Raw genomic sequence first — 72089 nt, 5'->3', positions numbered from 1 at the left:
GGATGATGTAGGATGGGCCTTAATCAGGTAGGTGGCAGTCCTTTTCATGCTCCCGGACCGCAGCCTTGAAATCACTTCGAAGGTTCTCTGTGTCGCGTATGGCCCGAGGAAGCTGAATGGATGCGCTGCCCCACAGGAGTGCCTCTTGTGGTGGCAGGAGCAGAAACGGAGGATGCTGCAGGGGAACACAACCTACAATGTTTATCGCAGGGGACAACCCTACGAATAGTGCCGGCGTGGAACGACCTTAGGTGTCGCTTCATTGAGGTAGTACCGTAACTGTACAAACCTGGTTTGCCACGACTGAGCACCAACTGGCACTCAGTGCAGCGCACCTTGTTTGCACGAGCTTTCAGTACTCCATCAAGAGTGGCAAACAACCTCCACACCCAAGATTCACGGTGGCTGCTAGTAGTAAGGACTTCCACTACCTCATCCTCATCATCCTCTTCATCCTCTTCGGCATCCTCATGCCTGTTCTCATCTGGGGGCATGGGGGTGTTGCTGAAGCTGAGACAGTAATAGCAGGAGCAGCTTGGGATGCCATCAGGAAGGTTATGAAAGTCAGCAACCACGAATCAGGAACAGCAGGAACCTGCACCAATAGGGTTAAAAAAGTTCAAAAACGTATGTAGATCGCTAGGGACATGGTCTGGGACATGTGCAAGGGTGAAGTTTCACAGGAAAATACCTTGGATTGCTCAAAAAAGCACTCTTTTGGTGTCCGGGGGCCGGAACTGTGTTTGTGAACAAGGACCCACGCTTAGCGTGGGTGCGGTCAAATGATGACGTCGCGGACACGTTCGCGAATGGGACAGGGTGTCCGTAAGACACTTAATGCACAGGGTCAGTTTACGCATGCGTGTGGGTGTTCTATGGACAATGTTCGTGTCCCCGTACTAATTAAATGTGCGATACACGTGCAGCGGACAGTTACGGACAGGTGTGATGTTCGTAGGACCCGAGGGTGTGATACGTATGTGTGCGGGTGTTCTACAGACAGTGTTCAGGTCCCCAAACTAATTAAATGTGCGTCACAACTTTGCAGACAGGCGGACATTTTACGGACATATTTACTCTGATTGTGGACAATGCGAACAGAGGGGATGTTCTTAGGACACCTTATTTTGAATAATATGCAAGCGACTGATTTTGTGTCCTGCGGACATCTCCATTTTGATTGAGAACAATGAAGACAGGAATAGTGTCCTTAGGACACCCATATTTTGGTTAATTGCAGACATCCCGGACACCCGCGCTGTCCACGGACACCTTAATGGCCTTTTTTAAAAAAAACACAGAGGAATATAGTACTAGCATACATCATATTTTATTATTGTATACAAATATAGAAATTATGAAAGAGAGGGGGAAGCAGAAATGTATACAAATACAGGGGAATTAGGGGTTTCTACATGTTGGATGGTAGGGGAGGAAGGGATTGAAGTCTCATCATAACATTTTTGGTGATGGGGATTTTTTGGGGATGGTTGGCTGGGACATGGAGATGTGGTACAGGTACATGTGGTACAGTGATATTTACTGGCCGATTCATGGAATTAATGTGCGCTGAAATTTTCAGCGCAAGCGTGCGAAAGCGTACAAATCGCAGTGCCAGTGCGAAAATCGAAGCGAAACCCGCGTACAGCGATTCATGGAAGTCTGTGCGCATGTAAATCCCAGGATGTGCGCCAAAATTCTGCGTGGCGCACGCTGGTGCACACGTCCCCAAACAGCATGCGCTACGCGCACAGCGAAATCGCACATAGCACGGCGCACACATCAAAAGTAGGAGGAACATAGGGCGTGACACGCGGAATGGGGAACAACGTGTGAAATGTGGGCGTCACGGGGGAAGTACACGAGGCAAATGCGCGGAACGCCCACACGCACGTTCAAAACACGTATTCATGGATTCGAACGGGGCTAATGCATGCGCCAAAAAAGACGCGCTAATCCTGAAACAAGTACGCCAGCAGAAAGCAGGCGTACGTGGACCCGCGCAGCATAAAAGTGCGCGCAAACCACAAACAAGCTCAGACGCCAGGATGAATATACCGTTCCTAGCCGCAGTGGTCATGGGATACCGCAGGAGGAGGAGGAGGATAGTCAGGCCCAGAATTCTCACACCCAGAACCAGCCTTTTTGGGATGCCTGATGACCAGGTGTATGGGAGGTACAGGTTTCCACCTCACATAATACTCAACCTGGTGAGTGAGTGGGAGGATGACCTCACATCACCCACCCTGTGCTCCCAAGCACTCAGCCCCCTGGAGAAGGTCCTCAATGTACTGCACTTCTTGGCCACTGGATCATTTCAGAGGACAAGTGCTATAGTGGGGGGGTGTCACAGGCCACGCTGCATGCCCATCAGTCCGCAGGCACATATACCTGCCCAGAACACCTGCAGAAAGGCAGGCTGCCATCCAGGATTTCTACGGGGTGGCACAATTCCCCAAAGTCCTAGGTGCCATTGATTGCACCCATGTGGCTCTACGTCCCCCCAGGGCATCAGAGCACATCTATAGAAACCGCAAGCACTGGCATTCCATCAACATCCAGGTAGTATGTGATGCCAAGGGAATCATCACCTCAGTATATGCCAACTATCCAGGGTCCACCCACGACAGTTTTATTTACAGAATGTCAACCCTAAACCGGGACCTAGAAGCTGGTCGGCATGGCGATACATGGCTGCTCAGTGACTATAAATGCCACAGCACATGCAGGCATGTCAGATACTGAGTAATGTCACAACCCCACTAATGATACCCATCACCACCTCCCCAGGGGACAGTGCCTACCCTCTGAGCACCCACATGATGACGTCAATTCGGAACCCCACCACGCCACCCGAGGTAAGATACAACACAGCCCACATTGCAACCCGGGGCATAGTGGAGCGCACATTCGGAGTGCTCAAGTCACGCTTTCGCTCCCTTGACCGTTCTGGCAGGCAGCTGTTATACGCTCCTCCAGTAGTGTGCAGGATCATAGTGGCAGCATGTGTCCTGCACAACGTTGCAGCACGCCGGGGCCTGCCCATGGACATGGTGGTGCCCCCACAACCCCAACCACATGCACACCCACTGCGCATGAGAGGGGAAAGGGCACGGGGTGAGGCAGCCCGTACGCAGCTGGTGGCTAATTACTTAACCTAAAATCACACCCCTGTGGAGTGCACACAGCCCTGGCACATACCATCTGACAATCAATGATGATGACATAAGGGACAGTCAACTGTCACAACCATACCAGCCTGAGATTGGTCACCTGGAAGTCTTACATTGTGTGCATCCCTACCTACACAAACACCACCAATGCTGTGTCATCAAAAGACATACTTCTATGCTGCTAAATTCATTACCCCCTTGCAAAATACAACATGACAACAGTGGCATGTCACCCAACCCCTCCCCAGCACCGCCACCCAACACACCAGGGCATGTCATGCTATGTGAGAGCAAATAAAGCAATCCCCAAAACATGACACAAGTGTCACAAAGTACAGTGTCCCTAATGGAAACTGGCCACACACAATATGCTCCCAGTAATGTAGAACTAACAACACACATGACCAAATACTTACCAACAATACAATGCAGCTACACAACCTCAAACATAGCATAAACATGACAGTACTAAGTTAAAGTAGTGGTAGTCTTACAACCTGATTATGCCAGCCCATCGACCACTTCCAACTGTACAGTGCTGCTGCCATGCAAATGTGTAAGTGCACTGCTTACAACATGAACTCCATCTCCAAAGTAGACGGCCTTGTGAAGACATGAGGAATGAACCTGCAAATTAGGAGGAAGACATGGATGCACAAGCACATATCAATACACCATGCAGTGTACAATACAACAACAATATCCACTAGGAATGTATACACAGTACTGACTACAGACTGCCCACACAGCTCATGGGACTCCAACGTCACTGTGTAAGTCACTGTCAATTGGGCACACCCTTTGCAAGGCCATGGAAACGGGAAGCAGGAGGGGTGTGTGTCTCACGAACCCAAGCATCTAACCCAAACTCAGGACAAGCCTGCATGTGCCCAGCCGGAATACAGTGGATGCCCACGGGAGCCACACAAGGCAACACACTGTAAAAAAAAAAAAAAAAGAAATGGCCATGTGGGGGTCGGGGGGGGGGAGGGCACCCAGGAGGTCCGAGGACAGGGTGCGCACCAACAGCTGAGGAAAAAAACACCTCCATGGGCTCATGGGCTGCACGGCTATGCCAATGTGGGAGAACTGCTGCTGTCACTCTCATCACCCTCTGCTGCTGCCACAGGAGGTGGTGGTGCTATGGGAGGCAGCCCACGCAAAGCCCTGGTATGGTCCTCCATGGCAGCAAGCATGCGGGTGTTGAAGGTCTCGTTCTGGAGGATTATAGTGTGGAGATCCCCATGCACCACCTGACGTGATGCCCGGATCTCCTCCCGAGTTGCCTGCATCTCAACTGAGAGCGAACGTGTGAGCCGCTCCAGATGCTGTTCTGTTCTCAAGTTAGTGGAAGCCTCAAGGTCAACAAGAGTCTCCCTGAGGTGATGGAGTTCTACCCTCAGGGCTTCCCTGTGGCCCTGGGACTGATTGGCGTAGAGTCTCCAGTGCCGCCCGTCTGTCCCTGTTGGACGCCAACATGTCCTCCCTGTGTGATTGGCAAATGGAGTCTGTTGCCTGCTGTAGTTGCTCCATCTGCCTTTCAGGGGGGACAATGGAAGTGGCCACCCTCTCCATTGCTTGAGCCATCATCTCAACTGATGCTGCCTGTTGGGTTACCATACCGTACATGGATTGTTCCCATGCAGTATTGCCTGGTGGCGTACGGCCACCGCATCTGCGGGCACCACACCTGTTTGGGGCAAGGCGATCTGCGCCTTGCTGTGCCGGCACTGCCTGAAGCTGCAGGACTGCATTCCCCCTCTGATCTGCTGGCCCAGGAACAAGATCAGATGTTGTGGAGTGTGACGCTGCATCCGTAACCACCAAAGGCGGACTTACCAACACTGACATCCCCATAGAGGGTTCTATCCCTGGTGCAGGTGGGTTGGACAGAACAGAATCCCTGCCAGAAACACTTACCTGTGACGCCACATAGGTCTCATCATCCGAATCAGCACCTGAATAGAGGTCTGGGGAGGTGCACCCAGAGGCACCCCTGGACAGAATGGTCTGCAGCAAGATTGGGTTCTCACCCACCACCACACCACGTCCCCCACTGGTGCCCAGTTGTGCCTGAGATCCCATCTGTGTCTGCACCATCTCCTCAACTTCAACAGCATTAAGTGCTTCATCCCCTGCAAAAACATGAAAGACAAAAAATGGAAACAGGCATTAGAACCATAATACACACATAGGCCTGACAAGCTACAGAACCAGTACATGATTTACACATGTCCCACATGACTATAACCCTCCCATGCATGCACTGTCACTGAGTTGGAAGGGGAGCCAAAGGCAGACACTGATGACACCAAGATGGAAGAGCAACACATTTGCTGCATGCTGGGTAGCACTGCCATCGCACATTGGCCTGTGAGTGGCATGTCCAATACACATACATGACACATGCCATCACACAGATGGCATGTACTATAGCCATGGTACATTCCACAAGTACATCCATATGTCAGTGAAAGAATACTGTCAGCCATCCATGTGAGATGGACATGATGAGATGAAAAATGCTACATAGTGTGACAAAATAGGCATGCGCCACACACTGCAACACACCCAGTGTACAATAATACAGTGATTGCAGGCCGATGTACACATCAATGGTTGTGCACTTCAACATGACAGGAAACAACTATCATGTTTCACATTCAAACCGGCCCCAAAAATGTATGTGATCAGGCCAATACTCAATCAGCCTGAATGGTCAAATCATTCACCTAACAAGGTAACACATGTGGGCCAATGTGGGGTTCATCAATGACAGAAGCATGTCACAAATGTGACAATAGGGCTGAGGAATGCATAGCAAAAGTGGGATAATTGAAACAATCAGCCTGAACGAACACTGAAAAATACAAACAATGTTGTTGCAAGATGCCACATCAAGGGCAACTGCCGTAATGTTGCGCTAAATTACTACTGTGGGCAGAAGGGATACTGTCACACCCAAATCCAAGGCCGCTGAATGTTTTTGATGAAGCACATGGGTGACCCATACCACTCAGGCACACACACCCTCACCTGGCACTCAATCAGAACCCGTCACCCAAACAACATACACATGCATTACACACACATGCATGGGCACTCACCAGACAATGCATCATACTCAGGTAGTTCTCCCACACCTTGGATCTGTTCCTCTGTGATGAAGGCCCCAGCAACAGACTCATGTTCAGTGAGTTTGTTGTCCTCTTGTGGAGACCCACCGCCAGTCACCAGAGTAGCGGCATGATTTGAGGCCAGCTTGTTCTTTGCTCTGCGTTTCAGGTCATTCCACCGCTTGTAGCAATAATCAGCTGTGCGCCTCACAAATCCAAGGGCACTTATGCGGTCCGTGATAGTCTGCCAGTGAGCCCTACGTTGACCAGGTGTGGTCTTGCACCCTGCAGTCACCACCATTTTGCGGCTATGTGCTGACACATAGGCCACAAGTGCATCAAGTTCCGGATCATTAAAGCAAGGCTTCCTTGAGGTACCGGAGTGTGTAGCCGTGTCTGGGGTCTCAGCCTGTCGTGCCAGAGAACCCTTCTTCCTCTTCTTTAAAGGTGGAGCAGAGCCAGAGTGGCTTACGCCGCTCTGGTCAGTAGTGGCAGAATCACCGGTGGACTGGGTAGTAGGAGTGTGGGAATGCACAATGACCATAGGTCTTGATGCAGGCATTGGTTTCAGGGTAATGTTGGCAGGGGGAACGTCAGTTTGATGGACCTGGACTGACACTGTCCTGGCTGGGAGAGTCAGAGCTGGGGCGGATGGAGCTGCAGCTGCCCCTGCAGCCTCCCCACCCTGCATACTTGGGGCAGCAGATGAAATAGCTGCCCCAGATCCACGTGGCTTGGTGACAACAACTTGCACCGCCACACGTGGCCTAGACTTGCTGACCTGGAAGTCAGCCAGGGAGTCATCCTGTGCCAGGTCAGGTGCCACAATGGGCTGGCCCAACAGGGGCTGAGCTGGGATGGTGTCAGCCACGTTTCCCTCAACCATGGGGGGGCATGGGTGTCCCTGATTGTTCCTCCACACATGGGGGTATAGGGGCACCCTGAAAATCCCAGCCACGTCCCCTACCGTGCCCACCACCCACCTTTTGAAGGTCGGCCACCTTTGCCTCCCTTACTGCTTGGTCGCCTCCCAACCATGGCACTGATGTTGTTGTGCGTATGGGAGTTGCAGTAAACTATTGTCCTAGGCAATTGGGGGTCAAAGGGGTAGGATACCAGATGGAATTCGTACCCTAGTGCTCTAACAAGGCTGTCTGTGACCCCTGGGGGAAGATGACGGGTCACGCAACGCACAGGCAGCCCAAAATCAAAAATTAACGTGCACGCACAACCCCTCGTAGACCACGTGCGTGAAAAAATGAACCCGCACTACGCTGTGGCACCCAGAAACACAAAACTAAGCGTACGCGTAATACACGCAGCCTACAATGACCTCTGAAGGGGAACGCAACACACAGGGCCAGCACAGTTGCTAAGTATGTGCAGAACTCACCGTTTGCCTGGAAAAAGAACGTGAAAAATACACGCGTGTGCGCGTTGGCAACACCCCGCCAAAAGAAGAATTGTACGCTGTCTGAGGAGACAGGACAAAAGGAGAGGAAACAGGTCCAACAAAAATTCCGAAAAGAGCTGTCAGAGGTAATAGGGAGCACGTACTAGAAACGCTGTTAAGTAATCGCGTGTGAACGAACAAGAAGTACAGATTTCACCCACTCGCTCTCCACGAAAAGCACGTACAAGGAAATGGCATCCTACACGTAGCTTTTAAACCGGCCCACACGTACATGTCAGATACGCATGTACGCAGGCTCTTTCCTCCAATTACACGCGATGACACTCAGACGTGCAGTTTTTCCACATGTGCTCTGTCATCACGTACAATGAGGGAAACGCCCGCGCGCATAACGTAACTTACACGATTCCGCGCTAAGGGCCTTTGGTCCAATGAAATCGCATGCGTGTGCTGACGCGCTTACGCGCTTTCCTCGAATTACACGCTGACGTGCAATTTTTTCACGTGCCAAATCACTCCGTATCAAGCTGGCCACACTCCTGCCCAGAAGGCCGAATTACTGCCCCCCAGAGCACCGAGCACACTCCCACCTGCCATCTGCTGCTGCCTGACTGCCTGCTGCCCACGTGCCCTGCCATTTTCTGCCTGCACGTCAGCCAGGAGTGTAGTTGCTGTGACCACCCCTGCTGGAACCAAAGACTCCCAACTGGGATTCCATCGCTCCACAGACCAGCCCCAGGACCCAGTTGCCCACCCACTCCTGCCTCTGGGCTTGCCATGTCCAGCACAACACCATCTGGCAGCACTGGCAACCCTCAGCCAGAGAGGCAGAGGGCCACCAGCTTCACTGCCACCGAAGTTGGTGTCCTGGTGGAGCAAGTCCTGGGGCAGAATCATGCCCTCTTTGGAAGTTCACGCGCTGACAATGAAGGACGGACTAGGATCTGGATGGACATTGTGACTGCCATCAACGCGGAGGGGGTGGCAGTCCGTGACTTACATCATGTCAAGAAGCGCTGGGAGGACTTCAGGTCCAGGACCCTCAACAAGGCCCGGTGCCTCGCTAAGGCAGCGGATGCCAAGGGGTGCCGGGGCCAGCTGTCGAACCATCAAATGAGGGTCTTGGAACGGATATGCCCAGCGCTCTACGTCCAGATCCTTGAGAGGCAGACCCATCTGGAGTCGAGCGGTAAGTGTACATGCATGTTGATAGTACGCTGTGCGCGTCGTGGTGTGCCAGTAGTGTGCAGGTTGCACATGTGTTTATGTAGGGCCATATAGGGATGTGAATGAACATGGGCGTGAGGCTGCCGCATGTGAGTCCTCTCAGTTGTGAGACACATTTATGGTGTATGTGTTGGTAAGCATGCTGGGCAAATGCAGGGGTGGGAGCACACATGTTTGAATTTCTGTGTATGTACATTGGCATGGTTGTGGCATGGATGGTGGTTTATAATGCATGTATCTGCACTGTGTACATGTGCATGTATGTGTATCTGACAAGTGTGCAACTGTGATGCAACATGGATGCACGTGACACTGATATGTAGAAGGATGAATGGCAGATGTGACATGTATGGCGATCTCATCACTGCAACAGTTGGAGGAGATGTAGACATGCATGTAAGTGTGGTGGCGTGTGTGCATGTCTAGTGCACTCCTTGTGTTTCATGTGATGTCAGGCTCACCTTTGGCTGTTCATGCTGTTGTATGTGTATGGATGGTGCAATATTGCTGTTGAAATGTTCATGTGTGTGAGTTAAAATGACATGTGTCTCATGGAGTGTGATGCCGTGTCTGAAGTTAAACATTGCCACTCATGTGCAACTGTCATGTGTGTATCAGTCCATTGTACAGTGCCCTGATGTCTGTGTTTTATCTCTCCCTGTCTGCAGCGTCAACTGAAGAAGAGGGCGGAGAGGGTGCTGTGGAGCACAGCGGCAGGGATCGTCCCGCCAGCCGGAGACGCAAGGCCCGGCTCCCCTCCCAGATTGTCATCTCATCGGGGAGTAATGAGTCTGGTGCCGTGTCGTTGGCCGCAGCTGCCGAGGGTAGGTCCAAGAGGGGGAGGTTGGAGGTGGACTCCTCGGCAGCAGAAGGGGCAGCTGAGACCCCACAGGGTCCGACGGAGGAAGATGGCATGGAGTCATCCAGGTTGGTGGGGGGTTTGGTGGAGGAGGAGGCCATGGAAGGCACGCACACGGGGTCTGGAGGTGGGGATTCCACTGGTGCTAGTGGTGCAGTGCAGGACCAGGACCAGGAGGCAGCAGAGGCCGCCGCAGAGGGGCCTGTGTGCAATCCTTTCCCTGATCCTGTCACTGCATCATCTGGCACCAGCAGGGATGCCTACGTCCAGACCCGTTTTCAGGGAGGGGATGAGCACACAACAACTGGCCTTCCTCTCCCTGCGGACGTGGCTATCCGGGACCGTGTTGAGCCTGTCCTGGCTGGGATAGCGTTGCGTCAACAGGGCATGCGAGATGACGTGCAGTTTTTTCGTGAAGAGACTGCACGTCATCTCGGGTGCCTCTTTGACCGCGTTGACCTGCTGGGACGGGTCACCAGTGCTGGATTCCTCCGTGTGCTGGACCTCCATGCGATCCCCTCCTCACCTGATCCCCCTACGCGCCAGTCGACCTCTATGCCATCTTCCCACCCATGTATCACCTGGGTACCCTGTGGAGCTGCCTCTGACCCTGCGGCCAGGCTGGTGGAGGACACATCCCTGCCACAGTCGGGAGTCAGACGTCCAGCAGGGGTGGCCACCTCAACAACTGCAACCCAGCCGGAGGAGGATGTGCAGGCAGCAAGAGCCAGGGCACAGGCAGAGGCACAGCAGCAGCAGCAACAAGGTGGGAGCCATCATGGCTCGGGGCCTTCGACATCGGAGCGGCAGGCATCGTGCAGAGGGCAGGAGGACCCAGGACTGGTAGTGTATTCCGTGTGGCAGCGGTTAAGCCATGCAATAGATGCAGAGCGGCAGCGGGCAGAAGATGCATGGCTCACGATGGTCAGGCCGGAGAACTCCATGCGGAGGGCCCTGAGGCGGGCCAAGTGCCTCGAGGCAATTCGCAGGGAGTTGGAGGAGAACATGTCGTTGTCCCTGCGAACCCTCGGGGCCATGGAAGAGGACCGCCTCCAGGACATTGAGCAGGAGTTTGATGATGCCCTGGCTCGGGACATCCAAAAGTGAGCCGTCGGACTAGCCCGCTGCCCTTGTAAATAGTTTTTAGAGTTAGGTTTCCTTTTCATTTTCCTTTTATTTGTGGTCAATGGACAATGCCACACAAATTTGTATATAGTTATATTTTTAGGTAGTTTGTTAGGTAGGTTTCATTTGTTTGGTTGGGATCATGGACCCTTTACATCCTTGGACAATGGATTGTATATAGTTTCATCATGTATTCATTTTTTTATTTTTTTTGCATTATGGACATGGAGCAATGGATTTATTTTTTTCGGACAATGGATTGTAAATAGTTGGACTATGGATTGATTTCTCGAACATGAAGCAATGGAGATTTTTTTTTACATTTCCTTTGGATTTGCGTTGTTGGAGGGTAACTTTGGACTGTTTTTCTTTCTAATTTTTTTGGATTGTTTATCATTTTCATTCAATCATCTTTTTCACATGCTTTTCATTTCATGTTTCATATTTTAGTATGCTTTCATTTCATTTTTGATTTTATGTACATAATACATTTTCATTTTTTATTTCCATGTGTGGGATTGGGTTGATGCATGTGAAAATGTGGGTTTACACAAGCAATGCCAACCAGTGTATGTCTGTGACGGACATGTGTTGATGTACATAGTTGACTTTTGGTTTGTGTCATGAGATGGGCATTTCACTGCTGGGGGTGGGGGTGCTGGGGGACATGAGTGGGGGCCTGCTGGCAGGTGCCCCTCAGTGCTGGGGGTGCAAGGGGACATGAGTGGGACATGAGTGGGGGCCTGCTGGCAGGTGCCCATCAGTGCTGGGGGGTGGGGGTGCAAGGGGACATGAGTGTGGGCCTGCTGGCAGGTGCCCCAGAGTGCTGAGGGGTGGGGGTGCAAGGGGACATGAGTGGGGGACTGCTGGCTGGTGCCCCTCAGTGCTGGGGGGTGGGGGTGCAAGGGGACATGAGTGGGACATGAGTGGGGGCCAGCTGGCAGGTGCCCCTCAGTGTTGGGGGGTGGGGTGCAAGGGGACATGAGTGGGGGCCTGCTTGCAGGTGCCCCACAGTGCTGGGGGGTGGGGGTGCAAGGGGACATGAGTGGGGGTCTGCTGGCAGGTACCCCTCAGTGCTGGGGGGGTGGGGGTACAAGGGGACATGAGTGGGAAATGAGTGGGGGCCTGCTGGCAGGTGCCCCTCAGTGCTGTGGGGTGGGGGTGCAAGGGGACATGAGTGGGGGCCTGCTGGCAGGTGCCCCACAGTGCTGGGGGGTGGGGGTACAAGGGGACATAAGTGGGACATGAGTGGGGGCCTGCTGGCAGGTGCCCCACAGTGCTGGGGGGTGGGGGTGCAAGGGGACATGAGTGGGACATGAGTGGGGGCCTGCTGGCAGGTTCCCCTCAGTGCTGGGGGTGGGGGTGCAAGGGGACATGAGTGGGACATGAGTGGGGGCCTGCTGGCAGGTGCCCCTCAGTGCTGGGGGGTGGGGGTGCAAGGGGACAATGGCGGGGGCCTGCAGGCAGGTGCCCCACAGTGCTGGGGGGTGGGGGTGCAAGGGGACATGGGTGGGGGCTTGCTGGCAGGTGCCCCACAGTGCTGGAGGGTGGGGGTGCAAGGGGACATGTGTGGGGGCCTGCTAGCAGGTGCCCCACAGTGCTGGGGGGTGGGGGTGCAAGGGGACATGAGTGGGACATGAGTGGGGGCCTGCTGGCAGGTGCCCCTCAGTGCTGGGGTGCAGGGGGACATGAGTGGGACATGAGTGGGGGCCTGCTGGCAGGTGCCCCTCAGTGCTGGGGGTGGGGGTGCTAGGGGACATGAGTGGGGGCCTGCTGGCAGGTGCCCCTCAGTGCTGGGGGGTGGGGGTGCAAGGGGACATGAGTGGGACATGAGTGGGGGCCTGCTGGCAGGTGCCCAACAGTGCTAGGGGGTGGGGGTGCAAGGGGACATGAGTGGGGGCCTGCTGGCAGGTGCCCCTCAGTGCTGGGGGGTGGGGGTGCAAGGGGACATGAGTTGGTGATCAGTAGTGCAAGGTGACATGTGGCTTGGCTGGGGGGCATGCCCATGGTGGATGGGCTGCCTGCGGGACATGACCAGGGGTGCAGGGTAGGCCCCTGTGGTGTGGGCTGCCTGCAGGGGCCGTGGAAGGGTGTAGAGGGAACACCTGGGAGGACCCACACTGCCAATTCACGTGTAGGACTCCCCGTGCACCCCCGAAATTCACGTACCCCGCTCTGACAGCAAAATCGCATGTGAAACTTCCCTTGCACCCCCGAAATACACGTACCCTGCTCCAATTGCGTGTGAAACTTCCCACGAACCCCAGTAATACACGTACCCCACTTGCACAGGGCCAATCGCATGTGAAACTTCCCACGCACCCCCGAAATACACGTACCCTGCTCCAATCGCGTGAGAAACTTCCCGCAAACCCCAGTAATACACGTACCCCACTCGCACAGGGCCAACCGCGTGTGAAACTTCCCGCGCACCCCCGAAATACACATACCCTGCTCCAATCGCATGTGAAACTTCCCGCAAACCCCAGTAATACACATACCCCACTCGCACAGGGCCAATCGCGTGTGAAACTTCCCGCGCAACCCCGAAATACATGTACCCTGCTCCAATCGCATGTAAAACTTCCCGCGAACTTCAGTAATACACGTACCCCACTCGCACAGGGCCACAGGGCCTATCGCGTGTGAAACTTCCCGCGCACCCCCGAAATACACATACCCTGCTCCAATCGCATGTGAAACTTCCCGCAAACCCCAGTAATACACGTACCCCACTCGCACAGGGCCAATCGCGTGTGAAACTTCCTGCGCACCCCCGAAATACACGTACCCTACTCCAATCGCATGTAAAACTTCCCGCGAACTCCAGTAATACACGTACCCCACTCGCACAAGGCCTATCACGTGTGAAACTTCCTGCGAACCCCAGTAATACACGTTCACCGCTTGCCGTGCTGGTACAGGGTTAGCGCCGCCCTTTGCGCTGGACTGGGGATTTTGATGGCTTTTCCCTGCACGCGGGGCGTTCTTGGGGGCGTGACTGGCGCTGCTGCAGGGTGGCTGCACCACTCTGCACCACGGCTGGTTTTGAAGGCTAAAATCCATGAATATGCTGTGCGCGGAAATCGATTTTAGCGCACGCAGCTGGCGCAGACATTGGCACGAGCACACTGTGCGCCAGCCGCGTGCGCCACTTGTGCGTGAAATTCTATGAATTACCCCGTTCATTTTTTCCATGATATGGTTTTCTACTACGTTTTTCAAAATAATGAAATTGGTCATTAATTGATCCATTTTTTGCTCTAAACGCTGCCGATGATTTTCCAAAGCGTCTGTTTTAGTATTATTCTTATTTTTTGTATATTCTGTTAAAAAATAAAATGTGTTAAGTACACATAAAATAATGTTTATTAACTGGCTTATTTAGAAAAATGCAGTGTCTACCATTAGTATCACTGTTTTCACTCATTTCGTTCTGAGGAAAATGTTCTTCTAGCCTTTCCAAAGTACTAGACATTTCTGTGGAGAAAAAAAAAACAAAAGATAAATTCTTTTAGTCTATTGTTCTTCAGAAAGCTTATACATTAGGAATTAATATAGTGCACTTATCAGTTTGTTTTTAGTCTCCCTCTTACTGCTATGTACGTGTGCTGTTGATATTTGTTGTGTAGTTTCTGAACAAAGCATTAGTGAGGTAATTGAGTTGGAGGTATATGAATTTTTTTGGTATGTCCCATTATGTTTATAAACTATGTAATTGGACTGTTGGTGTGTTACATATATTTTGTGCACTTAGACACATATATTAAGTACCTAACAATGACTTCCTTACAGCATAATTTTAGTAGTACACATAAAACATAAAGAGGCCACAATGCATAGAAATATGAGCATATACAAGGAAAGTAAAGTAATCAAAAAAAACAGCAGCATTACCAGAAAGTGTTCATAACCTACCTACTGAAGTTCATGCACAGACATGATTGCGGTATCTCAAAGCTTCTTATTCCCTTATGTATATGTATTGTATAATGTGAGTGAAAGAAAGTAAGGAAAAGTACTAAGGAAAGTACTGTAAGTACATAAAAGAAGAGTAAGGTATGAAAGCATAGTACCTTTTGCATTTTTACTTCCTAACTGTTACTGGGAAACAACACTTGGCCTAGATATGTTAGTGAACAAAAAGAAGGGGTGGTAAGACATGTCATCAGTGATATCATAAATGACATTTGTGATGTCATCTTTGATATCATGGGTAGTAGTCTTAGCAGTGCATGGTGGTGGCGCGAGTTATGGTTGCTTAGCTTACCATAACTGGCGAATTTCTGCGTTTTTTTGGTTTTACTTAAAACCATAACATCCCTTTATCAACATTTTTTCACTGAATTTCATAGGTCTTTAGTAGCGCAACTTAACCAAAACCTGCCTTTAACAATGTTTTTTCACTGAATTTCATAGGTTTTTAGTAGCGCAACTTAACCATAACATCCCTTTAACAAAGATGTTTCACTGCACATTTATATAAAATAGGGCAGCAGTTGTCAATAAACATGCAATTTACATGATTCTAGAGGTAGGTCAGTGGCTAGAGGGAACCAAATGATATTTGGAAGATGGAGGGGGTGAAGGGACTGAATTTGCAACATGAAGCTTTTCTGTAACCTCAGCTATATCCGCGAACAGCTGACATCTCAAACAAACCACGTCACAGAAACAGCGCATTTTGTGGGGGGAAAGGGAGAGGGTAGGGGAGGTGAGGAGGCTATTTGGAGATTGGGGGAGCTGGCATATGTGATGGGGGTGGGGAGGGGAAAGAAGTAATTTTTTATATCTTTTTTCAGACATTTTTTCAGAAAACTAGAGAAAGCCAAATATATCTGTATTTTATATATAAAATAACTACAGATAGTTGAGGTTATCTGTAGTACTGTACCAGCGGCTATAAAAAAAGGAAAAAGATATTTTGACAGGTACAGTGAAGTCGGGGGTGAAAAATCAATGGCCCTCCCATCCAGACAGTAAACAGGACTGATCATCCTTAGCTTAAAAGCAAGGTAGCGGCTGCCACCCTGAGGTCATGTTGCTTAACAAATGAGCACATGTTAGTAGATCATTTATAGCAATGTGGCCTGAGTGGGCAGGCGCCATCCTTGCGTTGAAGCTAAGCAGGGTTGGTCCCGGTTACTGCATGGATGCAAGACAGTTCACAGTTCAGGATGATGTGTGTTTCCTTAGTTTTAAATATCTCAAAACACACTAAGAAAACACACTCCACATTATTTGTTTTTAAAACCTGCTAATGTCATTTCTTGGAAGTATTGCACTTAGACACCATTTGTTTGCCATTTGCTGAACTGCATTCTCGTATTTGTAGTTTCCCTATCAAGGTGGGGGATAATGCCACCATTTTACACTTTTTGCCCAACATAGTTTGATAATGATTTATATATTTGAGTGACAATGGTATGTGTACTTTTCAGGTTATATTTATAAAGCAGACTATTGTTGAAAGCCAGACATGTGGGTGAGGAGGGGAAATGAGAGGGCAAGTAAGTAATTCATGAGTATTTGCCCACAATGTGACAAGAGAGTTTGCAGTCCCGGACACTGGTGCAGTTATTTGCCTCTGATTGTGGCACAAGTAATGGATACATGTGGGTGTGCAGCGTAACCTTTTTTCAAAGGGTGGACGCATCCCCTTGGCAAGTTTGCTCAAGTATTTGGCTATCAGGTATTTACTCAGGTTGTCATTCATGTTCCCAGTGCAGATGCTTACGCACAAGACCACAAGTACTTGTTTCATATTGGAATTTTGTTTTTAAGGGAATATGTCACGACAGATTGCTGGTTTTAAAAGGTGAGCACCTTTTATACTTTGGCAGCATAGTTAATGGGACATTTCCTCTCTCAGGTTATTTTTCTGGTGTTCATTATTTTTTTTAAAAGTCCAATGCTATTTTATCTTTCACACATTCTTCTAAGTGGAAGGTCAAATGAACTACATTTGTATATTTCACTTTAAGATATATCTTCACTTACTGTGCACATATTAATTGGTGCCAGCTTTTGATTTTCACTATGGGGCCAAAGTACCTAGGCATATGTTAATTCTTGCCAGTCATGTTTTTCCTTTTTTCGTGCTGCTAAACTGCGATTAGTTGGGGTTGTGCAGTGTATCTCAATAGACACCAAGAGACCGGCCATACAGAAGAGGCTTGTAGCAAACTGCTTAACCAGTGTGTGGTCAATGGCAAATCATTTACTCTCACTGCACATTGCCTAAAAACATTGTGAGTTCTTCTCAAAGCCTGCAATCTTTTATACATAACAATACCACTGTAAAAACAGGTCAAAAACAGTTTGCAATTGATGATCGTCTTTGCGAAAGTGGTTGCAAGTGCTTTAAAATATAGAGTGGCTATGCCCCCTGGCCATGGCACAAGGCCATGGCTAGTGGTCTGGTGCTGTTTTAAAATGGACAGTGGGCATGGCCAAAGGTTCTACCAACTGTGGTCTGGTAGTTTTCTAGAAATCTATGGAGTACTAAAACCCTTGAAATTCAAGAATTCAACTTTAGTTGCAGGGGTGTTAAGGTGAGCAATACATAGTAACAAATCCTTTGAAATTCAAGGAACAAACTTTAGTTGCAGGGACGTTAAGTTCAGAACTTAACGGAACAAAACCACTGAAATTCAGCTAAAGCCAACTTATTCTCGTGCCCCCTGTTGCACAGCCTATGATCACAATGATGGCATCACTAATGATCTCATTGGTCACATTCTTAATGATATCATCTATGACATCACGGATGGCATCACTGATAACATCACTAGTCCCATCACTAATTGCATCATACATAACATCAATGATTATTTAATTAGTGGCATCACACATAGGATCACTCTAGGTATTTTCCCATATTAAGACCACCCTTACGTTTCTACAAATGTGATATTAGCATTTTAGAATAGTTCATAACAATGAGTACATTGTTTATAACAGTAAACCGATACACATGCATAATATCACTACTTTTGAAGCTTTCCTTTGTAGTACGTTGGTAAATGATGATATCTGAATTATAAATAGTACACTGCTTAGAATATATTCTAAGACATGTTCACAATAATATAATCTGTATATACATTTACAAAAAAGTTGTAGAGATAAATAGAAAGAGACACATGTTGAATCCTAATTTTTTTAATTTTTAAATAAACATACGTAAATTCTCAATTGTTTCATTGTAAGAAAAATGTGTACACTAATATTTTTTTTAATTACATGAGAAGTGCTTTAAAACAAGGAACAGCTAAGTATTAGAATATATTTTAAGAATGTTCATGCATGGGTATTAAAAGAAATACTCTAAATGTATATATGTATAGAAAAGAAATGAAGTTTTAAATTCAACAGTTGCTTGAAAACTTGTACATCGATTTATATTTCTTTCTGTGTGTCTTTTGCAAGTGATTAATATGTTAAAATTGAAATAAAATACATACTGTATGAAGTAAAAGTAATCTTTAAATAGTATACCATTTTTTACATTCATTTTTGTGTATGTCAAAGATGATGTTATTAGTGATGTCATAAGTGATGTTATCTGTAATTTCATCATTGTGGTCATAGGCTGTGCCATGGGATGAATTTAAGGGGGCTTTAGCTAAATTTCAGGGGTTTTGTTGCATTAATACTCACCTTAACCTTCCTGCAAAAATAATATATATTATAGTGCGGCAGTTGCGGCACTCCAGTTAAGGTGGTTTCCTAGTTCCATAGGAAATCCGCAAATGGAATTGCTAATAACTTTGAAGTGGTCAATGGATTTGGATGAACTTTCCAGATAAAATGTTTGTTATGGGACCCCCAGACTGGACATTTTGGGAAAGAATCATGAAAAATGATTTTTTTTTAAAGCAAATAGAAAAATGCTGTTTTTGGCCTACTCCAATTCAATTTCCCATATAAAAAAGTCCACATTTTTTGTGCAGCTTAGCTCAAACAACGCTGGATGGAAATTGCACCAACTTCGAAACGACACATTGACTTAATTTTCGTTACAGGTCTGGGGTTATTCCATCCAGTAGTTTTTAAAATATTTGTTGGGGAAGGGGGTGCCCCCTTCTCCCAAAATTATGACTATATCTCTCATGGTGCATTGGAGCAGACAGGCTGTTCAGAAACGAAAAAACCACCATTTAGTTTTTTACGTGATGCAAGAGATAACCACAATTATTCCAGGGTTAGCTGAAATGGAAAAGTACAAAAAATATATATTTGAAGGAGGAGAAATAATAAAATGTCATCAGGCAAGAGGTGGGGTGGGTGAAAGAGGACATCATGTGAAATTGGGGAGTTGAGGGTAGCCTATGGACCGAATAAGAGGTCGAACATCTTTGCATAACCACAGGATCACTGGCAGAATCCCGTGAGATAAACACAGCTACAACAGAAGTCGCAATCAGGAATGAAAGGGTGTCACATGAAACAAAGAGTGGTAGGGGAAAGGGAGGCGGCTGGGGAGGGAGAAAGCACCTGAGTGGAGTGGGGGGACCATGGCAAGAGATGGGGCACTTGGTGATTCCCTGTGAGAGCAGGGAAGAGTTTGGGATTTTTTAGTGTTTTCAGATAACCGTGGGTATACCCAAGATAACCGCGGCTATGGGTAGTTCATTGCCGCTGATAACGTTGGCTAGGCCATGGCTAGTGGGCCCCAAAGAAACCTATTGGTACAACATATAAATTGGGCACAGCCAAAGGCCATTGCTAATGGACCCCAAAGGAACCTAATGGTGCTATATGTAATTTGGCCATGGCCAAAGGCTGTGGCTACTGGCAATGATGAAGGCCATGGCTAGTGGGCCCCAGAGAAACCTATTGGTGTAACATGTAAAATGGCCATGACCAAAGGCCATGGATATTGGGCCCCAAAGAAACCTATTGGTGCAACATGTAAAGTGGTCACAGGAGAAAGCCATAGCTTGTGGGCCTCAAAGAAATCTATAGGGGCAACATATAAAGTGGACATGGCTGAAGGCCATGGCTAGTGGGCCCCAAAGAAACTGTAGTGTAAAAAAACCTTTGAAATTCAGTGAAAATAAACCTGGGTAAGAAAGAGTTAATGTGATCATATTTAACGCAACAAGACCCCTGAAATTCAGCAATCCCATTTCGAGCAAGTCCACCTTAACTATGTGCCCGTTTTGCGCTGCATATGACCACAATGATGATATCACAATGATGACATCACTGAAGATATCAATGGTGACATCAATAATTACATTATAGATTACATCAATGATAAGATCAAGTGGGCCCCAAAGAAACCTACTGGTGCAACATGTACAGTGGCAATGAACAAAGGTCATGGCTAATGGGCCTTAAGGAAAACTATTGGTGCAATATGTACTGTGGCCACGTCGAAGGCCAGCCCTACAGATAAGGTGTGTATCGGCCACATTTACTCCCTAAAAATTGGCAAATACTCCCAAAACATAAAAACAGGGAGTCAAAATACTCCCAACAAAAAATAGGAAAAAGACACGTAGAATCTTGCGCTCCTGCTTTCACCCTTACAGCTCCATGGATATATTAGGGCCAGTAGTGCACTTAGTACCACAGGAACAAACTACTATTTTAACTGCCTAATTGGAAGAAGTAAACATGTATCTTTTAATGTGTATAAATAACAAGGGGCAAAGAAATACATAGTACAAAAAATATTCAGTTTTTCAGTTAAAACATATTTGTACTCGCTTATAAAATACTCTCATTGGGAATTGGACTTACATTTTTATTCCCTAAGAAATCATTTTGCTGCCAACTGTAAAAAAAATAGGGAATAAAATACTCCCACTTCCAAATCTTATCTGGAGTACTGACAAAGACCATGGCTAGTGGGCCCTAAAGAAAGCTATCGGTGCAAAATGTACAGTGGCCACGGCCGAAGACCATGGGTAGTGGGCCCAAAGAAACTTATTTGCGCAACATTTCCAGTAGCCATGGCAGAAACTCAAGGCCACAAGCCATGCCCAAAGGTTGTATCTTATGGAACCCAGAGAACCACTCCATGCAACATGTAGAGTGTCCACGACCAAAGGCTCCAGGGACCCATTCCATTAAGAAACCTATTGGTTCAACATTTACAGTGGATACAGCGGAAGGCTGTGGACACTGGCCATGGCTGAAGGCCATGGCTAGTGGGCCCCAGAGAAACATATTGGTGGAACATGGACAGTTACCACAGCCGAAGGCTATGACTAGTGGGCTCTGAAGAAACTATAATTTCACAAAACCCAGGACATTCAATTATTTTGGAGGAAGTTAAAGTGATCAGATTTAATCTGTGATTGCAACTCGCTGTGCAACAGGGGGAACATAGTTAAGGTGGATTTGTTTAAAATGGGATTGCTGAATTTCAGGGTTTTTTTGTGTTAAATCTGATTACCTTAACTGTCTCTTGACGAAGGATTTTTTTCAGTGACAATATATATATATATATATATATATGAGATTGACAAACTTTGATTATATTGCATATGTATTTATTGATATACTAGCTTTATGGCTGAACAGGGCCGAAATAATGTATATTGTTGTTGAATTAGTACATAAAGAAAATTTAACACTACCTCGACTAGCATGTATACTTGAGTGTGAATTAAAATTATATCATATTCAGTTTTGGTGGTGGATGAAGAGCTCCCCTGGTAGTTTGTCAGCCATAGCAAAATGCACCTTTAAACTCACATCTGTTTTCCTAGAACACAATCTGCTTAAACACAGGACTCATTCATCCAATTGAGTCCCAATAAGATGTGGTGCAGATTGCCACTTTCTGGACATGTGGGTTTGCACCAAATGAAATTGGGCAGGTTTTGCCAGGACCTGCATAAATGGAAAGTGACCTGTAGATCACAAAACAAGTATTTCACTCCACAACAGAATGTATATTAAAAACATGCATTTATAATTCAGCACATCCTGTTTTGAGCAGACACGTTTAATGGAGAAATTTAGACAGGGCTAGCCATATATGCAACTACTGAACACATTTAGGGGGTGCATTGCTCCTCATGCAAGTTCATAATGGGACTTTTCAGTCTTTGAAAGGTACGACTAAAATGCACTGGCTGGCCTTTGCCAGAAAAGAGCCTGTTCTTCACAAACACTTAGACGTTGGTCACTGAAATGTACTGTATGCATGTCTCCATAGAGGATACCCAAAACACCACACAAAAAATTCAAACAATTTGGGGCTGATGTTCCAAAGAGCCGTACCGTGAATGCAAGGCGTAAGAAGCCTTGAGTAAGGAACAGAACAGGGGCGGAACGCAACTTGCCTTTCTGCCGCCTCTCTCCGGTCTGCCATACACATGCTCCCAAATTTCCACCGGCATAGATTTTCATGCCGGCGCAAATGCTGGAGATCCCTATGGGATCTGCCAGCTTTATGCACCAGCATGAAGCAGGCGGACCCCATAGGGATGTATTGCAAATGCTCCCAACCATGCGAGCATGGCAAGTAGCGTGTACAATTACTATTAAACTCTCTCTGACACGCTCGCATTTCGGGGAGGGTTTTATTTCATTTGTGAACACTGCTTACCATGCACGCATGGCAAGCGGTATCACAATGGAAAGTAAACGCTGCCTGGCATGCTCACTTTGCACAGAGCAGTGCCACCGAGAAGGGCAAAAGGGGGCGTACATGCTTGTATGCCACCTTTTGCTGTTTACATTTGCATCCCGCAGAGCAAATAAAAAGAATTTGGCAAAGGGGACACGCTTACGTTACAGTGTTCACGTAACGAGTCCCCGCCGCCATATTACATTTTAATAGAAAATCTGTATCTTTGGAGAGTAGAGAAACGGGCCACATTCAGTGACAGGTTTCCAAAGTCCACAGAATTGGATAGCTATGTATGTACGCATCCATGCATTCATCTGTGTTGTATGTGTATATGAGAAGCATAGATTGCAAAGCTAGCTGGGAAGCAGCACACCACTGTACATAGGAGGCAGCCAGAGTGTGATGCATAGGCTGCCGGGGTAGCCTAGGTAGCAGGAACACGTAACGGAGAACAGGGAGCAGATGCATGAACAAGTGAATCATTCATGACGGTTATTGGTGAATGAATGGTCATGCTTGCCTCCCTACGTTTCTTACTGGGTAGCAATACAAGGGGCTAAAAAACAAAAAATCCTCATTGTGCCGACTTCTTTTTAAATCAGACTATCAACTATCAAACAGATTATTGTACAGACATTCAAGTGGCAAAGGTGACATTAAATTATTACATTGTCAACAATATGCAAATTGTAAGCAACATCCCGTCGTATCTTGGTATCTTGTCAGTTCGCCGTGTTTCACCACCGCGCTAATCGACACCCCCGCACACTCACCCCACTACCTACCAACCCCCCAAACCCCACAGACATAACATATATTTCAACACGACAATGAGGAAAACTGCACGAAGAAAGTTCAAATGTGGAAAGTGTCCACGAAAGATAACCGCTAGACGCTGTTCCCACTCACATTGATTGTAACTTGAGGGGAGGATCTACCACTGCGATTTCATATCCTTATTTGTGGGTTCTCAGTAAGGCTCCAAGCCTTTCACAGCATGTGCTTTCATAACAGCTCATGTCAACGCCCTGCCTGCTCAAAGATTTCTATTCGAGTATTCGAGAGAGTCGGCAGAATAGTGCAGTAACGAATGATTTAAGAAAAAAGGTCCGGTGCTCAGTCTGGCGCAGTAAAAAAAATAAAAGAAAAAAAAATACAATACAGCATGATTCACTTGTGCACAAATGAAACTCTAGAAAACTGAAAAACACAATTCACGTTTACTTTGGAACATTTTTCATATTTTAAAATGTACGGCTTGGTCATTTCCGCATGTGGGCGTGCACATCGTGTATTTCTTTTCATTTATTAAGATCATATCTTCCACGGGTTACAATGTAAATCTGCTGAGCTCTAAAGAAGGGCTCGTTTTTTGTGATGTTGTTTGAATTAAGGTTGTGGGCAGGGGCGTTGCTAGGGGGGGGCTGAGGGGGTTATAGCCCCTGATCTTTTGGTTGTAGCCCCGGATAGAATCTCAGGAGCTACAGCCAAAAGACTAGCTATCCCCCAGTCCCAACAGTTCTGACATCAGCTTAGCCCCGGGTCTTTTCCAGACCTAGCAACTCCCCTGGTTGTGGGTCCCTTTTGGTTCTTCGTTGGCATGAATGTTATCATGGTGGCAGTGCGTTCCTCTGAAACGCTCTGCGCAGTTTGCTTTCGCTGACGATCACACCCCAGTGGAGCACGAGGCACCGTCTCGTAGATCTGCGCGGGTTTTCCTTCCTCTGGGGACTCCCCTTAGACGCCTTTCAGCAGCAGAGGAAGGCTCTCAAGAGGAAGCCAGATAAAGAGGATTACTTTGATTCTTGGAAGCACTGTCTAGACAGCCGGCCCTTTTCATTCATATTAAAAAAGGGGTCACAATAGAAAGTTTATGGAAACCAGACTTGATACAGGAATATAGATATATCTGCTGCTAATCCCTTATCACCGATCATTATAGATATAATACCCTAATGGATCCATATAAATATATGTTTTGCTCACGTTCTTGGTCAAATCTAAGAAAGATATTCATTTCTAAGGAATGGTTGCTGTCACCAGGGAAACGCAATCCAACATGCGGGTGCAGCAGAGGTTCTGCGGTGTAATGAAATGCAAGATGTGCACAGGGCTCTTTCTTTTGACAATGTAACACGATTTCATCTGACATTTCAAGCCAACTCTACTGGGAAAAAAGCCTTCATGTGGTATTTGGCAGATAAACTGTGAGTGGCCGGCTTTCCAGCTGGCCGGAGTCGGCAACAATTTGCATAACTGGCTTCATTCTCCTAATGAGCATAGACAGGTGGAAAAGGCAACCACTAAAAAACCGGAGACAGATGATGCTTTGCAGGATTCCATAAGAGGAGTTGACACTTGCACATATAAGGATCACCTAGAAATTGCAACCTGTCGTAAAAGAATGATCGAATTCTTGTCCAGGCCTTGGAGAAGGCCCATAGCTGTGGACCAGCAGGTACTCTTCTAAAAATCCTGAGGCATTAAACGTGCCATCCTGCAACATGATATGGAACTTCCACGCAGACTGGATAACTAAATACCCCTAAACATGTGTATCGCTTTGGCCACACCATTCAACTGAAGTTGTGCAGTAGTTATTTCCTATTATGATGTGATGTGGTGGGAAACATGCTATCTAAGTCAGACCATGCCTGATTATTCAAGGAAATGCATTCTTTTGTAGCTGATTTATAAACATGTTCAAAAGTGATACCAACTTGGTCTATAAAATCAATGCATCTTGAAGTGAGTACAGGTCAAGGAGTGAAGGTTTGTGAAAATATGAATGGGTGCAATCCACAGTGTTTTAAAAGGTAATTCAGTGTTGTCTTGACATCTATATGCAATCCACATAATGGTTCAGGTCAAAAAGACTGCTAGGCGAACGCTTGAGACTCTCACACACCCTTCCTTAGCCTCAGATTGTGTTGTTTCTATTGTATTGTTTATTTGTACAGCACATCAAGCCCAGAGGTATCAGAGCGCTCGCATAAAAACATACAACAAAACATACAAATACATAATAAACACAAACATCAAAAACTGTATTGCAGCAAATTGCACTAATAGCAAAATCCAAAGAAACAACATATGCAGAACGAGGCACATATATGTAGTATCTAGACAAAGAGGCAACACATAAGCAAACACATAAAAACATATATACATCGAAAACAGTCCCCCAAAAACAAAAATACAAATTAAAAATAAAATAAAAGAGAAGTTGCCCTTAAACACTTTGAATATTCAAGCCGTACCATAAATCATACATTAAACTATCCTACAAAGTTTAATGTATCCAGTGAGGATTGGTCTAGCACAATTTTTCAAATTAGAGTCAGGTGGTCTAATTCTGAGACTCTAAGAAAGGACAAACCATAAATAAAACCGTGTCCAATCTCATAAAGTAGATAATCATTGGATTATATAAAACCTATGCAGTCCACAAGTTTCAGACTCAAGGGTCTAAATAAAAAACTGTTACAAATAATCAAATAGTAAACAAACCCACAGCTGTATCTTCTTAGTGTGTCTGGTTCATTGCAAGTTATGTCTCCCAGATACAGTGATCAGCAGGTGATACATTGGAATCTGTGACCATTGCAGAGTCTAAGCCTATAAAAATGAGGCAGTATTATTTTCTGTCAGTTGAAGTGCAGCACTGTAAATTGCAATTTCTGTTCATGGCCATACACTCGGTAGGCATGCGATCTACGAATATGTTATTGGATATTAGAAGTCTGCTGACAGAGTAGTATTTGGAGCTAGGAGCTCCTGATAAAATGAGCAAAGATCTCAGCAAAAAGAAGACTGATTTAGCAGAGAACACAACCCAAATATGCCCAATCAGGACAGGCCTGACCCTGATATGGAAGGCAAAAATCCCAACTCTAAGGATATTTTCCCTCTTCTTTTGAAGAGGGCTAAGGATGTTGGGGGTGTGAAAACCATGTGATAACATTCTTTTAGAGGATCCCGATCCATGGATGAAAGCGGAGGCCAACGTGGTGTGAATATGTAACCAAGAGCCTTGTTAACATTCGATGCTGGGGTCAAAAGTGAGCTGAAAATTTTGACAAGTTTCTTCAAAAGGGCCTGGAAAGAGATGTCATAGTTACTAAGATACAATCTGTATATGGTGGGAAGGACGTCCATCTGGTTAAAACAACAGTTTGTTATCACTAGAAAGTTGCTTTATTCTCCAGCATGGCTCCTGACCTGTGTATGTGTGGCAGACAAACTGGTGGTGGAAGGGAAAGGAGTCCACTTTAAGGTCCTACAAGAGATTAAGGGCCCAATTCATGGAATAAAATTGCACGGAAAAAGCACCCGTTCACCGATTCATGAAACAAAATGCACGGGGCTTACCCGCGACTTGCGCCGAATCCCCGCGGGTCCAACATGTCACTGCAACACCATGAATGCCTTGCACGAGACGCCCATCGAAAGCATATACCATTGTGTGCAGTTACTTAAAAAGGGGGCAGAACACGTGGAATGGGGAACAACAAGCGTAAATGTGGGCATTATGTGGGAAGTACCATAGTAAAATACTTGCAACGCCCACACGCGGACTAACAACAGGTATTCATTGAATCAAACAGGGCTCACTGGCGCATGGAAAAAGACGCGCTAATCCGGAAACACATCCGCCACGTGAAAGCTGGCGTAAGCCTCACTGCACACTAACAACAATGCATAAAAAGGGCACGCGAAACACCAATGCCCCTATACAGCTACGATGAATGTTATATTTTTCGCAGCAGTGATCGTCGGACACCACAGGAGGAGGATAGCCAGGGCATGCATTTCTTTACCCATGACCAGCCTTTTTGGGATGCCTGATGACCAGGTCTATGACATGTATAGGTTTGTACCTCATATCATATTAGACCTGGTCACGGAGTAGGAAGATGACCTCACATCCCCCACCCTGTGCTCCCAAGCACTGAGCCCCTTGGAAAAGGTGCTCAATGTACTACATTTCTTGGGCACTGGGTCATTTCAGCAGACAACTGTCATAGTCGGGGGCATTTCACAGGCCATGAAGTCATGCTGCCTACACCAGGTGTTGGCAATCATGACTGCATGCCCCATAGCAAGAACACCCACAGAAAGGCAGGCCATGGTCCAGGACTTTTACGGGGTGGCACACTTCCATAAAGTGCTTGGTGCCATCGATTGCACCCATGTGGCCCTACGTTCACCTAGGGACAAGGAGCACATTTATTGCAATCACAAGCACTGGCATTCCATCAACCTGCAGGTTGTATTTGATGCCAAAGGAATCATTACCTCTGTATATGTAAACTATCCAGGGTCCACCCATTATAGTTTCATATTCAGAATGTCACCCCTACACCGGGCCATGGAAGCTGGGAGGCATGGCAACATGTGGCTCATTGGTGAGTTCAAACGGCTCTGCAGATGCATTCATGTCTCACACAGACAAAACCACACCACTGACAACCCATCTCACCTTCACAGGGGACAGTGCCTACCCTCTGAGCACCTACATGATGATGTCAATACGGAACCTCACCACACCACCCCAGGTAAGATAAAACGCAGCCCATATTGCAACTAGGGCCATAGTGGAGTGCACATTTGGAGTGCTAATGTCACGCTTCCGCTCCCTTGACCACTCTGGTGGTAATCTACTATATACACCACCAGTAGTGTGCAGGATCATCGTGGCAGCATGTGTCCTGCACAACGTTGAAACACAGTGTGGCATACCGGTGGACATGGTGGTGCCCCCACATCCCCAACCACATGTACGGCACTTGCGTATGGGAGGGGAAAGGACACGTGGCGAGGCTGCACGTACCCAGCTTGTGGCACACATTTTCACCTAAAATCCAATCCCTCCAGAGTGCATACAGCCCTGGCACATTTCAGGTGACAATCAATGATGACAAAGGGACATTCATCTGTCCCAACCTTAACACCCTGAGAATGTGTCCTTGGAAGAGCTACATTGTGTGCATCCCTTATTACTAAAAGTCTCAATCAGGTGTGCACAAAAGGAACACATGTAAGATAGAGTATGCCACTGACACCATGCCAAAGTACATGTCTAAATGCCGGTATGTCACCTAAACCCTCCCACACTTCACGTCACATGATTGACACGCCATGCAAGGCATGCAATGTCCAAACTGAGAAATGAATGGCGAACACATAACACTACTGTCACAAAGCCCTCAACAATAAACGGAACAAGTTCAGAAATAACTCACTCTCATTCATCAATATAAGAATGTACACAGGGACATCAATTGGCCAGTACAACATAACAGAACCACAGGACCCATAAGTGAATCTGTCTGACCATGACCATGCATAATTGCAGATGTGCCTCAATGTGTCGTGACTTGCACATGGCACCGTTGTATATTCGTTTGGCACAACTAACCAAAGGGGGCAGGGAAGCACATAAAGCAGGAAGGCAAAAAATAATGGAGATAGTCAAGCCAATACATGAAGATGGAACATGAACAAAGGATGGATCTCAATGTACAAACAAGAAGGGATGCTAACCATGCACTGGACAAACAATCATGAATCCCACTAGAGGTGGATACACAGGTCGGACTTTAGACTGCCCACAAATAGAATGGAAGCCCAATGCCTCTGTGTAAGTTAATTTTACATGCTGCACTCCTTCCAAGCCCATAGAAAGGGCAAGCAGGAGGGGCATGTGTGTCTGGACCCTAAGGCACAAACAAGGAGGGTACCAACACGAGACAAGCCTGCATGGGTCCAGCTGGAATCTACAGTGGATGCCCTCGGCTGCCACACAAAGCAACACAATGTCACATAAATGCACAATAGACAAAAAATCAAAAATGCCCATGGGGATGAGGGGGGGTGCACCCAGGAGGGAGGAGGTGCAGGGTGCACGTCAACACCCACATGTGTGGATGTTGAGAGAAAAAAATAAACCCCCATTGGGTTAATGGGCCTCACTGCTAGCATGGATCAGGAGACCTGTCGCTGCTGTTGCCACCCTCTGGTGTTGCATCAGAATGCGGTAGTAGTAAGGGAGGATCACCACGTATAACCCTGGTCTGGTCCTCCATGGAAGTGGGCATGCAGGAATGAGATGCTTGCATCTGCAACATGATGTCTCAAAGGTCTCCATGCAACATCTCATGCAATGCACACAGATCCACCGTGATGGCACGAGTCATCAGTTGCATCTGCTGTTCAGACTGTCTAGTGCAGCCAGTGTAGTCCTGAGGGACCTATACTCTAACCTCAGGGCTTCTGTGTGGGCCCGACCCTCTGCAGTCATTGCTGCACGCAGATCTCTCAGTTCTTCCTGTTAGCTCCTGTTGCTGGCCACCATGTTCAGCCTGTGTGAGCGGCATGTGGACCGCAATGCCTGCTGCTGGTGCTCCACCTGTCTTGCTGAGGGTATCATGGAATTGGCCATCCTATCCATGCCCGGAGCCAACATCTCATATGAAGCAGCCTGTTGTTGTGCAACAGCATACATGGTCTGCTCCCACACAGCATTGCCAGCTAACACACTGCGCCCACGTTGGTAGACCCCATGCCTGCCTGGGCCAAGGGAACCTGGCCCTTGATGTGAAGGCGCTGTCTTTGGCTGCAGGACTGTATTCCTCCCTTGAGCAGCTGGCCCAGGAACAAGAGTCAATACTGTGAAGCATGACCCTGCAGCCGTAACCACCACAGACGGACGTACCAACACTGACTGGCCCAGCCCCCCCTCCAGATGTTTGGGATGCAACAGCACCCACAGTCAATGCACTCACCTGCGACAGCACAGAGGCATCCATATCCATTTCACCACCAGAGCCAAAGGCTTCCTCCGAGGCGGACTCACACTGAGTCAGGGCCAGGATAGCCAGTAGCACCAGTGGATCTTCATGGGCTACTACACCACGTCCTCCACTGGTCGTGGCTCAGTATCCTTTTCCTCCACCACCTTCTCCTCTGCATCCAGTGCCTCTACACCTGTACATGGACAGAAAATTACACGAAGAGCCATGCAAATAGTATAGCACACACACATCGGCATCACAATGTCATCATGCAACACATCAACCTGCCATGTCACAAACTCCCACACATACGCAGTGTCAATGCAAGTGAAGGGTAGCATGAAAGCAGCCATGGACGTGTGTGTGGAAGGGCTAAATACAATATGTAGTGCATGCTGCATAGCACCTGCTACACACATGAGCACCTGACTGGCATAGTTCATTCACCAACATCACAGATGCAAAAACACATATGCCACATATATAGCAATGCCTGAATTCTAATACTGCATGAGATGGAACTTGCTGACTACTGTCCCAGAGCCATGTACAATGGATGTGACATGACATGAGATGTAAATCACAAACTCAATACACACAAGTTTCACACAGTGCTACGATGCAATGATGGTGGAATAGAGTGAACCCAGACACACACATCCCATGAGGCCAGGTCACATTGACATCATGCAAGTGAATAGGCATAGTGAAGGTGAGACCTGGGGTTGGAAACAGGAGTGGGCAGAGCAGTACATGAGAATGGCATACCAATTAAATACAACTACATAATCAGCAATGGAAATGTGGCGGGCTGGTGGAAGTGTATGTGCAGATATCAGGTGTCAATTGCTGCTAGAGGTTTGTAGGGCTACAGTAAACAGCCACCAACAGTGCATGGGTACAACTTGTGGCTCAGATGCCCGTGTCAGAGATCAGAGTGTGGGCAGGTGACTAGTGCATTCTCTCAGTCATCCAGGACTCCAGCAGAGGAGAGGAGGTTGAGAAATCACAATACATGAGGAAGCATCAGAAGTGCCTCCAGACCCGGAGAAGGTTCACCTCCAGTTCCATTGAGTCAGGGAGGCTCTACCAGAGAGAGGCCCCAGCCAAAGATGAACATTAACCACCAACTAATTGCTATGAGAGGTAACTGACCCTGAGTGAGTAGGAAAGGGATGATCAAAGACCATGAGAAGTAAGTGAATTGGGAAGATGGAGTTGAAGGAACTGCGGCACCTTGACTCATAAGGGCCTCTGGACAATGCACAGCGATTGGAAATGAACAGTCGTAGCCACTGGGAGCCAGTGTCACAGTCCTAGGGAGATACAATACCTGCCACCAATACAAAAGGACAATCCCCACAGTGCAGGTCAGGATGAGTTGCAGAGGGAAGAGAGTAGAGGCGCAGAAATCTTGGTAGAGGCCTTTGCAGTACCCCACCATAGGTATGACCAGTCTTCAGGAGACAGTGAGCTACTGGGGTAATGAGAGGAAAGGAAGAATACCCCTGAGGTGGTGCAGGCGGCAGGGTGACCTCTCAGAGACATCAGAGATGTGGGGAGAGAAGGCAAGTGTGGAGTGCAAGATTGTCACAGGCTATCCACCATCACAGGTTGGAGCAGGAAGAGAGCCAAGAGAGCCTGGACAGAGAGTGACCTGGAAACAGTGAGCAGGTGTGGTGATGGGGTTTGTCACGGTGTGCAGCACATTGTGCGTATGCAGTCTGCAAGACAAGCATGTGTCAGTCCACCATGATATGGTTCACCCATGGCAGTCGTGTAAATGCAGGCAGAACTGTCAGACAATCATTACACTTAATCCAAGCAACACACAAATGTCCTGGACACATACGCATCACCACTCACCAGCCATTTCCTCATAAATTGGCAGGTCTCCTACGCCTTGGATCTGCTCCACATCAATAATAGCACCTATGATCTCCTCATGTGGAGTGAGTTCTTCGTCCTCTTGGGGTGACCCACATCCAGTTACCTGAGTAGAGGCGTAGTTGGCACCCAGCTTATCTTTGACTCTGTGCCAGAGGTCATACCAATGCTTCATTGTGTCAGAAGCTGAGCGCCTTTCATGGCCCAAGGTGTTAATACGATCAGCAACACACTGCCAGTGGGCCATACGCTGGTCAGGTGTATGTGCGCTCCCTGCCGGCACAAGCATGTCGTGTTTGTGTTCCTGCACGTAGTACACGAGGATCTGGAGTTCCTCATCACTCAAAATCCTCTTCCTCGACTTGTGGGTCTCTGGTGCCTTGCCTTGGAACTGAGCCTGTTTGCCTACTGCACGCTTTGCCTTCTTGCAAGTTTGTGCAGACCCTGGGACCCTTTTAGGTCAGTAGGGGCTGGAGTACTGGTTGCCTGGGCTGTGGCATTACACACTGAGGGAGTAACAGTAAGTGTCCATGCCGGTGGCTGTACCTGAGTGCTGGTGCCAGGACGCTTCACAGCATGTCCCTTCCCCTTTGATGCATGGATGGCATCTGCCCCTCCGTCTCCGTGGACCAGGGTGGAGAGCACCCCAGGGCTGGCTGGGTGACCCGGAGGCTGGGTGGTAAGGTCTGCAGCTGCCCCTGCAGCTACCTGACCCTGGCAGATGCGTACAGCAGTTGACACTGCTGCATCTGGACCCTGGTTGCTGGTGCCAGGATGGTGCACAGCATGTCCCTTCCCCTTTGATGCATGGATAGCATCTGCCCCAGTGTCTCCGTGGACCATGGTGGGGAGCACCACAGACCTGACTGGGTGACCCAGAGGATGGATGGTGAGATCTGCGGCTGCCCCTGCGGCTACTTGACCCTGGCGGGTGTGTACAGCAGTTGACATTGCTGCATCTGGGCCCTGGGTACCAGTGCCAGGACACTGCACAGCATGTCCTTTCCCCTTTGATGCACCCATAGCATCTGCCCCTGCATCTCCATGGATCGGGGTGGGGAGCAGTACAGGCCTGGCTGGGTGAACTGGAGGCTGGGTGGTGGTTGTTGCAGCTGCCCATACAGCTTCCTGACCATGTTGGGTAGGGGCATAGCTCTCCCTGCACGGGCCCGGACACCTCGGACACCTCGCCCACCTGCGCCACCTCCGCCACGCCGGCCACCTTTGCCTCCCTTCTCACTAGTTGCCCTCCCAGTCATGGCACAGTTGGATTAGTGCAATGGGAGGTGCAGCTATCGATAGTCCTGGGCAATTTGAGTGAGGGGGCAGTGTACATGATGTTTAATGTACCAGTGTGCCCCAGCAAGGCTCAATGTAAACCCTGGGGAAAAATGTAAAAGGACCGCGTAACGCACAGGCACCCCAAATATTAAAAATACATGTACGCAACCCCTCGGCAGCCCACGTGTAAAGGGAAAACCTAATGCAGTACGCTGTGGCACCCAGCAAAACCAAAAATACGTATGTAAAGGACACGTAAGCTACAGTGATGTTAAATAAGGGGTTACGCGACACACAGGGGCACCCACAGAATGCAAAATGCACATGCAACTCACCGTCAGCCTCAAAAGAACACGCGCGTGTCCGCAGAGGCAATCCCCCACCAACACAAGAGGCTTGCACGCAATGAAGAGATCGTGTGAAACAAAGTCCACACATCCGTCCGCTATAACTCAACAAGCGTGTGATACTCTCCTACGCACTACTTTAACCCGATCCTGGACACCACACCCAATGTTCAGCGCATGACACGTAACTTAGGTGCTTAGGCCCTTTCCTCTGATTTCACGCTGACGTGTGCTTTCCGCACGCGCAGAGTCACTCTGTTTCTGGCTGCCCATGCAAGTTACACTGAAGACCCACACTTGTGCCTGCAAGCCAATTTACCTGCCTCCAATTGCATCGAGCTGCTTGCTACGAGCCATCTGCTGCTGCCTGCCCACTATGTGTGCCTGCTACCCATTTTCTCTACAATTATGGTGCCTGCTGTACAGCCATTTGCCAGTGCTCCTGTCATTGGACCGATGACCACCTCTTCTGATCCAGAATACTCCTGACGTGCCAGACCACTGCTCCACAGTCCAGCGCCATGACCACCTTTCCCACGCACACCTGCCTCAGAGGTTGCCATGTCTGAAGCAACATCATCAGGCAAGTGGCAACCCCAAGGTATTGAGGCAGAGGGCTGTCAGCTTCTCAGCCAAGGAAGTTGACATGCTGGTGGAGCAAGTCCTGGTGCTTATGATGCCCTCTTCCACGGACCATCGCAAGTTAGCAAGGAAGGACGGAGGAAGAACTGGATGGACATCGTGGGTGCCATCCACACCCTACAACTACCACAATGCCCACAAGTGCTGGTAGGATTTCAAAGCCAGGACCCACAACAAGGCCCGGCACTTCCTCAAGGCTGGCGTGAATCAAGAGGAGTGCCAGGGCCGGTTGACCATTGAAAACATGTGGGTCCTGTAGCGGTTCTGCCCAGGACATGGAATTGGATCTCCGTCTGTAGTCTACTTGTAAGTGTACATGTGTACTTGTCCACCATAGTGCATGTGCATGTTGATGTATGATTGGAGTGTGCACCTTGGCCTTATGTCTGGTATGCCTCTTGTACAGATCTTTGTGTGTATGTCCCAGACAGTGCTGCAGGGGAGTCCATTTAAGTATGTGTCATATCAACGATGTTTGTGTAGCAATGTGTGATGCGCGCTAGCAAGTAACGACGTGCGCATAGTTGATTTCATGTGTCTGGACTTGGCCATGTGAGAGGTGTCACACATGGGTGCTTTTGGCATCATCGTGGACATGCATGGTGCATATTTGCATGTGTCTGAAGAGTGAGTGTGTGACTGGCCAACATTCCGGGATGGATGTCACTTGAGCATTTGATTGTGTGATTGACTCATGCTGCCAAATTGACCTCTAGTGCACTCTGACATGATAGTTCCGTAGCCTGCTTCATGACTGTCAGCTGATTTGTGTGAAGGAGATGTGTATGTCCATGATGCATGTGTTAGGCAGAATCCTATGCAGTTCCCTTAGGGAGCACTACAGAAGATTAAGACTACAGGTATATGCAATAAATCCCCTTTGGTATCAGTTCATACCACACAGATTTAGCTGGTAGCTGTGGCTGAGAAGTCAGACTTATCTCAATAGGGAGATGAGCAGTATTCAGAGTTTACACAATAGGACTACATTACTATGGAACAAGGAAACACTGACCAAAGCTTTGTATCAAAAAGAATATATGTTTATTTTACACACTCTTAAATCAGCACACAAATCACTATTATTAAAGTAAGTTAAAATAGTCAAGACAAGTATACACAACTCCCTAATTAAATTGTAGACAAGTTTGAGCAAGAGTGAAAACTGAGCAAACTGGCACAGTGTAAAACCAAACAGACATGGCACTCTAACAATTTCTTCAGAGGGAGGGAAAGGTCAAGTTATACAGGGTTAGACTCCTCAACACACCAGCAACACTTCACAATTGGATTGTGAACAAGTTAGGCAAGGCAGTAATTTAGCATAAGCAATACTTAGGTGAAAACCGAGCAAAATGGCACTTCACAATATTTAAAGGGGAAGGAAAAGGAGGTTAGAAGAGTTTAGGTGCACCAACACACTTCCTGAGGAAAAGCAATCTAGATAAGGCAGTTGTAACAGATTGTATCCAGAGTCCATAGGCCTGTGCCAGAGTCAGTGGTACAAGGCAAAAGTGCCCAGGATCAAACTGTTCTAGTAGTTGCAGTCAAGTCTTTGTTTTGACGTTTGAAAAGGTGATTGCAGAAGGTAAAAGACAATGTTAGACGATAGGGGCGGCCAATCCAGCAGGTAAGTAAAGGATTTAAAACACCTTTAGCAGTACCCAACGAAACGGGAGGCCTGGCGGAACAATGTACCTTGAAAGTGGAAGAGGCTCCTCGGTGGTGGTAGTTCCTGGCAGTTCCTGTAGTTCGGGAGTTCCAGCAGAGGAGGAGAGGCTCTTGTAGTGGAGGAAGGTTCGAGTTACTGCACTGCCCAGGGATGAAGCCAGCAACGGTGATGCCAAAACGGAATAAAAAGTACGGTCCTTTAAATCGCGATTGTGGCGGACGTGTGCCTGGCTATCCGGTCTCCTAGTGCTTGGCACTGACGATTCAACCACGGCAGGTCCTGGAAGGCGATTGGAGAACTTGTTGGCCCCACCAGGTCAAGGGAAGAAGACTATTGCAGGTGAAGATCTTCTCGGGTTGTTGGAGAAAAGTGGTGAGGATCTGTAGCAGGGCTTCACCGGTGGTTCAGTCGTTGCAGATGTCTTCTGCTTCTCTCCTCTTCGGATGTCTTAGGTCCAGTGGCGAGGTCTTGTCCTCCAGTCCTCAGATCCCTGCTTTTATGCATAAAGACCCCCATTCATACAGCCTAGCTGTCACTCACACAGAAGGGTGGTTATCCTGGTGGGATAACCCCCTAGCCTATCAGGGCAGAGTGCAACTTGAGTTGCCTAGGTAACCCTGTCCAGGGTGCCTATTCCCCCTCCCACACATCCTGTCTACCCCAAACTCAGTGGCGCCGAGAGGAGGGCTTCTGTGTAGAAGCCTGCCAAAAGGACGAACAAAGGATCCCCGACCCAGTTAGGATTTCAGAGAAAGACACGAGAAAGAAATATTATCAAAGATCTGGCAATAAAAACCTACCGGAGTAAAATTAATAATAAAATAAACCGGCAGTATGTTAGAGGCTGTCAGTAAAAGTGGTAGCCTCGAACAATGGGAAAATCCCATAGGAAAATATTTGCGGTGGAATATTTATGGTAATAACCACTGCCACCAGCCAGAAACGTTGGAGAGAGGGATTGGAGGGCACCCTCTCGAAAATGAACACCAGGGAAAAACTATAAACCCTTTCCAGTACTTCCATATTAAGATGGGTTGTACTGGTTTGGTTCATAACTATTGACTAGTAAAGTCAATGGGGACTTTACATGCCCTGGGAGACAGTAGTCAGACCCAGGGTATGGAGTCTATGTTTGGGGGTCACTATGACACCCCTGTGTTACTGCACTGAGGGTGCTGTGTAACACACATGTAAAAAGATGATACCTATGAGGGTGAGAAAAACCCCATAGACCATAAGCACAAAAATAGCCTAAAACACACATCAGCAATATGTCTAAGAGTGGGAAAAAGAGTCTCACCCTTAGCAGGAGAAAAAAAATAAGCACTTCAAATCCAGCAAAGCTGCTGGGGGACTCTATAGGTAAGGGAAATTAGCCTTAGAAGAGAATTTTCCCTAACTGCATATGAGGTAAATGCAGAATTTTGAGGTGCTGACAGTGGCCCTCATTACGACCCTTGCGGAAAGCGACTGACCGGAGCGCCACAGCGTAAATAGCGTTTCCGCCATTGCACGAAGGAGCAAAGTGCGGCCCATTCCGACCCATCGGGCACGAGCACCACGCCACGGCGGAAGTGCAAAGTCCGCAATGGCGGAAATGACCCCAAAACGGCCCACACCGCCGCCGTACGGCGCCCTAGGTGCAATACCGCCACCCCTCTTAGCGGTCACCGCAGTGTGCGCCTACCGGAAAGTACGGTGACCGGAAATATACGGAAACGGAAGTTAAAACATGGGCCCGGAACGGGAAACATCCCGGCGTACACCTATAAAACCACTAAAACCACACAACCACTAAAATCACTACCCTGAAACACACCCCAACCCGTCACCCACCCTAGCGAAACCAAGACAAATGGGAAAAGTAGCGAAGAAAGCGTGCGACCGCAAGCGGCAGGTCCACTTCTCCCGCGAGGAACTCACCGTGCTAACAGAGACCCTCCAGGAGAATGCTGCCGTCGTCTTCTCCACGCAAATGACCAGAACGGCACTTGCAAACAAGAAGACCATATGGGCTCTGGTGGCACAGCGGGTAAGTGCGGTGGGGACCGCACCCCGCACCCCACAGCAATGCCGCAAGCGATGGGACGACCTGCGGATACGCGTCCGCAGCATACTCTCTGCCAACCGCAACATTGCCACAGCCACCGGGGGAGGTCCTGAATCACCCATCAAGTTGACCCCCTGGGAAGAAATCTGTGCCTCCACCATCGGAATGGAGAGCATAGAGGGAGTCGGAGGGATGGAGAAAGGAGTGCAGACATCCGAAGATTCAGGTAGGTGTACCAGATAAAACAATGCCAAATCCACACAGTCCATCCATGTGAAGTACCATGCGTCCACATAGTGCAACAGAAACACATGTCCAGGAGAACGGCCACACACATCGGCCTGATAGCGCACGTTAAAACCCACAATAAATACATAAATAATTAAAAACCCCTAATACACGCACTACACGTGCAGCAGGCACACCCTAACTGCAGGCTGCCAAACAACTGCACCCTCACTCCACACACAAATCAAAGCACCTCCAAGGACCCGACCCAAATCACCCTCAGGTACCACCCCAGAGCATGTGATACAATGCCATTCCAATTCCCACAGACCCATCATTAACCCTCGCCCTCCTTTACTCCACCACAGGGTCCGATCCAAACGACGAGCTACAGGACACCCCTACCAGCACACCTGCAAAGAGGGCCAAGACCAACGGCCAGAGACCCTCCACCTCAGCTGCACGCATCAAGACACGGCAGCAGCACAAATCAGGTGGCAGCACAGAGGAGGGAACATCAACAGGCACCCCAGCAGCCAGCATGCCCACAACACCACCACCACAGGTCCCCCCAATGGATGCCACAGAAGGCACTGCCTCTGGTGGCAGCAGCACCATAGGTGACACCCCATTGATGGCAGCATGCTCCGACACAGAAAACGGGGATGTCGAAGTCAGATCCATCCATGACCTGTCCCAATCCCCCTGTCTGTCCCATCCCGTACAACATGAGGATACCACGCAGGGGCACTCACAAGACAACGACTGGCCATCCCTCCCAAGCCCTGTGGCAAGGCAACATGAGGACAACAGCCCCTCTGTGACACCCCCGCAAATGGGCATGGCCCAGCAGAGGCAACAGTCCCTCGACCAGTTAATCGTGCAACAGCAGCAAATGGCCACGCTCCTCAAGGACCATGCCGATGAATGTGGGGGCACTAAGGCAGACATAGAAACATCAACTGAGACACTTAGGGCAGAAATGGAGAGAGGCACAGAGACGCTGAGGGCACAAATGGAGAGTAGCACCGAGAGCCTGAGAGTCCAAATGGAGAGAAGCACCGAGAGCCTGAGGGGGGAACTGCATGCGACGTCCAAAGACGTATGTGCCGAACTTGCCGCAGTGCGCCGTGTGCTCACTGAGCTCTCGCAAACCCTTAGGGACATGCATGGACGTGAGCAGGCAGACACATCATCCGTTGCAAGTTCCGTCCAGGGCAGCCCCCAACGTAGATCTGGAAGGAACCTGCGCTCCACAGGCAGGGGTGCCCCTGATACCCGCAGAGGGGGCTTGCAATAGCGACAGCCCACTGACAATGAGCATCCTTGGACACTGGGGTTCGTGGGGGAGGTAGGAGGGTGGAGGGGGTGTGTTGGGCTCACTTGGGTGGCGGGTCGATAGGGTGTTCAACATGACATCACATATGCCATAAAAAGTGCACGATCAACCAATGAGATGTGTGGACATTGATTTCTGTGTACTAGGCCATCATAGGCGTACAGTCCATATTGTGCATGTCCCAGACACGCACAGTGCCACGAGTCCCGTGTCCATGTATCAGCCACCAGGCGTGAGTGCTAGAAGCATACATCAATGAGATGCTGACGAATGTCACGGGCCTCCGGTGCCTCGCAGACTCCATGAGGTGCTGCCACATCCCCACCCTCATCATGACCATCATCATGTGCTTGCAGTTCTGCGTCAGGGGGCATGGGCACATTTCTACGTACGCACATGTTGTGGAGCATGACACATGCCATGACCATCTTTGCAACCTTCTCATGGCGGTACAGGAGTGCCCCGCCAGACCTGCTGAGGCAGCGGAAACGAGTCTTCAGTAGGCCGAATGCCTGTTCAATGACTACACGGGTACGTGAGTGGGCATGGTTGTAGTCCTCCTCATGCTGGTCCCGTGGGTTCCGGACTGGTGTGAGGAGCCATCTCTTCAGTGGATATCCAGCATCACCTGTATGTGGACGAGAAACGTATGATGTGGAATGCCATTGCTACGTACGCACACCCCCCCCCTTCCTGCCAGGTCATTGCCAAATCACATTCCCCACATAATCATGCATGTAATGAGACTCACCGAGTAGCCAGGATCTGTTCCCTGCGTGTCGCTCCATGTAGCGTGGTATTGTAGAGTTCCTCAAGACCATAGAATCATGGGTTGATCCAGGGAATCGGGCACAACAATGTGTAATGATCCTGTTGGAGTCACACACCATTTGTACATTCAGGGAATGAAATTGTTTTCTGTTGCGGTACTGGGCCTCCATGGCATGTGGGACGACCAATTCCACATGGGTGCAGTCGATGGCACCAATGCAACCCGGTATGCCGGCAAGTGCATGGAATCCCACTTTTGTGTTGGTAATTTCCTGCTCCGAGCGTGGTAGAGAGATGTAGTCGTCTGCGTGCTGCAGGAGGGCATCGAGCACTTGCAATAGTGTCCGTGAGAACAGTGGCTGAGAAATGCCATGCAACTGTCCGACTGTGTGCTGGTAGGTGCCTGTGGCCAGGAAGTGGAGTACAGACACCACCTTCAGTAGGGGTGGGATGGCGGTTGGGCTATCTATCATGCTGACAAGGTCAGCCTGTGTCATGTCCACAATGGCGGCTATGGTGTCCCGGTCCAGACGGTAGAGGGTGTGGATCTGCTCATCAGTGAGGTTGAACGGATGTGCTCGGAGGCGTGGGATTGCGGGCTGCCTGCGTGGTGGTAGTGGCTGTGCTGGCGGCCCTTGCTGGCCCTGCCTTGGCCTCCTCCTCCTCCTGCGTCTCCTTCGTGCGGCCGGTAGCACTTGGTGTTCGTCTTCTTCTTGGAGTTGGAGTAGTTGCAGTGCTATCAGGTCCCCCAGGGCCAACATCGCGAGTCCTGCCGGTAGCATTTCGGTGTGGTTGTGGGAGGAGACTGGCTGTGCAATTTATGTGTTTTCAGGCTGTATGGCCTCCACCTGTGGTGATTAATTCCACCTGTGCAAGCTGCTCTCCCCTTTGGCCGAGCACGTCCCGCGCACAACGCTGCAAATCTGGGAATGGCATCTTGCTATTGCAATCATGTATTTGTACCCGATGGCCGTGTAACATTGGTTGACATGTTCATTCTGCTGTGGTCCCATTGTTGCACATACTATCTGTGCAGTCGCGAACAGACTTGTGAAGGGTCAGTGGAACGTAGTACTCGAGTAACGGTGGGCCCTCATGCATCACTTTACCGAGTTGCAATGACGGGCGGGGCGTCCCATTTGTGGGTGAAGGCAGTTGCCATTTTCACACACAGCCGCACTCGATGGAATAATTAGTGATTTCAAACGGCCACAGATGCCTTTTCGGCGTGATGTTGCAAATGTGGAATTCCAAGGGCGGCGCTTTCGGTTTCCAGCTAGTGGCGAGGAGATGCCCACAGGTCTGACTGCAAATATAACGTTCTGTTGTTCAATGTCCTTGAGACAGGGCCCATGGCGAGGAAGCAATGATTGATATGAATAGTTTGGGATGCGCAATTGCTACGTGGGCGATGAGGCCGGCCGTTCCCACATACATGTTACTTCACAACACTGGAATTACGGGCTGGGGCACTGTGGATTTTGCAGGCTGCATAACGCACAGACTCAATGGATGTTTCTAATGTTATGTGAGTAATTATTCAGGCGTTTTGATTCCGGGATGAGGGAATGATGAATGGATGCATGGGCAGGTGATTTGATACAGAGTTTGCCATGTACAGGGCTTCTTGGGATCTATCCGCCTCCCCTACGCTATGTGATGCAGGGCTGCCATGGTGGGACCATCGTCTATCTGGCCTTGTTGAGCCCTCCCTGTCTCGACACGCCCTCAGACACTTGTGTCCATGCACATTAACATTCCCATCTGATGGATTCTGTTTTGACAGACGCATGCACAGGTACACTCGTTTGTGATGGTGTTTGCACCTCGATATAGATGGTTATGAGTCGCAAGTGGTTTTGGGGTGGTGATGATCCTTTGGAGTGGGCTAGCATGCATATGGCTGTGGATTTCGTGTGATCATTGAAGTGAGTTGTTGGAATGTAGTTCTGATGGCCATTCTGTTCTTTTTCTTTTCTTTTGGTTGACAGGTATCTCCTCCCCTTTTGCCACTGCCATCTGTATGCCACTCCTGCAGATGGGTTTTACTCCCGACACCTGCTGCTTCGTGTTAATCAGTGGAGCAGCATTACGATCTTATGGGACGATCGCCAATGGCCCACATGCCCTTACGCAGTACTGGTGGCTCGGAGCAACATTTCGGCCTTTCAGCTGGACTAGTGCCTCCCCATTGGGACGGCCCTGCGGTTCTGTGCGCTTCCATGTTGCCTTTTCGTACGTGAATGTGGCTCTGTGTACCATGAGGGAACAGGACGACACACAAGTAGTGGCTGGTCATTTCTTGCGGATGCAGCCCACAATGGTGATTGGTGTTTAGGAGTTCATGGCCTGATGGCTGTATGGGCTTGGTGACTTTGATGTGCATTAAATTTCTATTCTGATTTGGCCCGTGTAGCGTTTTTCTTTGCAAGTGATGTGGCATATGCCTATTTGGGGGGCGATGTATTGTGAGGAGATCTGCATTGGGTTCCAGCTTCGGAGTTTAGTTGCGTGGTACTGTACTGGGCGCGTTTGCCTATAAGCCCGTGAGGTCAGGGATGGGGGCTGCCAATATGACAGTTTGAATGTTGTCATGCTCAGGGGCGGGGGATTGGGTTTTGTGTAACAGATGCCGGTCAGCCAGGTGGACTGGTGGAATGATGTGATTCTCGGAATATGGCTGGTCACAGGTGCCTGTGTTTGCGTGCGTTTCTTGGTGGGGGACTGTGGTCATGTCCATTGGGATGGCTTCTGTATTCGTGCCATCTGTGCCCTGCAGCTCCCATTGGCCCCTCTTGTGTTTCTTTTGTTCGTTGCCATGCATGGGTGACTTGTACATTTCAATGGTTGCATTGTGGCTTCATTGCAGCTACGGGGAGTTGTACTTTGTGGGCAGGGAGCGGTGTACAGGCACTCAGTGGGGCCGTTTACGGTTGATTCGCGATGCCGTACTTCTCACCATGGCGGAATGGTACATTACGCCATGCCTGATGGCGTTAGGTACATGTCCGCTAGGGTCGGAATTGGCGTACCGTTGCGCCATGGTGGTGTTTGCGGTTTCGCATGGCGCGCGCGCGCGTGCTTGGTGCAGTTAGCGTTGGCGTTCACTACGGTGTCGCTAATGGCTTCGTACTTTGCGGTGACGGGTCATAGTCGCACCGAGCGCTATTCGATGGCGGTATTGCATTTCCGCCATCGTTTTCCGATTTCCGCAAGGGTCGTAATGAGGGCCAGTGCCTTTTCCAAGGACGTGATTCTCCGCTGAGAATTCCAGACATGATTGTGCATGTGTGTTAATTGCACTTACCTGTGTGTTGTGGATGGTGATGATGGTTGTGACCTTTGACAGTGCCACTCATGTACATTTGCTTTCTGCCAAACCGATATATGTTCACTTCCTTGATGTTTGCGTTCCATGTCTCCCTATCCGCAGCGACAATGGTGGTGCAAGGCAGCAGGTATGCCTCCACCAGGTACAGACGCAAGGCCCAGTCACGCTCTCAAGTCATTTCATCTTCGGGGAGTGAGGAGACTGGTGCCACACCCGAGACAACGGCTGCAGATTCTGCTCAGGGGAGGCCCAAGAGCGTGAAGTTGGTTGTGGGCTCCTTGGCAGTGGGAGGGCGAGGTGAGGTAGCAGAGGGGCAATCAAATGCGGAAGACGGTGGGGAGGCATCCAGGTCGGCGGAGGTGGAGGAGGAGAAGGAGGCCACATCAGCCCAGCCCATGGGGACCGGTGGGGGTGATGAAATGGGTGTGACTGGTGCAGTCCAGACTCAGGAGCCGGAGGCAGTGCAGGTCACTTTGGAGGTGCTCTTGCCTAATCCTGCCCCTGGGACTCCGACTGCATCAATATGCACCTGCAGGTATGCCTCAGGCCAGACCTATCCGCAGGTGGCGCATGTTTCCACGCAAATGGAAACACCAATACCTGCGGATATCGCCATTTGGGACCAGGTGGAACCTGTGCTAGGAGGCATCATGAGGCGTACAGGCACCATTTGTGATGATGTGCAGGCTTCCAAGCGGAGGCTTGCACATCATCACAATGAGGTCTGGTGTCTCCTGAACTGGCTAATACATTTCCTGGTCTTGATATGGGTGCATGGACTGGCCACTTATGTGACCCCCTCGTTGTCGTCCTCCTCCTCTGTGCACCAGTCATCCTCCCTGCCTTCTTCCTGGCCAAGATACCACCAGGGCCCCCTGTATACCTGCCCCAACCCAGGCGGCCAATCTGGTGGAGATCACACCCCTGCCAGAGGCGGGAGTCGAAGTTGGATCAGCCGAGGTGGTCACCATGCAGATCCAGCCTGCGACAGGAGCTGTGGCAATGGAGGAAGATCAAGCACCAAGGAGCGGGCACATGCACGACAGCCCCGGGGGTTGTCATCATCCTGGAGGCTGTCCTTGAGGCGTAGGTACTGGGCCATTTGGCAGCAGGAGGCTCGGAGTTGGAGGCTACAGGTCTCTGGGCATTCAATCACAGGGAGGCAGGTATCGGCCATCAGGCAGGAGGCAACAGTGGATCTTACACAAAGGATATCTTACGTGTCTGAGTGTTTGGGCCAGCAGATCAGGGCAGAGTGGCAGCGGATACGGGAGGCAAGACAGAGAGGCAGGCTGAGGTCCTCGAGGAGACTTGCAGGGAGTTTGAGAAGAGCATGTTGGAGTCCCTGCAAGCCCTAGAGGGGGAAGCAGAGGCCCACCAAGGGGAAGTGGACACAGTGTTCAATGATGCCCTGGCCAAGACTCTGAGGGAGCATGGTGAGGAGAAGGACTAGCCCGCTGCCATTGTATATAATTATTTAGGTGTAAGTTTCATTGTTTGATTCATTTTTATTTGAGTTTTTGGACTCTGGTCCACTCTTGGAATATAGTTATCTTTTGGTGTGTCATTTTGTGGATTGTTTTTTCATGTTTTTGTTATGCACTTGGGACAATGGACCTCTTATACTTGTACGTAGTTTGCATCATTTTGGATCCTTTTGTGTTCATCATGATGGAATGGATTTCTTCTAATTTTGGTTTTTATTTTGAGAGTCATTTAAGGACATGGACCTCATTTTTAAGTCTGATATCTATTTTTTGGTGTACTCTGTTTTTTCATTTGGACATGCTTACTTTTTTGGTGATTTCATCACATTTTTTTTATTTTCAGGACTGTGACTTTCATACTGGTTTTGATATATTTTCTTATTTTTACTACACGTGGTGTTTGGTCTCGGATTTTGTGCAAGTTTGATGCTTCCTTACTCTGTTCTTTGTCCCTGATGATGACCAATGTTGTTCATGTGTGTGCACACAAGCATGCATGTGTCATGTTTGACATCCATTTGCATGGGGCATGTCCTGGTGTGCATGATCAGTGGATGGGTGTTAAGGTGGAGTTGGAGTGTGCACTGTGTGGTGGTCGTTGATTTCACATGTGCAGCATAGTTGTGTCTTGGTCCTCAGTGTTTTTTGGAGGGTGGTGGGTTGGGTGAGTGATATGAGTGTGTAATTTAGAAATGTTTGGAACAGGATTTGCTTTATGCAGGGTAAGTGCCTTCACAAACATGTCTTTGTCCTAATTTAATTGTATCTCATTTAGTTGGACATCCAGCTTTGCTATTCATATTTTTCTTTTGCTATGGTTTGACACATGGACAGACCAATGCTGCAGTATATATTGTTAGGTAACAGTGTGTTTTCCATGTACGCAGTCATGACTTGAGTCATTCCTCTGTGCTTGTGCATTCGGTACTCCTCTGCCCTGATGACGTCCTGTGGAAATCTGCTATGGTCAGCTGTGTACCCTCTGAACTTGCCATAACGTCCCCTCGCACACCACTTGCACACTGGGACTGGCTCACAGGCATGCACAATCTTTGCACTGTTTTTATCTATGCCAACAGACACCTACCGACAGTTTGCAACTCCTGATTTCACTTACGCTTGGAATTGATACCGGCTGGCCAGATTAACTTTGTTGTCGTTTTGGGTGTTTTCCTTGAGATGTCCTTCACATGTGCAGAACTGCCACCTCAGCACCCACATTTCATCTAGCAACACTTCCCAGGCATGGGCACCGTCTCAATGTCACCTGCCCAGACACATTTCTAGTGTCTGTCTTCACTCAGTTCCCCCTCCCGGGACTCTTTGGCCATTTGCTTACTTGTGGACATGACCATTGAGAATGACATGTGATTTGATTGGATGTCATGTCATGTCCCTCCGCATGGGAGGGTCACTCGTGTGTTTATGGGGTAATAGGTTCATATGATGTGTGCTCGTTGAGGCTCATGCCATGATACGCCAGGCAAATGTCTCTTAATGTTACACAAATCAAGGGTGCTTTGAATTCTGTCATGGTGTGTGTATTTGTACCTGTGGATTTTTTACATTACTTTGTCACATGGCATGCAAGGACGCTTTTTGCCTTACACTTTTGTGATGTGTATGTTGGGATGTGGTTGCAGTCAGCAATTGCGTGTGATCAGCTGGGACAGTGATGCGTGTGATGGGGGTGGGGGTGTCCCATGACATGGGGCCTGCCTGCAGGTTGCCGTGACGGCTGATGTGGGTGGGGGTGTCGCATGTGTCAGGGCCTGCCTGCCGGTTGCCGTCACTGGTGATGGGTGTGGGAGTGTCCCATGTGGTAGGGCCTGCCTGCAGGTTGCCATCACAGGTGATGGGGTCCCGGGGGGTCCCATGTGGTGGAGCCTGCCGGCAGGGTGTGGTCATAGGTGATGGGGTGTCCCTTGCGGTGTGGGCTGCCTTCGGGGTGTGGTCATGGGTGATGTGGGTCCCATGTGGTGTGGGCTGCCTGCGGGGTGTGGTCATGTGTGATGGGGGCTATGTGGAGTGGGCTGCCTGCAGGGTGTGGTCATGTTCATGTGTGATGGGGGCTATGTGGTGTGGGCTGACTGTGGGGTGTGGTCATGGGTGATGGGGGTTGAGGGGGTCCCTTGTGGTGTGGGCTGCCTGCTGGGTGTGGTCACAGGTGATGGAGGGGTCCCATGTGGTGTGGGCTGCCTGTGGGGTGTGGTCATGGGTGATGGGGGCTGGGGGGATCCCTTGTGGTGTGGGCTGCCTGTGGGGTGTGGTCACAGGTGATGGGGAGGTCCCATGTGGTGTGGGCTGCCTGCAGGGTGTGGTCACGGGTGATGGGGCTGGGGGGCCCTTGTGGTGTAGGCTGCCTGTGGGGTGTGGTCACGGCTGGTGGCGGATCACATGTGGTATGGGCTGCCTGCGGGGTGTGGTCACGGGTGTTGGGGTCCCATGTGGTGTGGGTTGCCTGCGGGGTGTGGTCACAGGTAATGGGGGGTCCAATGTGGTGTGAGCTGCCTGCGGGGTGTAGTCATGGCTGATGTCGGGGTCCCATGTGGCATGGGCTACCTGCGGGGTGTGGTCATGGGTGATGTGGGGGTCCCATGTGGTATGGGCTGCCTGTGGGGTGTGGTGGCAGGTGATAGGGGTTTGGGGGTTCCTTGTGGTGTGGGATGCCTGCGGGGGGTGTGGTCGCAGGTGATGGGAGGTCCCATGTGGTGTGGGCTGCCTGTGGGCTGTGGTCACGTGGACAATGGGAGCTGGGGTGGTCCCTTGTTGTGTGTGCTGCCTGCGGGGTGTGGTCACAGGTGATGGGGGTCACATGTGGTGTGGGCTGCCTGTGGGGTGTGGTCATGAGTGATGGGGAGTCCCATATGGTGTGGGCTGCCTGCGGGGTGTGATCATGGGTGATGCGGGGGTCCCATGTGGTGTGGGCTGCCTGAGGGGTGTGGTCACGGGTGATGGGGCTAGGGGGGGTCCCATGTGGCGGGGCCTGCCTGCAGGGAGTGGTCACAGGTGATGGGGGATCCCATGTGGTGTGGACTGCCTGTGGGGTGTGGTCATGGGTGATAGGGGCTGGGGGGTCCTTTGTGGTGTGGGCTGCCTGTGGGGTGTTTCCACGCGATTGGCTTGGGGTGCGTTTGGGGTATGCACAGGTGCTTCCACGTGATTGGCCTGGGGTGGGACCGGGGTATGCATGGGAGTTGCCACGTGATTTGGCTGGGGTACGTCCGGGGTACGCACAGGTTTTTTCAACGCAATTAGGCCTCGGGTGCGTCTGGGGTAATCGCGTGGAAACTCAGCATGTAGCTCGTCCGCAACACAGCCAAATTATGTGGGAACTCAGGGCGTACCCCATCAGCACCCCATCTAATCACGTGGAAACTCAACGCGTAGCCTGTCCGTACCCCAGCCAAATTGCGTGGATACTCAGCACGTAGCCCGTCTGCACCCCGCAAAATTGCATGGAAACTCAATGCATAGGCTGTCCGCACCCTGGCCAAATTACATGGGAACTCAGCATGTAGCCCGTCCGCACCCCAGCCAAATCGCATGGGAACTCAGCGCATTACCGGTCCGCACACCAGCCAAATCACGTGGAAACTCAGCGCGTACCCCTTCCGCACCGAGTTTTCACACGATTTGTCTGGGGAGCTGTCTGCTGGAAGAGGGATGGCACAGGGGATTGTGCAGTGTAAGGCATTTCACTAGCCTTTTGCTGTGCGTGGGGGAGTTTTGGTGGCATTACTGACGTTGCTTGATGTTCCTTGTGCTATGGCTAGTGAGGACTTGGGAAATCCATACGCATGGCGCACAGTCTTTTTCGGCACGCAGTGATTGCGCCTATGCACAGGTGCTTCCACATGATTGGCCTGGGGTGCGACCGGGGTATGCGTGGGTGTTTCCACACGATTGGCCTGCGGTGCGTCCGGGGTATGCATGGGAGTTGCCACGCGATTTGGCTGGGGTACGTCCGGGGTAGACATAGGTTTTTCCACGCAATTAGGCCTCGGATGCATCTGGGGTAATCGCGTGGAAACTCAGCATGTAGCTCGTCCGCAACACAGCCAAATTGTGTGGGAACTCAGGGCGTACCCCATCAGCATCACACAAAATCACATGGAAACTCAGCACGTACCCCTCTGCACCCCATCTAATCACGTGGAAACTCAACGTGTAGCCCGTCCGTACCCCAGCCAAATTGTGTGGATACTCAGCACGTAGCCCCTCTGCACCCTGCACAATTGCATGGAAACTCAGCGGATAGCCCGTCCGCACCCTGGCCAAATCATGTGGAAACTCAGCATGTAGCCCGTCCGCATCCCAGCCAAATCGCGTGGGAACTCAGTGCATTACTGGTCCGCACACCAGCCAAATCACGTGGAAACTCAGCGTGTACCCCTTCCGCACCGAGTTTTCACACGATTTGTCTGGGGGGCCTCTGCTGGACCATGGATGGCACAGGGGATTGTGCAGTGTAAGCCATTTCACTAGCCTTTTGCTGTGCGTGGGGGAGTCTTGGTGGCATTACTGGCATTGCTTGATGTTCCTTGTGCTATGGCTAGTGAGGACTTGGGAAATCCATACGCATGGCGCACAGTTCTTCTCGGCACGCAGCGATTGCGCCTTTTCTTTGCTGGATTCCATGAATTGGGCCCAATATCTCATGAGAAAATGACGTAAGGGGGCACCACACACACACTCCCACTTTAGTGAGTATGTTGAATTGCATAGTGAATGTCATTAGTGCAAATTAATGAGGTGAGTGAGTTAATTTTAGTCAGCGATTAGAGTGATTTCAGTTGGGTGAGCCAGTGATGTTATTTTCACACAAACATATCATTACTGATATGTTAGTGTGTGCAGGGTGAGTGTCATGAATATTCAAAGGTTATCCTCAGTTGTTCCTTCCTTTGTACCAACACCCTTTGGAAAAATCTGGCATATGTTGTGAGTATTCCTGCATATTGCATGATCACCTGGACTAAATGACCAATAATTGGAACACGTGTCGCAGTTTATTAGGTGGTCAGACTCAACTCACGGAGTTCCTTTCCCCCAAGCGATTGACACACATTAAAGAGATTTTTATTTCAAGTTCACTTTGGTGAGGCCTCCAACCCGTCTCACACCCAACCCCAACTAATACCTGGTGTCACCAATGGACTAGGAACCAGGCTGGTGTATAGTAAGAATATGCATTTATTTATTTATTTAACATGTAACAAGAAAGATTAGCAGCCAATCTCAGCCACTAACGACCTGGCAACTTACAACACATTTAATTTGAATTTAACCAATAGAAACATTCACAATACACAGAAAAATAGTTTTGCAACACCCATTCAAAGGACAGGCATTGCTTTGGGATTGTGGTTTGGGAGGCAAGGGAATCAATAGGAAAATCAGTTTTTAGGCTTTCATTTAAAAGGCACAGTTGAGAAAAGGAACTCAAAGGGAAATCGTTTTTCAACACACATGAAAAAGGAGAAGCAATGCATGAAAATACTGGTCAGAGAAAATAGGAACAAAGGGGACATTTTGTTTTGGGCAACACACATACAGATGAGACGCAATGCTTTGTAATTCTGATTTAAAATGGAAGGGGATGAAGGGCAAATTTCGTTTTTCAGCACATATACAGATGAGATTAAATGCTTTGTAATTCTGATTTAAAATGAATGGGGTGAAGGGGAAATTTTGTTTTGCACCCCCCACACTGACTTGAAAGGCAGTGTTTTATGTATTACTTCTCTTGGGATTCAGGGCACCCCCCCTTCTGTACAGAAATCAGGGATTTCAGAAAACAGTTAACCAAGTCTTTATAGGCTATGACACGCTAGGCATGTACTTTGTTACTTTCGAACACTAACAAAACTCATCCCATAATTTTCTATATGGGAATTACTTGATTTACTTTAATGAAATGTGCTAAGGGTCTACACAGTGTCTCCCCCTTCCCACAATGTAATGAAAATGATTAAGGCGGCCTGCTCCCAACACATTTCACTTTCAACAGAAATGTTGGTTTTCTATGAGGAAATAATTTTAAGGAGATTTAATACATTGTGCAAAGGGTATTCCCACTTTCACCCCCCACTTTCCCCTTTTACCCACTAATGGAAAGGGATAAAGGCAGGCGGCTCCCCATGCAATTGATGGCTTTGGGATATCTATTTACATGGGAGCTCTTTGCTTTTTACTCAGGAAGCCAGTCAGATTTGTAGGAGCCTCTTTTGGTAGACAGCTCAAACCAGGCCTCTCCCAAAGCAAGGACCCTCCAGATAGGCCTCTCTCAGATTGGGCTTCCAGGATTCCATTCCAGGCAAAGTTTACCCTAATGGCCTATGTATCGCTCCTTGCCTCTCTGCTAATTGTTACTCGCAAGAGTCCAGCAGCAGGCTATCTACCGGGATAAAGTCAAAAAGCCTTGTTCTGATGCCAACCGGCCCTCTTATAGGGCTGGTGACACCCTAACATGGTCATAATTCCCATGATCAGGATTGGCCAGCCCACTCCCTTCCACTCCCCCCTTCCTGCTGATAGGACCAGGAATTCAGAGGAGTGTATGATGTAGGCTGAGGGAGGAGAAAAGATACATAATTTCAAACTGACAGTGAGTTTTAGATTTTGTGTTTTGAAAAACCTTATAAGGTTACAACTCCCTTAATCTTTCAGATAACCACATTAGCATAGATATTATTGAGTTCTATATTTTATGGTGAGTCGGCTCACTGGGAGGGGCTACCATTTATCACGGTTTTCTACTGTGCCGAAATAGCTAAAAATGGGACCATTTAAAATGTAAACCTTCCCCTCATGATCTATCATTTAGCAAACTTTCCCATTTCTCAGGTGTATGAAAATGGAAGAATCATATTTTTTCCCATAACTGTGTTTGTATACATCACACAAATTGCGTCTTTATACGGTCCCAATGGGGTTTTCATCCCCTTTAATTTGAACCCGCGGTGGGCTCGATAGGACACCCAATGCTCCTTTTATTTAGGAAAAACTGTATTCAATGTTTAATCAATGGCAGGGCATACAATGGCCCCCAGTTTCCATTTCTCTTAAGAAATGGGACGAGACATCTGGTTTATCTTAACCTTTTCCCTTCTTGACTTCAAAGCCTTGCATGATGCTTAGTGCACTGTTTATGGAAGGCCTGACATTTAGGTCAATTTTTCAGGACATGTTATCAGCAACTCCCATAACTATCAATCTACTTCTTTGTATATCTTAGTATTTAACTTGACAACCAGACATTCTTCTCCTGGGGTCCTTAGCCAAAGCTCGTGAGTTCAGATTTTCAAAGGGTCTTCGTTCATAGCTAATGCACTTTTTATGTGAATATTAAACCTTGAGGTCACTTCTGTTAGTCATGTTATCAGCAATTCCCCACACATTTGATCTCTTTGTATATTTAAGCATTTACTTGAATTCAGTCCTGCATCCCCGGTATTCATGAAACCAGAGGCCTGCGAGGTCAGGATCCAGATACCCTATTCAGTTCACAGTTCAGTGGGGAATTTCACCTTAGAGAAAACAAGTTGCAGTTTAGCATTCTGAAAGGCTAGCATATTACATTTAACCAAAATGTAGCTGCAACTTTCAATGCTGCACCAGGGCCTGTTGTTCATAAATACAATCTTGTCTTTATAAACTATTAGAACACAGGTCAATAAAACAATCTCCTGCACACAGAACAGGCAATAGTTAGCACAGGGAATCAGTGTTCCTTTATGAAAGCGAAATAGGCCTTTCTCTCACAAATGTCATTTTAATAGATTGAAATCAAGTCTCTTATTACTGGATAAAAGCAGTCTGCCATTTGACTAGATTGAAAAGGCATTATTCCTCCTTTTTATCTTCCAAATGTGCAACTATTTCTTTTCATCCCATGTGCACTGATGTCATTTTTATTTTTAAATCTGTCCATTTGTAATGTATTTCTTTAGTATTACAGTTGAAATTACATGAGTATACATTCGGTATTGTCCACGCATAGGCCATCATTTACCATGGGAATCTGACGTCCTCTATAATACTCCAAATAGGCCTTTGCCTTTAAATGTCAGTTTATTTGTGAAAAGTAAGTGTCTTTCTCCACCTGCGCACTTGAACATTTTAGTAGAATTTAACTTAGTCCACTTCTTTTCAGACTTGTTTTGGACTGGCCTGCATTTTCCAATGGATAGCACCAGCCTGCTTCACTCTTAAATACTGGCCTGGCCTGGCCTCTTTATTTCTGACATTCAGGGGCTATATTTTACACCACACACGTTCGAATATCGTGGCAACTACCATGCATATGGATTTGTGCAGCTGTGGCATAGTGCTATAGTGGTGGCATTTCTGAAGATGATGTGATTGTTTAGAGAGGCGCTGATGGAGCAGAGCTGTGGCATGCCCAGTTTAGTATATTTCACCACTGCATTGTAGAGATAGTTATGTGTCTCTGTGCTGGCTTGACCAAGCAGCCTTGTCCCTACAGGCTAAGTGGACATGCCCCTTATAGAAAAAATGTGCCCTCTTGGAATGGGCACTTTGGAATGTCAAATTTGCTGGCTTCAGACACTGAAGACCTCCTGATTATAAAGAGGTATGGAACTCATACATTCTTTCTGTGATGATGCATGCTCCAGGTTTCTATGTCCCTACATCGCCAGTGTTTTCATCAATTCATTTTTTGCCAACAGCTTTTTGCCAAAAAACTCCAACATTTTTTATTTTTTTATTTTTGGGGCGTTTATTTTGGGGGGTTCCCTCCCAAGCCCCCTCCCCTATTATATACTTACAATTCCTCAGCCCCCATGCCTCTTATATCCGCGTACACCCCATATTTTTCATTGAGCGTTTTAAGCAACAAAACTGTTGGCAGAAAACTCATTGAAAAAAACCACTGTCGATGATCAACGTCGTACCATGCTCCAGTGTTTGACTGCTCATCTCTGGGGCTGCAACTGAAAAAGTACTAGACAGTGGCAGTGCAAAGTGGAAGCCATAGCTTCTGTGGTATTCCAGGACCATTTGAGGTTGAAGCACAATGGTCCAATGATGAGGCACATGAATACTCTGCGGCCGAGTTGGAGTTCAGGTCCTTGTATATTTTTACAGGGCCCGATTCATGGAATATTTGCCCGGTTCAAAGTGAATTTGCACTGCTGAAAAGTGACTTTGCACTGCAGACACAAACCCTGATTCATGGAACCGTGTATTTTTGCCGTGCAAAGTCCGGGCAAAGTCATTTTAAACTGCAAAAATGACTATGCGCGGACCTTGCCCTGACTTTGCACTGCAAAAATACACTTTGCACGGTTCCATGAATCAGGGTTTGTGTCTGCAGTGCAAAGTCACTTTTCAGCAGTGCACATTCATTTTGAAGCGGGCAAATATTCCATGAATCAGGCCCTTAGTGCAATCACAAAATGTGCAAAGTACTGTGTTAAGGAACAATGTTACTATTATGCATTATTATGGCATTATCTGTTAATTTTTTTAAAACATGTATTTAGATTCCGCAAGTGCTGGCTACAGTTTTGCAATACAGATTATACTGGCATGGGGCCAGTTTAATAGATAAGTGGCTAAATATGTTTTACCTCTATTGCTGTTTTTTTAGCTTTAACATGTTTGCATTTAGTCTTCATTTACCTGCAGTGAAATAATGCTTTAAGCGAGATAAGGGCAGTGCTGAGTGTTTTTATTTCATACTTGTGGGGTCTGCTGTGCAGTAACTTTATATTTTAGAATGTTGTGGCATAATTATTTTAACCTGCCGAATCATGTCTATTTACTTTGCGTTGACAATGATTTTATGCGATTATTTTATTTTTAAAATTGTTCTTGGCATACATGTGTATTTGCTACTTATAGGTGCATAATTAGAAGAGGTGTGGTATTTGTTTTGTACCCTTAAGATTGCAATTAAATGTCTAATGTTTAACTTGCCTTGGTTGGCAGTGAGCACTAATTCCATGTTGTGGGTGTGAGACCCATGGTTTATGGATGGGAGGTACTGCTAAATCCATGTCTTGTGCTGTATGCTTTGCTAATCCCATGCTTCTATCAAAGCTCTGATTTTGGACCACCGAAATGTCATCATTACGAATGTTATGAAACCTACTCAGAGAGAACCAAGAGATGCCCTTCGAAACAAAGTTCTTGCATGGCTTTCCGCAAGATCTGGGCTTGGGGTAGTTCGCTGCTCTGACTTGAAGTTCTTGTGCAGGATAGAACTGGATGACTGGTGTGCCCAGGGGAATAGCGACTGCATATTGGTGGGGTGTGGAGTCATCACTTTGCTCCGCTATCTGTGAGAGTGTAAATACTGGTCCTGGGGCTCCTCGAACTCCTCGAACTTCAGACTCGTAGTTTGAGCTGGATCTGCTGTCTGAAATATTGGGTTGATGGGTCTAAACTGGTCCTTTCTACTGTGCCCATTTTGCTTTGCTTTCCTATTTTTTGTTTTATATGTATGTTTGTAGTAAGTCATGTTTCATTGTAGCGCTTTGAAGCCGAGGGGCAAAAGGCGCTTTATAAGAAATTGAAATACAAGTGGGCATAAATCCCATGTCCTTTGAAGCAATTTAGCTTTATTATCATGTTGCATGTGGTCACGAATCCCAGGTTTTGCTTGCGAGTGTGCACACGTTTTATTTTCCGATGCTAGTGGGTGCACATCCCATGATGGTATAAAACTGGCGTTACACCCATGTTCTTAGCTCGAGTGTACATATTTAGTATTTTGGATCGATGTTCATTGTGTTGGGGTAGCCCTGGTGTCTTCTTTGTAGATGCACCTTGCTGCTATCCGTCACTGCACTGTTTGGTATCTCTGATTGATGTGAGTACCATTTGCTTGTGAGGCTAAATACATGTGTCCTATACTTGATTTCTCCTGAGTGCCATGTCCTTGTTCTATTAGGTCACTTGTTGTGAAAAGGTTCCTGTTTGTTTAAAGTTATTATCTTGATGACTGAACGTGTTAGTCATCCCTTCTGATGGTCGTTGTTAACCCGTGTGTACATGCTTTGCAGTGTCTCTTGCATGTTCCACTTCTGTTGCGCGTCCTCTTGTGTTTTGTCTCACTTTCCTATCATTTGCTGCTATGATGTCTGTTATGCCAGAGAGGGCCTGTGATGAATACATGTAGGCTGATGGATTGGCGGGATTATGTGCACGTGGCTGCTGTTGGTGCCGCCAGAGGTTTGAGTTCTGTTGATCATGGCCTGCTTGTCTGGTAGCCACACGCTGGATGCTGCTTTCATGTAAGCTAGTGTATAACTCATTTTACTGGAAATTAATCCAATTAATAAGGAATGTATTCAAAGTGTGTGAAAGGAAGTAGTGGAACTATGTTCCCTGAGGGATTTCCCCTGCTCTACATAAACCCCATCGCTACTCCGCCTCCCGCTCCCACCGGCAACCCAAACCCCCAAGCAAACACATGGTCACCTGCTGTTTAAGGGAATGTTCAGTGCACTGCGCTGAAATGCAAGTTTACGCTTATTTATACACTTTTATATTAAAAGTAAACCATTCTGGAACGGTTTCTTTTTCAAATAAACTTATAGGAACAGTACAACTTTTTAAAAGTAATTAGAGGAGCACCGCTCAAATCTCCGCTCACTTCGAGCAACATAAGGAATCACATAATATTGTGTTGTTAATGGTTAATGGGCCGAATTAAAGTTTAAAACATTATAATGCATTTAACCAACGCTTGTTTAGGCTTTGTCTGTAAATGCATTAATCAACAATAGGTTTTAGAACATGAAATCAAACTAATGCGTTACATACCTTTTACGAAATTGCTGTGCAACATGACTATATGTTATGGTATACAACTTAGACAAGAAACAAAGTGGAAATAATAAGCATCTGTACAATTTGCCTTTTCCTCTTTTTTTGGAGGGTAATCACAATTAAAACGTGGCCATATGAAAACATGTTCATGCAGACACAAATGAAGAGTCATTTGACACACGTTCTGATTTATATATTTCTTTTATGTGCTCCCACGTATCCCATCAGTCTTCATGGCAACTCGTGTTAGTGTTATGGATTTTTAATTCGTTCATGACAATCACAACATGAGAGAAACACATCATTACGGGAACTCATTTCAGCGCTGATAGGTCGTTCCTATAGTTACCGTACATGTTGTAGCATTTGTCTCTTGTGATGCTTTCTGTTCCCAGCATGTTTTCTGCGTAATGTACTGAAGCTTTTAAATTGTTTCAATCAAAGTGCTTGAAGCAGGCACAGGAATCGTACAAACTCGGCCGCTCCGCAGGAAACAGCTCTGATGGGTCCTTTCAAAAATCCCTTAAAGTAGCTCCATAGAGTGATGAACATCAAATATGGTTCCGTGTGTCTTTATGGTTAACTTAAACCTCCCCCCCAACCCAAGATATTAAATCTGGTCACCTCTGTCCAGCATTTCCAATAGTGAATATTTTGATAGCCGCATTGGCACAAAACATAACGGCATTACAAATCCACAAACCATTATTGACAATGGGCAGATTGACCTAGACATTTAGAATAACAGGGTAGTTAGAGATTGGGTGATAAAGGGTATTGTACAGTTTGAGTCTTTATAAATGGGAGTAATGGCATCGTTTCCTTGCACAGAAGAAAGAAGTGTTCCAAATTCAAAAATGTTGTTTCTTTAAATATTTGCGTATCAGGGGTTAATGAAGTCACATATTTGACATAGATTGGTCAAATAATACTAACATTGAAGATGGGTTGTAAAGAGGAGATGGTTTACTAGGAAGTATTTTTATGTTTATAGTAATCGCAAGAGCGAGACGAGATTTAACAAGAAGCTCAGTACATGAGCAAATTAGGGCTGTCAGAGCCATCCTTCAAATACTACACAATGCACGTGAAAAGATACATTAACCAAGTGTTCAGAGACAGGCATTAAGACAGCAAGAGGGATTGCACTGACATACTATGAGTACCTATGGAAGTGATACAAGATTTCAATTTACAGTGTTTTCACATATTTATTTATTGTTTGCTTGTAAATATGTACTATAACATTATTGGGGTTTGGAGCAATACTACCAAACAAATCAGTGCTCGTTCAAGAGAAAGGAGGTGCTTTTCCCAAGAACTTTTTAATATTGATGCAGTGGACACCAAGTCTGCTGAAACTAGTGGTGGGGGGAAATCTTAGAAGTCTGAAATAGGAATTGGTCAGATTTTTCAAACGTTTAGGAGGGTAGCTGTGTTGCGGTTGAGGTAGTGAACTGTTACAGTTTCAGAACACTGTCCAAGAGAACATCCAAGTTGTGAACTTTGGATGATCAGGTGAGTGTGCCTGTAGTGAAAGAACAGAGGGGAGGGGCACAAGGGTAAATCATTGGAAACGGGTTGGAAAATCTTGTCTTACAGAGAATATCAGGCACCAAGGTGCCATGATGGATTGAGTGGCGGATGGGCAGTCCATGACGCATGCCAATCCTCTGTGATAAGAGTGGGAATAGAGAAGAAGATGTGTGTGTCAACTGCAGGGAGATGCAATGAAAAGACACAGGGCCTCTTTACAAGTTTGCCGGTATCCTAGATACCAGCAAACTGAAATACTGATATTGGCACTCGGTCTGGTGGTATTACTGCCAGATTACGAGTGCCGGATCACGATTCCATGGAGTCCCATTGGTTTCCATGCCATGCTGAATTCGAAACCCCAACTGGCGGGGACACAAAGGTCCATGTGTGTCTATATACTTTTGAAATTGTGGATAGGCTACGATATCAAGCACCTTCATGAGAAATGAAACTTTTGTGATGGGTCGATGTAGGAGCTCAAGAATCTTTTTTAAGAATAGGAGATATCCACTCCTCTTTAAGTGAATGTGGAACTTTAGCTGTACGAAAGGAGGAATTACCAATTTCTATCAAGAATAGTGCTAGGATATCTATGGGCTCCTTGATTATGCTTGCTGGAAATACATCACTTGGACATACGGTTGGTTTTAATCTCCTCACAACCCTTTTTTATGTCAGAATCCTTTATCTGATCAAAACAAAACTTCAGGGGTCTGTCAAGGGTGACTATTTGCAGACACATAATTAGTCAAGCTAACTAGTCTCCCCAGATGAATCTCAATTGTCACCTTAATTTAGCTCTAAAACCTTTCTGAATTTCGGTGCACCACTCATTACTTTTATAAATGGAGGTGGTTACACATTTTTTTCCCTCCAACTCCCTCAAGATAGTGAATAATTCATTCTGGCTAGATTTAGCCTTGTCTATCCTGTTATCAAAGCTAATGCGCTTGGCATCTCCGATAGCTTGTTTATGTTTGGTAGCTGCCACTCGATAGAATGAAAGGGTATTCTCACATGGATTCCCTCTCCATGTACATTCAGCCAGCCTTTTTATTCTTGCACAATTCATAATATCCACCGAAAACCATGTCTTACCATATGTTTCAATAGGTATTTTCTTTACAGTAAGAGGTGCTAATATCTCAATGGCCCTCTTGGTGTTATTCTGAAACTTATCCACCAGGATTGCGCTTTCAGAGGAAGGTAATACATTGAGAAGAGAAGGATGTACCAGTTTGGCAAATGCCTCCAAAGAGACGTTATGTAGGTTCCTAACGTGTGTTTCAGGTCTAGGACTGAAATTAACCTTAGTCCACTTCTCAGGCAGCAGCAGATTGAAGGAAACCAGAAAATGGTCTGTCCATGCGCAAGGGAGGACAGAAAAACTATCAATAAATAAGTTATAAGGCAATACCGAGTCCAATATATGTCCTTTGATATGCATGGGCTGTTTTATCTGTTGACCAATGCCCAAGTCCTGCAAGATCAACAGAATAGAGATAGCTTCCTTGTTATCAATTGCCCATAAATTCAAATCTCCAAGTATAAAAACGTAACTTGATTTCTTCATGAGATCACCTAATAGTGTTAGGAGCTGTTCCTCAAATAATAATGGAGTGTCTTGCGGGGGACGATAACTCTTAGAAAGGACATAGTCGTATTCAAATCTAGTGATAGTTCAATTATTTTATATTCACAGCTGTCAATGGCTGTTTGGTGAAGCACATGCACATTCAAATAGGAGAGTTGTTCCAATAATGGGGCAGGGGATCACAGAAAATCTGCAAACACCCCTGGGCCTGCATCTCGATTTAGGAATCTCACGTAAGAAGTAATTCTCTCATAGTAATGGGCCACCAGGTACGAAACTGTGAATATTTACCTTCAGGTAATAGAGATAAGATTTGTGTAATTACTTGAATACCAGGCAAAGTGTTTTTAAAATAATTCTATTTTTTTGCCAGAAGCCAATAAAAATACTGTCAGTAAGGGGAAATGAATTACAATTTGGAAAGACCAAACACCAGAATATTTTTCTATTTGGAGATTCATCAGTTGGTATAAGGGAAGTCCCATATATAAGGCATTGGCATAGTCGAATTTAGAATTAAACAACATTCCAGCTATTAGGGTGACTTTGTCTATCACGTTAGGGCAGGAAATTACATAATAGTTGCAGTTTATAGAACAATGATTTAATGACTTGCCTAATTTGACAATTGAGCTCTAAATTGGCTTTCTAAAAAATCAAGGTGTTTCATCTTTTTGGCACATGATAAAGGAAGGCCAAATAAAGATGGTGAGGAGGCAGATCGGGCAGAAGTTAGAAATTATGATTAGGGGCCTGAAACATGATTTCAGACTTGCTAGTGTCCAAATGGAATATAATTCTACCAACATTCAATATTCAAATCCATTCATAGAGCAGATGATTTTGCCTAAGTAAACACTGACACTATTAACTGTATATTAGACTTGACTTTTGTCCCGGGAGGATAGCTCAGGGGCAACATGCTCGCCTTGGAAGCAAAACACCACGGAGCAACACAGGTTCGATCCCCAGGTCCGCGCTTAGAAACCCCTGGGTATTAAGGGCATTATAAATAACCCATCATATCATATAGATGAAAATTTAGCATATGCAACTGTCTGCAATGGGGAGATTAAAATGCACAGGCAGAAGTGAGGAGCCCTGCCAAAAACCTGCCACTCGCTCTTTTCTTTCCAGACATGAAAGGTCCCCACTTCAACTTTTGGACTCTCCCCTTCAGAAAGATTGGAAACGGGCACACCTGACCAGTTAGACAGACAGGTATCATGATGAGGCCATGAGGTTCTTGAAAAATCAGACATTTCTAAGAATGTTAAATTCCTCTAGGGTACCACAAGCACTGTGCATTACCCATAGTGAAGACAATCCATATAGGCCACAAAGAGTTCGAAATGATTAGAGTAAAAGTATGTCACTATCGAAATATATACATTTAGTGACTGTTCACTGATAACCAGGCTTTGCCAAAAGTTGCCTTGCATTTTGGCTAGTATGTAATTTGTTAAGATTCAATCAGCAAGTCTCATATTAACAACTTTACTAAATAAAGTCAAACTTTTGTCCAGGAAGGAGGCTAAGCAATGAGGTTAAAATTAAATTGAGAAAACCCTAAAGATTGGGTTTTCCAGTAACGGTTAGACCATCAGCCTTCCATTATGAGGTTTTTATATATGAACAAATATGAACAAATATGGAAGAGGTGGATGGCCATTAAAGGCTACATTGAGCATAGCGATGGACGGAATACTGAAGGATTTTTGCAAATCTACAAGGTCAGTATTGTCCTCGCAATATTATATGCCCTAGAGGTTCTACCACTCATACATGTAACTTGGTTGGAAAAGATTGAGGCAAAACATTTACGCTCAATTACTAATCTGCCTAAGGGTGTCCCAGTTGAAGCCTTGAGACTTGAGTATGGTTTAGAATCCATGTCATCATTGTGGTTGGTTAAAAAAGTGTTGTTACTTGCTAATTTGGGCATAACAAGCCATTGCTCTAACAATGTATTACAATTGCTTGGCAAGGATATGCACAATGGTAGGCAGAACAATTTTATTTTAGGCTTGCATACTTTTTCCAAAAAAGACATGATTACTCTGGGTTGGAACTTGGAAATATTTGAACGCTGCCCTGACTATGAAAAAGTGATCAAGAAAAAAGCAAGGGAATTTGATTTGGCTTCGGGCATTGACAAATTATGCACCCTTAAGAGTTATAGGGAATTTGCGTCTCAAGCTTGGAAAGCCTCAAAATTATCGAACCAAATGGTCCAGTCCTGAGCTGAGGAGATTTATGTTGCAACTTTGTTTAAATATTCTGTGGACTAAACAATTCACAAGCTATTGGAGTAATCTACAAACACAGGATACATTGTGTAGGTATTGTTTTTCTGTAGAGAAGACAACTAGGCACTTAATGAGTGTGTGTGGGTCTCTGACAGGCCTTTATGTAAGTGGGTATGGGAAATGTGTCAGCTCCCTGGAAAATATAGTTGGAGATCAATTTTGGGCCACACTGATGGGGGCCGAATCGATTGTGATAAATGCAGCCGCTTACCATATATGGATGCGAATCATAAAGGACACAAAGGGGCCCTTGCACAAGCGGGTGATGTATGATAGTCGAATGTTTAATGGATTTAAAAGATATATATTATATTAGACTTAAAAAATTCTTTTTTTTGAATCCGCCTAAAGAAAAAATCAAAAAAACTCTACAAGGCAAAACATCAGTTGCAATTGAGAACCTAGATACCTTACTCAACTTGGCGGAACTAGAATCTTTAGCAAACGTGGAACAAGTGTCATCTGAGATCTCTCTGGAAATGCTTAATATAAGCACTGATTGGCCAATAAACAGCAAGCTCAAAGCCAAATCAAGATTCAATCCCCAATTTCAACCTGGGGGTAAAATTGAAGCCTTTCAAGATCTAGTGATCCATGATCTCCAGAAAGCCAGATCACACAAAACCAAAGTTAAATCTAATTTTTCTCCAAAAGAAAGACAAATTCTTAAAGATCTACAAAATGAAAAAAGCATTGTCATCAAAGCCTCAGATAAAGGCACTAACGTGGTTATACAAAATCGGACAGAGTACCTTAAAGAAGCACACAGACAACTGCAAGACGTTCAGTGCTATGAGCAATTGGAAACTAATCCTATAGAAGAAATTAATGCAAAGGTAGATGTTCTTCTCAAGAAATGGTCCGTTGTTGATATACTTGATGAAGATGACTGCAAGTTCCTTTACAACAAGTTCCCTACCATACCTACGATATACTTTCTTCCCAAAATCCATAAACATCCTACTCGCCCTCCGGGTCGACCCATTGTCACCCTCAATGGAGCCTCCCTTGAAAATATCTCCAAATATGTGGACCAGACTTTACTACCGCTGGTATTCACGCTACCGTCATACCTTCGAGATACCAAAGATTTCCTCAGCAAGATTGAAGGTATAGTGTGGGAAGAGGAATATATGTTTGCCACACTGGACGTTGTATCATTATACACGTCCATTCGACACGAGGACGGCATGAAAGCGTGTAAATACTTTCTCGACAGCAGGTCCTTAAACTATCGTGCCCATGGAGAAATGATAATGGAAATGATTGGAATGTGCCTTACTAACAATGTGTTCCTCTTTGATAATAAGTACTATAACCAGCTGAGAGGGACTGCTATGGGCACATGTTTCGCCCCACCATATGCCAACCTGAAAATGGGATGGTGGGAGAAGTTTTATGTCTGGACAGAATGCAACCACTATTTTACAGATAAAGTGATTTTATGGCTCAGGTTTATCGATGATCTTTTTATTCTTTGGAAAGGTGAAGAAAGGGATTGGCTTGAATTTGTAAACATACTAAATGTCAATAAACTGAACTTACAATTCACTGAAACTCATAGTCGGCAAGAAATAATTTTCTTGGATGTTGTAGTTAAGACTAATCAACAAGAAATTACAACCGAACTATATCGCAAGCCTACGAGTTCGAATATGCCATTGTTTGCCACAAGCAACCATCCTACATCTCTGAAGTGGAGTATTCCATATGGTGAATTTGTGAGAATAAGACGAAATTGCAGTACTATTGAAAGCTTTGATATAGAATGTAAAAAAACAGCAGCTAATTTTCTAAGACAGAGATATCCGAAAGCAGTCCTCGAGAGAGCCTATATCAAAGCCCGCAATCTAAATCGCAAAACTTTACTCTCAACGAACAAATCAACACCAGATGAAGAACAAGACGACGCAATAAGACTTATTTTGACATTTGGAACACATGCCGATGTCATAAGAAAAATATTACATAGGCATTGGCATGTTCTACAATCTGATGAAGCCTTAGCACCTATCTTAAAGGAAAAAGTTAATATAACTTTTAGAAAGTCTACATCCATCAAAGATATATTGGTGAGCAGTTTCTTGTGGCCCATTAATAAAAGTCAGAATACCCCCACGTGGCTGCACAAAAACACAAATGGTTTTTTCAAATGCTCGAAATGCAAGGCATGCAAATTTGCCCAAAATAAAACCAATTATATACATCCCATCACTAAACATCTTGTGGAATTGGGCAGTCATATTACATGTAACACCGAATATGTGGTCTATGCTCTTCAATGTTCGTGCAACCGCTGGTATATTGGCAGCACCATCGGCAAATTAAAACTTCGAATTTTGCAACACATGAGAGCAATAAGAAACTGTGACCCTTCCTATCCCATGGCAGTCCACTTCAAAGACACACATGATAGCAAATTGGACAGCTTTGGATTTTTCGGCCTACATCATGTCCCAGCTAACCCCCGGGGGGGAAACAGAGAATTAGCACTACGACAAATGGAGACTAGATTCATCCTGGACATAGAATCCAAAAAACCCAAAGGTCATAATCTCGATGAAGAACTGCACACATATCTAGGAACCTGAGAAACTGATCCATTTTAGAACTACTCAAATTTAAATTACACCCATTGTCTTGTGTAAATAACTTAAGCCGCCAATATGCACGGACTCTTAACAATACTTTATCGGATATTCTGAGCATCTGAAAACACAGCTGAGAATCAAGTTTGCTCATATGAGGGTTTTTATCTTTTATATTGTATACCAGATTCTTTTTTCATACTTTGAATAGTGCCTGTCTATGTATTGTATGTTTTTATTTGGTGTTTTTACACACATGTGGTTGCATTCATCTTAAATTTGGTTCTGTAGCGGTCCTAGCATAAAGTTTACAAGAATGATTTTAAGCAGGAGCCAATTTTACCATCTTTATTTGGATATCTAAAATTCAGCTCTGATTCATGTTTATTCAAATGTTATTTTTAATTATAGATAATACCTGCACTATGCACTTTATTGATCTATTACTGGGATTGCATTTGCACTAAGCACTTTATGAATCCATTTTGAACTAGATTCTGTCATTTCTCGAATACTTTTTTCTTTTTTATATATAGAGAAAATTGCTCTTCAAAATAGCCATGCTCCACGAAGTACCATGCATTGATCAACTTGTTATTAACAGCATGCATTTTTGTGACCCATTTACTATTTATCAGCACTATGCACTTTATGGCAAAAAAGTTTACATAATTATTTTTTCCATCAGGAACAACATGCTGCGTAATCGCAAGAAACTCATTGTCATTACAGCAGAGATACTTGGGGGCCACATTGTGTTTTCTTCCGTCCTGGCTTTGGTGTATCAGCAGTCAGTACTTCCAAGCATTGGCAATAGCCGTTACAAAATGGCAACCATGTTTACTGACTGCGAGGTACTGAGCACAGGCAGAAACGAAAACGGAAAAGGGACAAACACAGACTGCAGAACCATAGAGTTGGGAATTTGTGGGAATATATACACAATGTTTTAGAGCACTCACTTGTACGTGAACAAGCAGCAAGCAGGCTGCGAAACGCGTTGTACCGTGTTTTTTCTAATCTTTGGCTGATGCCTCAATAAAACTGGATTTCTAAAAAAGATAAAATTATTGTCTGTTTCAAGGATGAAGCCCTATCCTGGGGAGTATTTCACTGTCCGGAGTGCCTTCCTCATTAGGGGAAAAAGGAGTAATTTTCCCCTTTCTTTGCAATACATATATATATATATATATATATATATATATATATATATATATATATATATATATATATATATATATGAATTCTGAGATTTTATGAGTGACACCTCATGTTGGTCACTTTTTATGATAAAATGAATATATGATATTTTTAGGGTTTTATGGATTATAGTATTTTAGGTTAATCATTATATGTTAATTGCTTTTCATATGCATTTGTTTTATGATAATTGTTTTTCTATTTATTAAGGTTTTTCAAAGAGATCATAAACATTACATGAACAGTGTCTGGGGCATTTTACACTTCTGATTAAATAGTTCACATCAACATTCCCCCCCTCCGCCTCCTCCCCTTGGAACGGTATTCTCTCCAGTCTCATTGCGTTGTGTCGAATTCTCAAGTTCGTGGTCTGTGTCCAGTTTTTACCTTTATCATTCAACCATGAATGTGGCTGCCTGTTTGAGGCCCAGTTCGAAAAGTTACATTGATCTTCTCAGGCGAGGCTGCTCCTCGATTCTCGATTGTTAAGCACGGTTTGGAGGAGAGGACTCAGTTCTGATTCAATTCACCCCTTCTACCAGGGGTTCTCACATGCCGGGCATATATTTCTCCACAAAGTTACCCCATAATAACTCATATTGGGTGGATTTCCCATGCAGGGCTGCACTCTCTTCATACCCAAACATTAGTAGGAGGGAATCGGCGGTGAGCTGGATCCCATCCAATTTCCTGATCCATCCCAAGATCTCGTCCCAGTAGATATTAATATGGGGACATCCCCACCACATGTGCCAGTAATTGTAATTCTCACCACACTCGCACCAGCACAGAGGACCCGATGACTAGAACATTTGGGACAGTCTATGAGGGTCATACTGCCATCTGTGTAACAGTTTAATGGCATGTAACTTATACTGTCTTGGTATCAAGACTTGCAAGGACCCTCTGCATATTTTCGCCCACAGGGACAAGTCTATCTCTTCACCTAAATCTCTTTCCCACCTACATTTCAAATTCACAGTCGACCCCTTACCAGCAAGCAAAAATCAATACTCTATACATCGCAGAGAGTAGGCCCTTGGAGTCGGTTCTGGTATTTAATAACTGTTCAAAGGGCTAAGATACCTCTGGACCATCTCCCTCCATTTGTCCCTCATAAAGATTCCTTTGAGCTGTAAGAAGGGAAAGACCAGGAGGGGGCACAGCCCAGTGCCTCTACCAGTTCTGTAATTGTTACAAAAGTGCCCTCCCTCCATAACTGGCCCACCCTCTCCATTCCAGCCTCAAACCAGGTCTGTAATCTTCTGTGATTGGGGATGTCTTCTCTGACCACCGGTGCCCAGATGTGACTCAAGGGGGATGGCTATGTAGTAATCCTCTGCATGTTAGTCCCTTCACCCCATATGTCCCATATGGTCCCCAGTATCGGGTGATTTCTCATTCTTATTTCTCGGGACCGATAACCATTCAGCAACGCTGGCCGGGGACAAGTGAGAATTGTCCATGTCTTTCCATTAGAGCACGTTCTGTTTTCAAGATGGGGGACCAGGATTCTCAACTGTACCGCTTCATAGTATTTCTTGAGATCTGGTAGGCCAACACCCCCCATGTCTTTGGGTAACGTTAAGGTCTCCTATGCAATCCGAGCCTTCTTCCCCTGTCACAGAAACTTTAGTATTGCCCTCTTTGCTTTACCAAAAAAAGCATCCGGATTGGAAGCATCTGAAAGGGGTAAAGTAATCTAGGTAGAGACACCATCTTCACAGCATTCAATCTCCCCAACCAGGATATTTTTAGTTTCTCCCACTTAGCCAGATCTGGGTGGAGACTCGTAAGAAGGGAGGGGCAGTGGGCGTCATGCAGTGTATTTGATTCCCTTGTGATATTTATCCCCAAGTATCAAAGAGTGTCACCGCCGATTGTTAGTCCCAGAGGAGAGAATCTTTCAGCATCACCCTGTGTGGGTTCCCACAGTTGAAGCAAAATTGACTTGGCTCTATTTATTTTAAAGCCGGAAAGCTCCCCATATTCCTCAATCAGGTGTATCACTTTAGGAATAGACGTCAAGGGCTTCTGGATGTGTAGGAGTAGATCTTCGTATAGGGCTACCTTAAATTCTTTCCCTCCCATCTGAAGTCCCTCAATCTGTCAATCTTCTCTAGATTTCTGGGCTAGGGGTTCCAGGGAAAGTGCAAATAATACCGCAGAGAGGGGGCACCAAGGCCAAACCAGTGAGAGTACTCCCTGTTAACAAACACTGAGGCTTTGGGGGATGTATAGACTGCCTTAATCCCTTTCCTGAATTTTGGAATGAGTCCCACTTTGCTCAGAACTGCATCCAAAATGCCCCATTCAACCCTGTCAAAGCCCTTCTCCGCGTCAACCAAGATGAGGACCGGGTTGTTAATCATCTTTTGCGATTCATGAATCAAATCAAATGTACGTTCTTCCGCATAGTGTCTGCGCCCTGTCTCCCCATAATGAATCCAACTTGATCAGAGTGTATCAGGCAGGGCATGAGCGTCTCCAGTCTCATGGCGAGGACGCTTGGGTACATTTTGGCATCGATATTCAACAGGGATATGGGGCAATATGAACCACACTGTGTGGGATCTTGGCCTTCTTTGGGGATCACAGTGATGAGTGCCCGTGAGAAGGAGTCAGGGGCGATACCCGATTCCAGAATATTGTTGAAGAGCTGTACCTTAAAGGGGAGGAGTGGGGAGATGAAGGACTTGTAGAAGCCTGCAATATAACCATCTTCCCCTGGGGCTTTCCCTGGGAAGAGCCTCTTCACTGCCCTCTTAATTTCCTCAGCAGTGATGGGGGCGTCAAGGCCAAGAGACTCTTCATGGGACAGCTGTAGCATCTCAATGCTTGCTATGTAATGATCTATTCTCGAAGACGAGGGGTCTACCTCTGATTTATACAGGGTCTCGTGAAACGCTGCAAACCTCTCCAGGAGGCTTCTTTCCCCTGCGCTTTGGGCGCTACCACCGTCCTCTATAGATGTCATCCTCCTTTTAGCGTATTGCCCTCAAAGTCTGGCAGCCAACATCGCATCAGCCTTGTTCCCCTTTTTGTAAGACTATTGTTTGAGGAGTTGTAATTTTTGGACTATCTGCCATTCTTCTAGACATCAAAGCTCCTCCCTCTTCTGTTTGGCCTCCAACACCTCAGCCTCCCTACCTTCGCTGTCCCTCCTGGCCACTTCATCCAGATGAGTTATCTCTTTCCTCAGTTTGCATTCAATCAGAGCCCTTTCCCTTTTTTTGAGGGCCCCCTCTCTAATCAGAGAGAAAACCATGTTGCTTTTCCCGCCTCCCACACCGTCGTCTTTGGGACCTCCCCTGTGTTGTTTATTTTGAGGTATTCCCTAATTTCATCCTCCATTTCTTTCCTAAAGACTGATTCCCTCCAGAATGACTTGTTACATCTCCACCTTTATCCCTGACGTGGGAGGCCTTCCCAATTCAAATCTACCGTGACCATGTCGTGATCAGACCATGTGATCGTTACAATCTCTGATTGCATTGCTGCCTCCTTTAGGTCTTCAGTAATATATACATAATCAATCCTCGTAAAGCTACCATGTGGTGCAGAGTAAAATGTGTAACCCTTCTCCTCTGAGTGGAACCCCTGCCATTCATCACGCAGCTTGTAAAGTTCTAACATCTCTGTAACACCCACACGACCTCCCTCCACTGGGTTTTGCGTACTGGAATTGCCCACTCTACTATACAATCTGATGTCTGCCCACCAATTAAAGTCCCCTCCTAGGATTACATGCCCAGAGGCCTCAAGCATTAGTTTGGGAAGCATCCTTTTAAAAAATCAGGTTTGACCCGTATTGGGTGAGTACACAGTTGCTAGAGTGAGGGTTACCTTCTGTGCAGTGCCTACTACCAGTAGTGCTCTTCCTTCCACGTCAGCCCACACCTTAGTCACCTGGTAGTTTAACCCTTTTCTGATGAGAATCTCAACTCCCGCCTTCCTCAGTTGGCCAGAGCCCCAGTGCTTGACCCCCAACTTTGAGTGCAGTATCCTCTGTTCCTCTCCACTTACATACTTAATTTCCTGCAGGAACATTCATTACATCGAGCACTGCTCTGTGGAACTCTCTGCTCACCAGGGACCTTTTAGTCTGTGATTTCAACCCCTTAACATTCAGTGTTCCAACTCTGAGAAGGCCCTTTCTTTGTTGATCTAGGTTTACCGCCATTTGTGAGCATGGTGACCATCCATTGGGCACTGGCAGCCAAGCACTTAAGAGAACACACACTTTGCCACGCATTCGCTGCTGCAAGAGTATCCTGTTCCTACCCATACCTACTACCACCCCCTCCCACCCACCCCCACGCCATTACAGTGTATGATCCGACCCAGGTAACCTCTCCAAGTCAAGTTCGGACCAACGGTGTAGACCGGCTTTCCCCCGGTCCTACCTGAAAACCAACCTAAGTAACATTGAGCCCCCCCTTTTCAGCCCCACAACCCCCAAAACCACACATGAACTTTGTGGTCACTCCAACAGGTCTCCAATAACTTGCATTTCCTTAACTGACATATCTCCCGTATCGAGGATGTTCAAGGCTCACATCGTTATACATTAGAAAAAAGGTGACCTCACCATGGGAACCCTCCCCTCCAACAGTTATACGAAATTGCATCTTTTCAGCTCCCTTGTAGGTCGGAGCATCGCTTAACCTCTGAGCTGTGTGACAATATTTTCAGGAGTTTTAAAGCCTCTGCATCCAGAGAGGCATTCCTGCTTCGATATTTTCCTGGACCCGGGTATACGTCGCCGCTTTGGGCCTTGGATACGCCACTGTCTATCATCGGCTCACGCCTCATTTTGTTCCTCTCCATCTTCTCGACTGCCCAAGAGTTCGGCTATGCAGTTCTTAATATCTTTTTCAGTCCTCAGCCTTTCTCTTCTGCCATCCAGCTCGAAAGTAAGGGAGAATGGGTATCCCCATCTATAGTGGACCCCCTTTTCTTTCAGCCATTTTGTGAGGGGCATGCACATCCGCCACAGGGCAAGATTCAGAGACGACAGATCTTGGAAGATCGTTATTCTTGCTTCCTCAAGGTTGATGGTGTCGCTGCGTTTGGCCTTTTCTAGAATTCTGGCCTTGTCTTGGTAGTTATGGAAGCGGACTAAGACCGTTCGCGGACCGCCAGCAGCTCCCCCTGCTCTGTGTATCTTCTCGGTCTTTGGTTCGTCAACGGCATAATCTTTGAACAGGAGCTTCATAATCCCATGGAGCGTCATTTTCAAGTCTCGTTCAGTTTCTCCATCTTTTTTCGGGGATGCCAAAGAACTGCATGTTGTTACGTCGTTCTTGGTTCACCAAATCATCCATCTTGAGACGGAATTCCTCTTCTCTTACTTCTATTTCGGTAATCCTTTGGTCAATTTGTGTCTCAAGCGTGTTCAGGGAGGTGTGGTTATTTTCAACTCCTTCAAGTCTAACCTCCTTCTTGTCCATTCTTAGGGTGATTTTATCAATCTTTCCCCCAATGTTCACCCCCATATTTTTAATTTCTTCCAGTAAAGCTGCCACATTTCCCTTGGTTGCTGCAGCTTCTGCCCCTGAGGTCGCCATGTCTGATAATTGGTGTGATTTCGGTGTGGGGCGATGCAGGAAGTATCTATATGGTGCCAACTTCTATTGTATTTCCATGCACCCCGTAGCAGGCACCTTGGGGTAAGATCACATTCTTTCTTCTTGGTTCTTTCTTACACCGT

Source organism: Ambystoma mexicanum, chromosome 6q (assembly GCF_040938575.1).
Source record: "Ambystoma mexicanum isolate Mex_15411 chromosome 6q, UKY_AmexF1_1, whole genome shotgun sequence".
NCBI lineage: Eukaryota > Metazoa > Chordata > Amphibia > Caudata > Ambystomatidae > Ambystoma > Ambystoma mexicanum.
The sequence above is the reverse complement of the archived record's forward strand: the minus strand, read 5'-3'. Positions refer to the sequence as shown.